Raw genomic sequence first — 71,838 nt, forward strand, 5'->3', positions numbered from 1 at the left:
AGTCCCGTACACCAAGCCCCGTTCACCAAGTCCCGTTCTCCTATCACCCCTGTGCTCGCCGACCTGCATTGGCTCCCGGTCTGGCAATGCCTTGATTTAAAATTCACATCCTCATGTTCAGGCCCAACTCATTGGCAATTGCCTAGTAAAGGAATTGTATCCCCAAAATGCCAAATATTAACTTGTGTTTAATATTTTACCATAAGTACTTTTCAGCCCAGGATAACAGTTTGATTCCTAAAATTGGCATCAAGGGGACAATAGTCACAGGGCAGGGGGTAGAATTGGGCTCGGACTGTAGCACAAAACACCATCACCTCCAAGTTGCGCCATCCACTCCAAGTCACACACCATCCAGACTTGGAAATATATCGACATTCCTTCACCGTCACTGGGTCAAAAGCCTGAATTACCTTCAGTAACTGTATTGTGGGAGTCTGGTCAAGAAGGTGAGAGCCCATGGTATCCAGGGCAATTTGGCACATTGGATACAAAATTGGATGAGTGGCATGAGGCAGAGGCTGATGGTCGAAGGATAATTTTGTGACTGGAAGCCTGTGTCCAATGGTGTTCTCCAGGGATCAGTGCTGGGTCCTTTGCTGTTTGGCAGTGTACATTAATGATTTAGATATGAATGTAGAAGATGTGATCAGTAAGATCACAGATGACACAAAAATTGTTGGAGTGGTAAATAGTGATGAGGCAATCCTCAGGCTACAGGATGATATAGACGGGTTGGTTAAATGGGCAGAACATTCGCAAGTGGAAATAACCCTGAGAAGTTTGAGGTGATGAGCTTTGGGAGGACTAACAAGTCAAGGGAATACACAAATGATGGTAGGATGCTAGGAAGGGCAGAGGATCAGAGTGACCGTGGTGTGCATGTACATAGATCCCTGAAGGCAGCAGGATAGGTAGCTAAGTTGGTTAAAAAGGCATATGGATACTTGCCTTCATTAGCCAAGGCATAGAATATATAACTGCAGGGAGGTTATGATGGAGCTGTACGAAACGCTACTTAGGCCACAGCTGGAATACTTTGTGCAGTTCTGGTCGCCAATATATAGGAAGGATGTGCTTGCTTTTGAGCGGGTGCAGAAGAGGTTCACCAGGATGTTACCTGTGCTGGAGCGCTTCAGCGATGAAGAGAGACTGCACAGGCTGGGGTTCTTTTCCTTAGAGCAGAGAAGGCTGACGGGGGACCTGATTAAGGTGTACAAAATTATGAGGGGCATAGATAGGATAGATAGAAAGTAACGTTTCCCCTTTGTAGAGGTGTCAATAACCAGGGGGCATAGTTTCAAGGTAAGGGACAGGAGATTTAGAGGAGATTTGAGGAAAAACCTTTTCACCCAGATGGTGGTTGGAATCTGGAACTCACTACCTGAAAGGGTGGTAGAGGCAGGAACCCTCACAACATTCAAGAAGCATTTAGATAAGCACTTGAAACGTCATAGCATACAAGGCTGTGGACCAAGTGCTGGAAAATGGGATTAGAACAGACAGGGCTTGATGGCCGGCGTGGACGCGATGGGCTGATGGGCCTCTTTCTGTGCTGTATAACTCTATCTAGAAATTCGGTATCGCCCCGTTTAGGACGCTAGGCCTGGCGAAGTGCTAAGTTTAGCGCCAGGCGCAATTTAGCGCCACCTAGCGTGATATTGCGTAGTTGCGCCCATGATGTTGATTGTGGCGTTAAATCAGGCGCTGCACGGGACTCCTAAGGCACTAACCCGGCGACGCAAACCAATTTCGCGGCGGCCAGGCACAGCACAGATGCTCTAATTAATCAATGACCCCGAGACACAGTGGTGCCGGACAGCTCTTAAAGGGGCGGGTCAATTAGGTTCACCAGACAAATTCACTGCCTTGTAGGCCTTGAAATCGGTGGGAGCCTTCCTGTGGTGCACCAGCCTAGCAAGACATGGAAAGGGTGAGCCAGAGGGCGGAACACATCACTGATGGGGCATTGGATGCTTTGGTTGGCGCAGTGGAATCAAGGCCAAGGAAGATGGTCGGAATGTGATTTATGTTTTGGACAGTCTCCCGTGTGTGAGAGTTGGTTATGTGTCAGTGTATTAGTTTAGCTTTGTGTTGCCATTGCTTTCTCATGTTTGATGGAACCACAATTTGTGTAATAAAGCACTTTCTTCATTAACAATGGCCATGTCTGCTATTTACATGCATCTTGCCCTTCACAGGCTTGGGAATATCAGACCGGCTCCATTCCTGCTCTTGGAATGACAGCAAGCAATCCGTGAGAGGTGCCTAGAAGCTAATTCTGATCAGCCTCTGATGCGCAGCCTGAGAAGAGCTGCTCGCGTAGAAGATCAGGACAGCAGGCATCTTCTCAGCCACCGACAGAGATGTCCTGTGCTTTCTCTGAGGTTGCAGATCTGGCTAAAGCAGCTGGCACAGCTCAGACACCACCTCCTTTGTAAAGCGCAGCCTTCTGATACACTGCTCCTCCGACATGTCCATGTAGGAAAACTGCTTTCGGAAAACCCTGCCAGCGTATGGTCTGGTGTGGCGACGTCTGTTGGCTCTCCTCCGTCTGGCCATGCCTGCCCCTCTCGCCATGTTTCTCTGTGCCCTTCCCCGATGATTCAGCTGCAGGACGCTCCCCTCAAATGTAGCCCCCATAATAAGAGCACACAGGAAGTTTTCCCATTGTCAATGCTCACCAACAGCAAGGCGATGGTCAGAAGGCTGAAGTTCCTCTGCCCGCGTGGGCTCAGTGGTCAAAAGGCTCTCAGGGTGCAGCTCAGCAACTCTTTGTTGCTCTCGAGGAAGTTGTGCTCCAAAAATGGATGCCGCATTTAAACCACACCAGTCCCCTTTAAATAACGCTCCTCCAGCCCGAGGCCGACTTGGTAAGGTTCCAGATAAGCTGTCACTATTAGCGCCTGATGCTACAGAGGGGGGCGCCACTGAATTTCCAGTCTGGGGAGCCCAAAAAGCGTTGCACACTCAAATGACTTCATAAGCTGCTGGCGCTAAATGCATGCTAATTATGGGGTGAGGCACTATGCGCCCTGCGCCCGGTCGGAAATTGGCTAGCACCCCACTTTTCGGCCTCGTTAGGCACTAATCCGTGGTGCTACCAGCCGAATTTCTAGCCCCATGATGAATCTATTCCTTCATCGTCACTGGATCAAACTCCTGAAATTCCTTCAGTAACTGTATTGTGGAGCACCGTCACCACACGAACTGCAGTGGCTCATGACAAAGGCCCACCATTTTCTCATGGGTAACGAGGGATGGGCAAGTAATACGGGCCTTGACAGCGTCACACTTATATGGATAGAAATAATAAAATAGGAATAACATCAATGATTTTTAATTCACTGATTGAATCCAGGCGAGGCCTGTGATCAGAGTGGGGCCTCGTGCTCCGCTAAGCAAATTACAAAGAATTTACAGAATTGAAAAAGGCCATTCAGCCCAATGCTCCATGCCCTGCTTTATGCTCCACTTGACCTGCTTCCTCCTCTCTTTATCTAACTCTATCGCCGTAACCGTCTGTTCCTTTCTCCTTCATGTGTTTCTCTCGCTTCCCCTGAAATGTATCTGTGCTTTTCGCCTCCACTACTCCCTGTGCTAGTGAGTTCTCACCACTCTCTGGGTGCAGAAGTTTCTCCTGAATTACCTCTCGGATTTATTGGTGATTATCTTATATTCATGGCCCCTACCTTTAGTCTCATAATTATTTCATGATTTCAGTTTTTTTAAACTCTCTTTATAAAATTGTCAACACACCTTGTCTTACCAGCCCATTGTGTTTGCTTTCCTGCTGTAACATTTATCAGAGTACAAGGAGCGATTGGAATCTGGCTCAAAAACTGCAGAATGCCGATTATACACGAGACAAGGACTCAGTCGCTTTTGTGATCACAGAATCACAGTTTCATACAGCACAGATGGAGGTCATTCAGTCTATTGTGCCTGTGCCGGCTCTTTGAAAGGGCATTTCAATTAGTCCCACTCCCCTGTTCTTTTCCCATAGCCCTGCAAATCCCTCACTTCCATTATTGATCCCGTTCCCTTTTGAAAGTTATTTCTGAATCTGCTTCTATCACGTTTTCAGGCAGTGCATTCCAGATCATAACATCTCGCTGTGTAATTCTTCTCATCTTCCCTCTGATTCTTTTGCCAATTATCTTAAATCTGTGTCCTCTGGTTACCAACTCTTCTGCCACTGAAAACAGTTTCACATTATTTACTCTATCCAAACCCTTGAACACCTCCCTTCAATCTCCAGTTAACATTCACTGCTCGAAGGGGAAAAATCTCAGCTTTTCGAGTCTCCCATTGTAACTGAAACGTTTCACCTCTGGTACCATTCTAGTAAATCTCCTCTGAGCCTTCTCCAAGGTGCTGACATCCTTCTTAAATTGTGGTACCCAGAATTGGAGACAATACTCCAGCTCAGGCCTAACCGATCATTTATAAAGGTTTAGCATAACTTCCGTGCATTTGTACTCGATGACTCTATTTATAATGCCAAAGATCCTGTTTGTGTTTTTAACAATCTTAGCTACTTGTCCTGCCACCTTCAAAGATTTGTGCACATAAACTCCCAAGTCTCACTGTACCTTTTTTTTATTCATTGATGGGATGTGGGCGTCGCTGGCTGGCTAGGCCTGCATTTAGTGCCCATCCCTAATTGCCCTTCAGAAGATGGTGGTGAGCCACCTTCTTGTACTGCTGCAGTCCATATGGTGTAGGTACACCCACAATGCCGTTAGGAAGGGAGTTCCAGGATTTTGGCCCAGCGGCAGTGAAGGAAATGCGATACAGGTCCAAGTCAGGATGGTGTGTGGCTTGGAGGGGAACTTGTAGGTGGTGATGTTCCCATGCGTCTGCTGCCTTTGCCCTTCTAAGTGGTCGAGGTCGCGGGTTTGGAAGGTGCTGTTGAAGGAGCTTTGGCGAGTTGCTGCAGTGCATCTTGTAGATGGTACAAACTGCAGCCACAGTGCGCCGGTGGTGGAGGAAGTGAATGTTGAAGGTGGTGGATGGAGTGCCAATCAAGCGGGCTGCATTATCCTGAATGGTGTCGAGCTTCTTGAGTGTTGTTAGAGCTGCACTCTTCCAGGCAAGTGGAGAGTATTCCATCACACACCTGACTTGTGCCTTGTAGATGGTGGAAAGGTTTTGGGGAGTCAGGAGGTGAGACACTCGCTGCAGAATTCCCAGCCTCTGGCCTGCTCTTGTAGCCACAGTATTTATATGGCTGGTCCAGTTCAGTTTCTGATCAATGGTAACCCCCAGGATGTTGCTAGTGGGGGATTCAGCGATGGTAATGCCATTGAATGTCAAGGGGAGATGGTTAGAGTCTCGCTTGTTGGAGCTGGTCATTGCCTGGCACTCGTGTGGTGCGAATGTTACTTGCCACTTGTCAGCCCAAGTCTGAATGTTGTCCAGGTCTTGCTGCATATGGACACGGACTGCGTCAGTATCTGACGAATCTCGAATGGTGCTGAACAGTGTGCAATCTTCAGCGAACATCCCCACTTCTGACCTTATGATGGAGGGAAGGTCACTGATGAAACTGCTGAAGAGAGTTGGGCCTTGGACACTGCCCTGAGGAACTCCTGCAGTGATGTCATGTGATTGAGATGAATGACCTCCAACAACCACAGACAGCTTCCTTTGTGCTAGGTATGATTCCAACCAATGGAGAGTTTTCCCCTTGATTCCCATTGACTTCAGTTTTGCTAGGGCTCCTTGATGCCACACTCGACCAAATGCTGCCTTGATGTCAAGGGCAGTCACTCTCACCTCACCTCTTGAGTTCAGCTCTTTTGTCCATGATTGGACCAAGGCTGTAATGAGGTCAGGAGCTGAGTGGCCCTGGCGGAACCCAAACTGGGTGTCAGTTAGCAGGTTATTGCTGAGTAACTGCCGCTTGATAGCACTGTCGATGACACATTCCATCACTTTGCTGATGATTGAGAGTAGACTGATGGGATGGTAATTGGCTGGGCCGGATTTGTCCTGCTTTTTGTAGGCAGGACACACTTGGGCAGTTTTCCACATTGCCGGGTAGATGCCCAGTGTTGTAGCTGTACCGGAACAGCTTGGCGAGGGGCGCAGCTAATTCTGGAGCACATATCTTCAGTACTATTGCCGGAATGTTGTCAGGGCCCATAGCCTTTGCAGTATCCAGTTTCTTCAGCCGTTTCTTGACATCACGTGGAGTGAATTGAATGGGCCGAAGACTGGCATCTGTGATGCTGCGGACCTCAGGAGGAGGCCGAGATGGATCATCCACTCGGCACTTCTGTCTGAAGATTGTTGCTAATGCTTCAGCCTTGTCTTTTGCACTCACGTGCTGGGCTCCACCATCATTGAGGATGGGGATATTATTGGAGCCTCCTCCACCTGTTAACTGTTTAATTGTCCACCACCACTCACGACTGGATGTGGCAGGACTGCAGAGCTTCGATTTGATCTGATGGTTGTGAGATCGCTAAGCTCTGTCTATCGCATGTTGCTTCCGTTGTTTGGTATGCAAGTAGTCCTGTGTTGTAGCCTCACCAGCTTGACACCTCATTTTTCGGTGTGCCTGGTGCTTTTACTGGCATGCTCTCCTGCACTCTTCGTTAAACCAGGGTTGGTCTCCCGGCTTGATGGTAATGGTAGATGAGGGATATGCCGGGCTATGCGATTACAGAATGTGGTTGAATGCAATTCTGCTGCTGCTGATGGCCCACAGCGCCTCATGGATGCCCAGTTTTGAGTTGCCAGATCTGATCGAAATCTGTCCCATTTAGCACGGTGGTGGTGCCACACAACACGGTGGAGGTTATCCTCAACATGAAGACGGGACTTCGTCTCCACAAGGAATGTGCGGTGGTCACTTCCACCAATGCTGTCATGGACAAATGCATCTGCAACAGGTAGATTGGCGAGGATGAGTTCAAGTAGGTTTTTGCCTCTTGTTGGTTCCCTCACCACCTTTCGCAAATCCAGTCAGCCAGCTATTTCCTTTAGGACTCAGCCAGCTCGGTCAGTTGTGGTGCTGCCGAGCCACTCTTGTTGATGGACATTGAAGTCCCCCACCCAGAGGACATTTTGTGCCCTTGCTACTCTCAGTGCTTCTTCCAATTGGTGTTAAACATGAAGGAGTACTGATTCATCAGCTGAGGGAGGGCGGTAGGTGGTAATCAGCAGGAGGTTTCCTTGCCCATGTTTGACTTGATGCCATGAGACCTCATGGGGTCCTGAGTCAATGTTGAGGACTCCCAGGGCTACTCCCTCCCGACTGTATACCACGGTGCCACCACCTCTGGTGGGTCTGTCCTGCCGGTGGGACAGGACATACCCAGGGATGGTGATGGTGGTGTCTGGGACATTGGTTGTAAGGTATGATTCGGTAATTATGACTATGTCAGGCTGTTGCTTGACTAATCTGTGGGACAGCTCTCCCAATTTTGGCACAAGCCCCCAGATGTTGGGAAGGAAGATTTTGCAGGGTCGACAGGTCTGGGTTTGCCTTTGTCATTGTCGTTTCCGGTGCCGAGGTCGATGCTGGGTGGTCCATCCGGTTTTATTCTTATTGTTTTTCGTAGTGATTGTTTACAACTGAGTGGCTTGCTAGGCCATTTCAGAGGGCATTAAGAGTCAACCACATTGCTGTGTGTCTGGAGTCACATGTAGGCCAGACCAGGTAAGGACGGCAGATTACCTTCCCTAAATGGCATTAGTGAACCAGATGGGTTTTTGCAACAATCGACAATGGTATCATGGTCGCTATTACTAAAATTGTACTATTTAGTTAATATTGCCTCTCCTCATTTTCCTCACAAAGTGTATCAATTTACATTTCTTTGTGTTAAATTGTATCTGCCAAATGTCTGTCCATTTCACCAGTCTGTCTCTGTGCTCCTGAATTCTGCTACTCTCCTCACTGTTTACTACATTTCACCAGTCTGTCTGTGTGCTCCTGAAGTCTGCTACTCTCCTCTCTGTTTACTACATTTCTGAGTTCCGTGTCATCTCCAGACTTTGGAATGTTGCCTTTAGACTTAAGTCCAGGCCATTGATGTCCATGAAAAAGAGCACTGGCCCTAATATCGACCCATGGGGGACACAACTGGACATAGAAACATAGAAACATAGAAGATAGGAGCAGGAGTAGGCCATTCGGCCCTTCGAGCCTGCTCCACCTTTCAAAGGGATCATGGCTGATCATCCAAAACCTAGCACCCGGTCCCTACACCGACAGCCATCCCACCCAAGCCCTATCCCTGTAACCCCACGTATTTAATCCCCCCTAACACTAAGGGTCAATTTTTATCATGGCCAATCAACCTAACCCGCACATCTTTGGACGCATCCCTTCTGTCTGAAGAATAACCGTTCACCACTACTCTCTGTTATCTGTCCCTCGGCCAATGTCACATCCACGCAACCACCGCCCCTTCCATCCCATGGGTTTCCATTTCCTATCAAGTCTATTAAATGGCATTTTATCAAACACCTTTTGAAAGTCCATATACACAACCTCAACCGCACTAACCTCATCAACCCTCGCCATTATTTTATAAAAGAACACAATCAAGTTTGTCAGAGAGACTGGACTTTAAACAATCTGTGCTGCTTGCCATTTATTCCTCCAAGTTTTTCCAAACGCCATAACTATGTCCTGGACCGTGGCCTCTGGAATTTTCCCCACCACCAACGTTAGGCTGACTGGGCTGCAGGTACAGGGTTTATCCCACTCTGCTTTTTTAATCATGGTGTAACATTTGCAACCCTCCAGTCCTCTGGCACCTCTCCCATATCCAAGGAAGATTGAAATATTCTGGCCAGAACCTGCCCTGTTTCCACCATTCCTTCCCTCAGCAACCCTCGTACATCCCATCCGGACCGGGTCAATGTACTACTTTACTGTGGTACAAAGAGTGCTGGATTGAAAGGGGTTAAATGAAGTTGTTTGTTCAGTGATTGTAATTAATGTCAGTCTCCACAGGTTAACTGAATATGTTTGTTCAGTGATTGTAATTGATGTCAGTCTCCACGGGTTAATTGAATCTGTTTGTTCAGTGACTGTAATTAATCTCAGTCTCCATGGACCCTAATTGTATCAGTGCAGGGTTTCCCTCTTCTATTAATAAGGGACTCCTTTCAATGTGTTATCCCGTAGTATCAAAGAGAGCATCACCTCCACCACTAACAGGGACCAGCGCGCTGCTCCACAGAGAGGGAGTCGGAATCTGAGAACAGTAGATTGGAATGTTACAACAATGGGTCGGAATCTGAGCGCAGTAGATTGGAATGTTACAACAATGGGCAGGATTTTCATCTGGGAGTTTGACTTACTTTCAAATTCTTATGATAGAATGTCATTAGAGGAACGACTGTATTGGGCACTTGTGATTTTTCAACACTTTTTCTATCCCGTCCTCGCTGCTGTTGGTGTTCCTGGTAAGTCTCTCTCTCCAGCTGTTAATCCTATAGATCACGTTTAACTGCATTACTGTTCTTGTTATTTACTCTCCCCTCCTCGATGCTGTTGTTGTTCCTGTTAAGTCACTTTATCCAAATATTAACTCTGCAAACCTTTGCTAACTGTATTACTGTTCTGTTAATTTACTCTTCCCACGTTGTGGCTGTTGTTGTCACTGTTGTATTCAGAAAATAGATCTGTAATTCTAGGAATCAGCAGTCCTGCCTACCGTCACCTCCACAATATCACCCGTCTCTGCACCGCCTTAACCCTTCTGCTGCATACACCCTCACCCTTTGTGCCTTTGTTAAATCCAGAATCGACTATTCCAATGCTCGCCTGACCAGCCTCCCAGTTACAAGCCTCCATAAATTTTAGCTCATTTAAAATTCTGCTGCCCTTATCCTACACACATCATGTCAAATTCATTCATCACCCCTGTGCTCGCTGACCAACATTTGCTTCCAATCCGGCAAAGCCTTAATCTTAATATTCTACTCCTTGTGTTCAAATCCCACCATGACCTCACCCCTCCCATTCCCCTGCTCTTTTCCCATAGTGCTACACATTTTTCCCCTTCATGTACTTATCTAATTCCTCATTTAAACTTATTATTTTTCCCTCTGTACCACTCCCAGTCTTTCTGTCTCTATTTGTATTTCTCTTTTTCGCTCTTTCTCTTTGTCCCCCTCTTCTCTCTCTCTCTCTGTGCCTCCTGCTCATAGAATCGTAGAATGGCACAGCGCAGAAGGAGACCATTAGGCCTATCAGCTCCATGCCAGCTCTTTGAAAGAGCTATCTGATGAGTCCTACTGTTTAGCCAGAGCCCTGTAAAGATTTCGCCTTCAACTAATTATCCAATTCCCTTTCAAAAGTTACTATTGAACCTGTTTACACTGCGTTCTCAGTCAGTGCATTCCAGATCACAACAACTCACAGTGTAAATAAAATTCTCCTCATCTCTCCTCTGGTTCTGTTGCCAATTGCCTTAATGAGGAGCCTAGATAGAGTGTATAGGGAGCATTTATTTCCCTTAGCAGAGAAATCAATAACCAGGGGCATAGATATAATGTAATAGGTGGAAGGATTAGAGTGGAGATGAGGAGAACTGTTTTCACCCAGAGAGGGAGTTGGGGGTCTGGAACTGACTGCCTGAAAGGGTGGTGGAGACAGAAACCCTCATCACATTTAAAACGTAATTGGATATGCACTTGAAGTGCTGGAAATTACAGGTCTATGGAGCAAGAGCTGCGAAGTGTGATTGGGCTGGCTAGATCTTTTTCGACCGTCGTAGGCACGTTAGGCCAAATGTACTCCTTCTGTGTTGTAAATTTCAATGATTCTATAAATCTATGATTGTTAACCTTCGCTGCTGTACAAAGAACAATCCCAGCTTCTCCAGTCTCTCCACGTAACTGAAGTCCCAGATCCCTGGCACCATTCTGGTAAATCTCCTAAACAACTTCTCTAATACTTGTCATGCTTGCCCGAGAAAGTGCTCAGAATTCGACACAATATTCCAGATGGGGCCTAGCCAATGATTTATAAAAGGTTACCATTTCATCCTGGATTTTGTTACTCTGATCCTGTTTGTAAAGCCAAGGACTCCATATGCTATATTAACAGCCATTCCAACTGGTCCTGCCACCTTCAAAGATTTGTGTAAGTACGCCCAAGGCCTCTCTGATCATGCAGCTCTTTTAAAATTGTACAGATTAATTTATATCGCCCCTCTTCTTGCTTCCTAACTCCATGTATCTCCTCACCCTTCTCTTTATTAAATTGTATCTGCATGCGCCTGCCCATTTTACCAGTCTGTCTGTGTCCTCCTAAAGTCTGTTACTACCCTTCTCACTGTTTATTAACACTTACGAGTTTAAAATTATGTGCTCTATACCCAAGTCCATGGCATTGATATATATGAAAGGAGCAATGGTCCTAATACCGACCCCTGGGGAACTCCAGTGTAGACTGAGTCTGAAAAGCAACCGTTTACCACTACTCTCTGCTTTCTGTCTCTTAGCCAATTGATAAAAGAAACAGGGAGCAGATGAGAAGAACTTTGGTCATGCAGTGAGTTTTTATGATCTGGAAGGAACTCAAAGTCTGGTGGAAGCAGATTCAGTAGGCTCAGCTTGTAGCACTCTCAGCTCTGAGTCAGAAGCTTGTAGTTTCAAGTCCCACTCCAGTGACTTGAGTAGATATATCTAGGCTAACACGGCAGTGCAGGACTGAGGGATCGCTGCACTGTCAAGAGGGGCATAAAGAGGGAGAACATCACTGTCAGAGGGGCAGTACTGAGGGAGTGCATCACTGTCAGAGGGGCAGTACTGAGGGAGCGCATCACTGTCAGAGGGGCAGTACTGAGGGAGTGCATCACTGTCAGAGGGGCAGTACTGAGGGAGTGCATCACTGTCAGAGGGGCAGTACTGAGGGAGCACATCACTGTCAGAGGGGCAGTAAAGAGGGAGTGCATCACTGTCAGAGGGGCAGTACTGTGGGAGCGCATCACTGTCAGAGGGGCAGTACTGAGGGAGTGCATTACTGTCAGAGGGGCAGTACAGAGGGAGTTCATCAGGGTCAGAGGGGCAGTACTGAGGGAGTGCATCACTGTCAGAGGGGCAGTACAGAGGGAGTTCATCAGGGTCAGAGGGGCAGTACTGAGGGAGCGCATCACTGTCAGAGGGGCAGTACTGAGGGAGCGCATCACTGTCAGAGGGGCAGTAATGAGGGAGTGCATCACTGTCAGAGGGGCAGTACAGAGGGAGTTCATCAGGGTCAGAGGGGCAGTACTGAGGGAGCGCATCACTGTCAGAGGGGCAGTACAGAGGGAGTTCTTCAGGGTCAGAGGGGCAGTACTGAGGGAGCGCATCACTGTCAGAGGGGCAGTACAGAGGGAGCGCATCACTGTCAGAGGGGCAGTACTGAGGGAGCGCATCACTGTCAGAGGGGCAGTAATGAGGGGGTTCATCAGGGTCAGAGGGGCAGTACTGAGGGAGTGCATCACTGTCAGAGGGGCAGTACAGAGGGAGTTCATCAGGGTCAGAGGGGCAGTACTGAGGGAGTGCATCACTGTCAGATGGGCAGTAATGAGGGATCACTGCTCGGTCAGAGGCAAATTTGCTGATGATACAAAGATAGGTGGGAAAGCAAGTTGTGAAGAGGACATAAGGGGTCTGGAAAGCGATATAGACAGGCTGAGTGAGTGGGAAAATATTTGACAGATGGAGCATAATTTGGGAAAGTATGAGGTTATCCACTTTGGTAGGAAAAATAAAACAGCAAATTATTATTTAAATGGAGAGAGATTACAAAATGTTGCAGCACAGATGTTCCTAGGGGTCCTTGTGCATGAAACAGAAATATTAGTGTTGTGTCTGTGTATAATAAGACACAGACTGCAGGAGAATGGTAGAACAGGTGTTTACTCAACGTGGCTCAGACGGGAACTGATCTGTGCAGATTCCTACTTAGTGCTATATACAGGTGTGGTCACTGCCGGTACTGCAGTATACATGAGCTGTAAAAGACAGTTCCCCCCTTAAAGGTATATACATTACAATCCCTCCCCTTTTAGATTAACAGTACCATAACACTCATTTAACAACTAAATATCAAACTAATTGCAATTAATACTTTTAACATGCAACATTAGCTGAAAATAGTCTATTTTATATTCAGTCTTTGGGGAGGCTTCCTGATCCTTTCTGGATAGCGCCTTTCCCGAGTGTTATGCTCTTGGTGTGGAGGCGATTCTGGCCCCCTGTCGTTGGTTGGTTCATCAGCTTCCGATGCTACTGTTTCTGGGGAAGATGCAACCTGTACGTTGGGTTCATCACCAGGTACTTATGGCCGAGGCATGGGGTTGAATTGTTCCTGTGACTCTAGGATCTGGTCAGCATGGCATCTCACGATGCGTTCCCCAACGTCCACTGTGTACATTAGTGGGCCCTGCCGTGTGCATATCGTTCCTGGCTGCCATTTTTCTGTTCGCTAGTCGCGGGCCAAGACTGGTTGCCCTACATTGAAGCTCCTTGTTGGCTTCTCATGGATGTGCTGGAATTGCTTACTCTCAACATCTCTTCATACTTTTGGTCTGAGCAAATCCAGGCGAGATCTTAACCTTCGGTTAAAGAACTTCATGGCTGGGGCCTGGTTGGTGACTGCATGTGTCGCATACCGGTAGGCGAACAGGAAATTGTCCACCTTGTGCTGCAGTGGAATGTTGTCATTGTAAATAGCCTTTATTGCCTTCTTAAAGGTTTGTACGAAACTCTCAGCCAATTCATTTGTGGCTGGATGATACGGGGCGGATGTGTAATGCCTTACCCCATTCTTCTCCAAGAACCTCTGGAACTCTTCGGACACAAACTGTGGTCCGTTGCCGGAGCAAATCTGTTCTGGCAAGCCATTCCTGGCAAAATTGGTCCACAGGACTGCAATAGTTTTCTCCGTGGTGGTGGAGGACATTTGATGACCTCAGGCCATTTCGAGTGCGCATCCACGGCAATAAAAACATTGAGTCCATGAATGGACGAGCAAAATCAATATGCACCCGTTGCCATGGAGATGAGGGCCACTCCCATGGGTGTAGAAGGGCCTGTGGTGCTGCATTTTGGACTTTCTGGCATCCTGAGCAGCTCTTGGTCAGGTCCTCGATTTGTTTATCGATTCCCGGCCACCACACATAAGCCCTGGCAAGTCTTTTCATTTTTACCCCTCCCAGATGATCCTCATGAAGCTCATTGAGCACTCTATCCCTTAACTTGGGTGGAATTACCACTCGGGATCCACACATCAAGGTCCTCTGGCACACTGACAGCTGGTCTCTCCTTGTCGAGAATGCTGGCAACAGTGAATCGCCATGTGCTGGCCATCCCTTCACCGTCAAATCATATACCCGAGACAGTGTCAGGTCATTTCGGGTTTCCTTTTCGATACAATTGTTAGTTACCGGTAGGTATTCAACTATAGTCGAATGGAATATTTCGACAGGATCCACTGCTGGGGCTTCCTCTGCAGTAGGCAGTGGCAGGCGTGATAGCCCATCAGCATTTCCATGCTGTTTCGTGCCCTTATATACAATCTCATAGTGGTGCGCCCCTAGAAAAAGTGACCATCTTTGTAGTCGTTGCGCAGTCATCACTGGAACGCCCTTCTTCAGATTAAAAATGGAGACAAGAGGCTGGTGATCAGTCAGCAAGGTGAATTTCTGCCCGTGCAGATAGTGATTGAACTTTCTCACTCCCCACGCTAGGCTGAGGGCCTCCCTGTCAATCTGGGCATAGTTATGCTCGGCTGAGGTTAATGATCGTGATGCAAAGGCTATTGGCCTCGCCGAGCCGTCTGAGAATTTGTGCGACAGCACCGCTCCAACACCGTAGGGTGACGCATCACATGCCAACCGAATTGGTAATGCTGGGTTGTAATGAGCCAATACCTCTTTCGATGTGATTAGTGTTTTGCTCTTCTGGAAAGCTCGTCTACATTCGTCACTCTACTTCCATGGCACCACAGTTTGCGGAAGGTTATTCAGTAGGTGTAGTATTGTAGACAAATTAGGCAAGAACTTATGGTTGTAGTTTACCAGCCCGTGGAACGACCTCAGTTGTGACACATTTTCCGGTGCTGGAGCCTTGACTACTGCCTCAATCTTCTCTGGGAACTTATGTAACCCCTCTTTATCGATAACGTGGCCACAATACGAGATCTCTTTTCTAAAAAACTCGCATTTGGGGCAGTTAGCTCGGAGCCCATATTCCTGCCATCTAGTGAGCACCTGCTCCAGGTTGGCAAGGTGATCAATGTCATTTTCGCCCGTGACCAGGATGCCGTCCAAATAACACTGGGTCCCTGGGATCCCTTGCAGTACTTGTTCCATTGCCCTCTGCCAAATAGCCGGAGCTGATGCTACCCCGAATGCCAGCCGGTTGCATTGGTGGAGACCTTTATGGGTGTTGACTGTGAGGTAATTTTTTTGATGCTACTTCTACCTCCATTTGCAGATACGCCTGGGCCAGATCAATCTTAGTGAAGCGTTTCCCTCCAGATAGTGAGGCGAAAATATCTTCAATCCGGGGAAGTGGATATTGTACGGTGTGAAGGACGGGGTTCACTGTTACCTTAATGTCCCCACAGATGCGAACCTTCCTTGGTTCCCCAGGCGTGCTGCTCAACGACTTCTTCATCACAGGGATGATGGGTGTAGCCCACTCGCTCCAGTCTACCTTGGAGAGTAAACCTGAACGTTCCAGACTCTCCAGCTCTGCTTCGATGGCTGGGCAGATCACATAAGGTATCGGTCTGGCCTTAAAAATTTTGACCTTGCGTTTTTTTCAATTTTAATCGACGCTGTCATGCCTTTTAGTGTTCCGAGTCCTTGCTGGAACACTTCTTTCGCATCAGTTAGGACCTTTGACAGTCGCCCAGGTGTAACGTCGTCATCCTTTTTGTCAGCCACATTCAGTGCCTGTATGGAATGCCAATCCAGTTGTATTTTCCGGATTCTTTCACGTAATTGTGGTCCTCCGTCTTGCAATACATACAATTCTAGTTTTGGTGTTTCCTTACCGTTATATATAATGGTCACCCTTAATTTTCCTTTAGGGTAGACTTTTTGCCCTGTGTACATCCTCAAAATAATTTTTCTGTCTCTCAAGGGTATGTGTGAGAATAGCCGCTCGTAGTCCCATCGGTTTATGACTGTTAGGGCTGAGCCTGTGTCCAATTCCATCTTTACCTGGACTCCTGCTATCTTGAGAGTGACCCAAATGGTTCGGTCATCCTCCGTTGTGATCACATTATGTAGTTTCAGACAACTCAGTTCCCTGCTTTTGGAGTCGTTATCACTCTTTTGTTCGTCTGAACTATTCTCCGTCCTCTTATGTACCTTCTTGTACTTTTCTTTGGTAGGTTTCTTATTGCTGGTTTTTTTTCCCGACCTGCAGACTTGTGCTTTGTGTCCTACTTTTCCACACTGTCTGCACACTTTGTCTTTGAACCAGCAATCATTCTGGTCGTGTGCTATTCTGCCGCAGTGATAGCAATTCTCTCTTCCATATGACATTTCGTTTGTGCCATATTCTTGCGGTCTCTGATGTATCTCTGCAGTGCCCCGTGCTGCTGCTTCATATGATACCGCAATGCTGAAAGCCTTTTCCAGCGTAAGGTCGTTTTCAGATAAATGCCGTTTCTGGGTTCCTTCACTTTGAAGCCCACACACAAACTGGTCCCTTAAGGTATCTGCCAGTCACACTCCAAACTGGCAGTGTTTCGATAGTTTGTGCAGTTCTATTAAATAATCAGCATTGCTTTCATCCTTATGCTGGTTCCATTTGTGAAACTTGAATCTTTCTGCTATCAGCAGCGGTGTGGGGTTTAAATGTTCCCGTAGTATCGTTACTATGCCTTCAAAACTCTTTTCCATTGGCTTCGTTGGGGTTACTAGATTTTGTAATAAACCATACGTCTTTGCACCCATTAAATTTAACAATACCGACGCTTTCTTGTCATCTGACACATCATTTGCCTTGCAGTATACCTCTATTCATTCGACATATGTAGTCCAATCTTCGACTTCATTGTCAAACGCGGTGAAACTGCCACTCTTGGGCATTTTGGGTGCGGTTTAAAATGGCGCCTCCCAATGGCTTAAAATTGCATCTCCTGCGCTTTCCTTCCTCACCCGCTGCTGCCAACGCCGCTCCCGGCGGTTCTTGTGGCAATGGCAGCGCCCTGTAGGTTTTGCGCGCTTCTCCTGTGCTGCTGCCAACGCCGCTCTCGGCAGTCCTCGTGGCAATGGAGGCGCCTCGCGGGTTTCTGTGCGTTTCTCTCTCCCTCTCTTCGACGCTGCTCGGCCCTGAACACCGGCCACGCCCCGTGCGCTCTGCCCTCTCTCTCTCTCCCCCTTCGATGCAGCTCGGCTCTTTGCTGTGCCGCTCGGTCGGGCTCTAGCCCGCCGCTGTCCGGGAAGCATCTGCGCACTACATGTTTCCAGCCCGTTTCGCTGGACCACCTCGACTGGAAAGCCAAGCCTGGCTCTCGACAGCCTCCACTGCAATTCTCGAGTCTCTGCTGGATGATTGTCGGTTGCCCGTGGTGGATGCCCAAGTCTCTGGCCTTTACCACCAATCCACTGATCTCCAGGAACGAATCTCCGGGAGGTGATGCAGAGTTGCAGGTAGGTTCGAACTTGCCTCGTCGCCAATGTTGTTTCTGTGTATAATAAGACACAGACTGCAGGAGAACGGCACAACAGGTTTTTACTCAACGTGGCTCACACGGGAACTGATCTGTACAGATTACTACTCAGTGCTATATACAGGTGTGGTCACTGCCGGTACTGTATTATACATGAGCTGTAAAGGATAGTTCCTCCCTTAAAGGTATATGAATTACAATTAGCATGCAGGTACGGAAAGTAATCAGGAATGCAAATGGAATGTTTGCCTTTACTGCAAGGGGGTTGGTGTATAAAAGCAGGAAGTCCTGCTACAACTATACAGGGTGTTGGTGAGAACACACCTGGAGTGCTGCGTACAGTTGGAGTTTAGAAGAATGAGAGGTGATCTTATTGAAACATATATGTCAGTGAGGGGGCTCGACAAGGTAGATGCAGTGAATATGTTTCCGCTCTTGGAGGCATATATAACTAGGGGGCAAAGTTTCAGGTTAAGGGGTCGCCCATTTAAAACTGAGATGAGGAGAAATTTCTTCTTTGAGTGTTGTAAATCTGTAGTATTTTCTGCCCCAGAGAGCTGTGGAGGCTGAGTCATTGAATATATTTAAGGTGGAGATAGACAGATATTTGAACAATAAGGGAGTGAAACGTTATGGGGAGCAGGCAGGGATATGGTACTGAGCCCAGGAACAGAACAGCAATGATCTAATTTAATGGCAGAGCAGGCTCGAGGGGCCAAATGGTCTACTCCTGCTCCTATTTCTTATATACTTATGATAGCTGGAGAGTGGTCTCTGTTGTATCCGTGTGTTAATGGAGACATGGAACGCAGGAGTTGATTTAACAGGTGTTTACTGAACAATGTCTGGAGGTGAACTAAACTCTACAAGACGCTATACAGGCTTATATACCCGAGTGGTCACTACCGGGACTACAGTACACAGGGGCTTCAAAAAAACATAGTTCCTCTTAAAGGTACATACACTACAATTCCTCCCCTTTTAGATAAATAGTACATAACATTTTAAGTAATCATTAATTGACATGTTTACAAGAACAATAATCTACACATCTGCTGCAGTTAATCAATTAAAAAGTCAGTCTCTCTGGAGGCTTCCTGACTCGGTCCGGATAACGCCTCAGTGGTGTAGTCGGATTCGGTGGTGTAGTAGGTTCTTTTGGCCAGGTCGATTCAGCTTGAATGCCAGTGTCGGGTTCATCTGGTTCCAGTATCACCGGATCGGAGGTAGATACTATGGGTATCTCTGCTTCATCATTAGGCATATAGAGTTGTCGTCTAGGTTGTCCCTTTTTGGATGACTCTATGATTTGGTCAGCATGGCGCCTTATTATGCATTCTCCAATGTCCACAGTATACATCAGCGGTCCTAGTCGTGCGCAAATAGTTCCAGGCTGCCACTTCCCGGTACGGTAGTCCCGGGCCAAATCTTGTTGACCTATCTGGAAGGTTCTAGTTGGCCTTTCATTCATGCCTTGAAATTGCCGGTTCTCTACGTCGCTTCTGATGTTTGGCTTGATCAAATCCAGCCGGCATCTTAGGCTTCGAATGAAAAACATCATGGCGGGGGTTTGGTTTGTAACCACATGTGTTGCATTCCTGTATGCAAACAAGAAGTTATCTACCTTATGTTGTAGATTAATGTGTTCATTACCCATGGACTTTATGGCCTTCTTGAAGGTCTGGACAAATCTTTCAGCTAATCCATTGGTGGCGGGATGGTATGGGGCGGACGTGTAGTGCTTAACCCCATTGTTTTTTAAGAACTTCCTGAATTCTTCGGATACAAATTGCGGTCCATTATCAGAACAGATCTGTTCAGGCAGCCCATTTCTGGCAAATATGGCCCTTAATACTGTGATGGTTTTTTCCGTGGTGGTGGACGACATCTTTATTACCTTCGGCCACTTGGAGTGTGAATCAACCGCGATTAAGAACATTGAGTCCATAAATGGACCAGCAAAGTCGATATGTATCCTTTACCATGGAGATGAGGGCCACTCCCATGGATGTAGAGGGGCTTGTGGTGGTGCGTTTTGGACCTTCTGGCATACTAGACAGCTCTTGGTCATTTCTTGGATGTCTCCATCGATACCTGGCCACCACACAAGCGCTCTGGCTAGGTTCTTCATTTTCACTCCACCCAGATGCCCCTCGTGAAGCTCCTTTAGCACTTTATCCTGGAGTTTGGGTGGAATCTTCACACTGGATCCACACATCAAGGTTCCTCGGCACACTGACAGCTGTTCTCTTCTTTGCGAGAATGCTGGGAACAGTGGTTCGCCATGTGCTGGCCATCCCTTCACCGTTAAATCGTACATTCGTGAGAGAGTCAGGTCATTTCTCGTTTCCTTTTCAATGGTAGAATTTGTCACTGGTAGACATTCCACCATGGTCGAGTGGAACATCTCCACTGGGTCCACTGTAGTTGCCTCTTCTACCATTGGCAATGGTAGGTGCGATAAACCGTCAGCATTCCCATGCTGTTTTGTTCCTTTGTAATCTATGTCACATTGGTGTGCCCCTAGGAAAAGGGACCACCTCTGTAGCCTTTGCACTGTCATAATGGGAACGCCCTTTTTAGGGTTGAATATGGAGACGAGGGGTTGATGGTCAGTCAACAAGGTAAATTTTTGTCCGTGTAGGTAATGGTTGAATTTCCTCACTCCCACCACCAGGCTGAGTGCTTCCCTGTCGATCTGGGCACAGTTATGCTCAGCTGAGTTCAATGAGCATGACGGAAAAGCTATCGGCCGCTCCGAGCCATCAGGGAATCTATGCGATATTACTGCTCACACGCCGTAAGGGGATGCATCACACGCCAGTCTGATTGGCAGTGATGGGTTGTAATGAGCCAACTCTTCCTTGGACATGATCAAGCCTTTGCATTTATGGAAGGCACGTTTACAGTCTTCGCTCCATTTCCAAATTACTCCCGTTTGTAGCAGTGCGTTAAGAGGGTGCAGAACCGTTGACAAGTTCGGTAAAAATTTATGATAGTAATTTATCAATCCCAGGAACGACCTTAATTGTGAGACATTTTCAGGTGCTGGGTCTTATATGACCGCTTCAATTTTTTCAGGTGAATTATGCAACCCTTCCTCGTTAATGACATGTCCACAATATGATACTTGTTTTTTGAAAAATTCGCACTTGGGGCGATTTGCTCATAGGCCCCATTCTCTCAGCCTCGTGAACAACTGCTCCAAATTGGCAAGGTGCTCGTTGTCGTTTTCTGCTGTTACAATGATGTTGTCTAGGTAGCATTGAGTCCCCGGAATCCCTTTCAGGACTTGCTCCATAGCTCTTTGCCAGATAGCTGGAGCTGATGCTACTCCGAAAACCAGTAGAGTGTACTGGTGCAGGCCTTTGTGTGTGTTTATCGTGGGTTACTTTTTAGAGGCCTCCTCAACCTCCATCTGTAGATATGCCTGTGCCAAGTCAATTTTGGTGAAACATTTCCCTCCGGATAGTGAGGCGAAAATATCCTGTATCCACAGAAGAGGTTACTGTACCATGTGAAGGACCGGGTTTACAGTCACCTTGAAGTCCCCACAGATGCGAATTTTTCTCTGTTCTTCAGATTTATCATTATTCAACGTTTTCTTCATGACCGGGATGATGGGTGTTGCCCGCTCGCTCCAATCTACCTTGGATAACACGCCTGCTTTATCCAAATTCTCCAGCTCTGCCTCGACTGCTGGACGAATTGCGTATGGCACCGGCCTTGCCTTAAAAAACTTGGGAATTGCCGCATCTTCCACTTTTATTGAGGTGGTGGCACCTTTCAGGTTTCCTAGTTCCTGTTGAAACACTTCTTTGGCGTTAGCCAAGATGTCTTTTAATCGTTCAGGTATGACGTCATCATCATTTTTTTTCTTACTGGTCACCGTCAGTGCCTGAATGGAGTGCCAGTCTAAACGTATCTTCCTGATCCATTCACGTCCCAACAACGGTGGACCACCATCTTGCAGAACGTATAAATACAACTTCTGTATTTCCTTGCCGTTGTATACAACAGGCACCATTATTTTCCCTCTGGGGTATACTTTCTGCCCCGTATATGTCTTAAAAATAATGGATGTGTCTTTCAAAGGTATATGCGGAAATAGCCGCTCGTAATCCCGTCGAATTATGACGGTCAGAGCTGACCCTGTATCTAGCTCCATTTTAACTGGGGACCCCGCTATCGTGAGGGTAACCCAAATGGTCTGGTAATCTTCTTTGTCAATTACATTATGTAATTTGAGACAGCTTAGTCTCTTATTTCTGGAGTTGCTATCGCTCTTCTGGTCTTCGGAGGTACTGTCCATCATCATTTGTACCTTTCTGTATTTTCCTTATTGACATTTTTACTGTCAGTGAATTTTTTTCCAGATCGGCATACACGTGCAATGTGCCCCATCTTTCCGCATTGCTGCATGCTTTGTCCTGGAACCAGCCATCCCTCTGGTCATGGATGGATCTGCCGCAGCCATAACATCTCTCGAAACCCCGTGTCCTTTCATGGGTGCCGAAGTCCTGTTGCTTTTGCTGTATATCTGCAGCTCCTCTTGCTGCTGCTTCATATGTTACAGCCAAACGGAAAGCCTTGGCCAATGTCAAATTTTTATCAGAAAGTAGCCTTTTCTGTGTTCCTTCGCTTAGGAGACCGCAGACGACGTTGTCTCGTAGAGAATCTGCCAGTCCTGCCCCGAATTGGCAGTGCTTTGACAGCTATCTTAATTCGGTGAGGTAATCAGCGTTACTTTCATTCTTGTGCTGATTCCTCCTGAAGAATGTGAATCTTTCCGCTATCAGCAGCGGTGTTGGGTTCAAGTGCTCCTGTAGGGTATCAACAATCTCCTTAAAATTCTTGTCCATCGGTTTGGCTGGCGTGATTAAGTTTCATAACAGCCCGTATGTCCTTGCGCCCATCAGATTTAGAAGTACCGATGCCTTTTTATCATCCGCTACTTCATTCGCCTTGCAATTTACCTCCACTCTTTCCACATATGTGATCCAATCCTCTATATCACTATCGAAAGCAGTAATATTGCCAGTCTTAGGCATCCTGCTGAAAATCAAAAATGGTGCCTCCCGTGCTTTCCCTTCTTCCCTGCCGAGTCAAAATGGCACCTCCTGTGCTTTCCCGCCACTGCTGCTGCTGCCAACGCTGTTCTCCACGGTATTTAATTACGCATATATTTTTTAACAGTTTCTCCGTCACTTGGAGACTCGTTCCCGTCGGACTCTCTGGGACTTTCCCCTACATCTGCTTGGTCCGAACGCCGACCTGCTTTGCAGCGCTGGCCGTTTCCCGAGTGCTCCACCCTCCATCTCTGTTTGCCTCCGCCTTCCATCTCGCTGCTCGGCCCCGCTGCAGAGCCGCCCGATCGAGCCCCTGCCCACCACCCAGGAAGGATTAGTGCACTACCTGCCACCAGCCCGCCTAGCTGTTGAAACCACAGTTTTCTTTTTCTTCGACCTTCGTCTGAGGAATCGATCTCTTTGAGGTGCTGCCGAATTGCAGGTAAGTCCGTTTCTAACTCGTCGCCACTGTTGTATCCGTGTGTTAATGGAGACACGGAATGCAGGAGTTGATTTAACAGGTGTTTAATGAACAACGTCTGGCGGTGAAATAAACTATACAAGATGCTATACAGGCTTATATACCCGAGTGGTCACTGCCGGTACTACAGTACACAGGGGCTTCAAAAAAACATAGTTCCTCTTAAATCTACATACACTACAGTCTCAGGGTGAAGGCGAGACTTATTCTCCACAAATATTGTGCAGTGTTCAGTTCTACAAATATCGTCATGGACAGATACATATGCGATAGGTAGGTTGGGGAGGACGAAGTCAAGCAGTCTATTCTCCCATATCACAACAGAGAATGCTGGAAAAACTCAGCAAGTCAGGCAACATCCGTGGAGAGAAATTTGAGTTGACGTTTCGGATTGAAACCCTTCTTCAAAACTGGAAAGAAAATAAAAAGATCGAAGGCAAAAATGCGATCGAACAAAAGAAGAAAAGGAGACAATAAAAGGTATTAGAAGCCAGATCAGATGGTAATGGGCCCGTGGAGACAAAAGGCAGCTGAGATTAGGAGTGAAGTGTACTGGCAGGTGTACTGGCAGGATAAGGTATTCTCCCATGCTGGTTCTCCCACTGCCTGCTGCAATCCCAGTCTGTCAGCTGTGTTCTTCAGCGCTCGGTTAATGCTGGTACTTCCGAGCCACTCTTGGTGATGGACATTGAAGTTTCCCCCCTCCCGACCTAGAGTATAATTTGTACCCTTTCTGCTCTGGGTGCTCCCATCAACTGGTGTGCAGCATGAAGATGTGCCGATTCATCAGCTGAGGGAGTGTGGTAGCTGGTAACCAACAAGAAGTTACATTGCTCATGTCGTTAGGCAATGTTGAGGACTCGCAGGGTCTTGCCCACATGACTGTATAACACTCTGCCCCCACCTCTGGTGGGCCTGTGCTGCCAGTGGAACAGGACACAGTCTTGGATGGTGATGGAGGATTTGGGATATTGACTGCTAGTTATGCTTCTGTGAGTATGACTATGCGAGAAGTCAACGTTTCTTTAAAAAGTATTCACATTGGTTAATATATTTAACATTTCCCTTTGATTCCTTGGTATCAACCCTTTGCTCCTTTTAATTATTCTTCCCCTCGGTCAAACACCATGACCTGGCTCTCTGGGTAAGTTCAATCTTTACAAACATGTTGTTCTTGTTCTAGTTTCAGGCAATAGAGAAATGAACTACTGTCAGAGTGGGACTGGAGTGGAGAATTAATGTGTAAAGCTTACCATCCCACTCTGACCTCTCTGTCCTCTGCCTCTTACAACAGGACCTCATCTTTCTATTAGGCTCTTTACAGCCTTCTGGACTCAACACTGATTTCAAGAATTTCAGATCATATCCTCCGCCCCTCTTTTTCCAGATGGCAGCTGTTGATGGTTTTGCCTTCCCCATTTGCAACATTTACCCAGTACTGACTCCCACCCTATCACAGACCGCCCCTTTTGTTCTTTCCTCCCCTGCCCCCTTCCCCTGCCTCTGCACCTGTTTAGAACCTGTTACGTCTCTAACTTTTTGCAGTTCTGACGAAGGGTCGTCGACTTGAAACGTTCACTCTGTTTCTCTTTCCACAATGTTGCCTGACATGAGGGTTTACAGCATTTACTGTTGTTATTTCAGATTTCCAGCATCCGCAGTATTTTGCTATTTTAAGGTCTAAAATAGAGGCTTACATTTATATCACGCCTTTCACGACCACCCGACGTCTCAAAGCGCTTCACAACCAATGAATACTTTTGGAGTGTAGTCACTGTTGTAATGGCCCAGAAATTCGGGTCGGGGGCTTCCCACGGGTGCAAGCCCCCGACCTACACTTAACTTGCGTGCCGCCAGTTGAACTCTGGGCCTGCGTGGTATTCCTCTCTGAGGCCTCCCACAGAGGCCGGCGCACTGTGTTTGTGTGTCCCAGGGGTGTAGTTAGTGCGATGCGTCCCCTGGGATCAGGTGAGCCATGGGCAGCCAATAGGAGCAGGGAATGCTCCATTCATAAGTCTTGACAGAAAGACCTGTCAAAACGTATGAATGCTGAGGGCCCAAAACAGTACTTAACCTTCAAATACATTTTTTTTTAAATCACACTTTTTAAATGAACTATAAATTACATTAAATAACAATTTTAAACAATAATTTTAATTTTTGAAAAAATGTATTTATAAAGAAACGGGGCTAAAAATAAACTTACCTTGCGTTAAAGTATTAAAAAATAATAAACCTGTGGAAAAAATGTTTTATTTTAATTAATTGACCACGTACATTGTAAAAAGCAAGCCTTACGCCTGCTTTTTAAATGTGTAAATCCTGCAGGCTTAACCTCACATGAAAACCTGTAAAAAAAAACTAAGTTCAAAGCGCACACGCAGACTACCACGCGCTCGCATTCGACCTTTGAAACCCTTCGTTCAGAGGATCGGAAGTGCCAGTTTCCCGCGCATGCGTAGTGCATGCAAGAAACTGGCACTTCCATCGGGTCCATGCGTGAGTACTCCATCTGTACTCACACGTTGCAACCCGATTTTCTGGGCCAATGTGAGGAACACGACAGCAATTTGTGCACAGCAAGTTTCCACAAACAGCACTGTGATAACAATCAGATAATCTGTTTTTGTTATGTTGATTGAGGGATAAACATTCATCGAACTAGTGTAATGGGAACTTTTACATGCACCTGAGAGAGCAGACTGGGCCTCGGTTTAACCTCTCATCGGCAATACAGCACTTGCAACAGTGCAGTACAATCTCAATACTACACTGGAGTGTCAGCCTGGAATTATGGGCTCAGCTATCATGGTGAGGGACTTGAACACACAACATTCTGACTGACAGGTTAGTGTGCGACTAACTGAGCCACAGCCCACACTTTCAGATAGGTTTAAAGTGCATGTTTGTACAGGCACTAAGTGTGGTAAAAAGCTTGGTGAGCTGCAGGCGCAAATAGCCACGTAGGAAAGTGATGTCATTGCGATAATAGAGACCTGGCTCTAAAGAGGGCAGGAGTGGGTACTAAATATTCCTGGATATAAGATGTTTCAGAAAGATAGGGGAAAGAAATGAGGTGGGGTAATGATATTGATTAAGGAGAATATTACAATGCTGGAGAGAGAGGAGGCCCTGGAGGAATCAAGGACAGAATATATTTGTTTAGATTTAAGAAACAGTAGAGGTACTATTACAGTACTAGATTTATTCTATAGTCCACCAACTAGTGGGATGGATAAAAAGCAGCAAATTTGCAGGGAAATTACAGAAAGGTGGAAGAAATATCGAGTAGTAATAATGGGGGTCTTCAGTTATCCAAATATAGATTAGGATAGTAACAGTATAAAGGGCAGAGAGGGGGACACATTTCTGAAGTGTGTTCAAGAGAACTTTCGTGATTGGTGCATTTGTGTCCTAAAAAGGAAGGAAGCATTACTGGCCATGGGACCTTTAACGTCCACTGAGAGCGCAGACAGGGCCTCTGTTTAACGTCTGATTCAAAAGACGGCACCTCCGACAGTGCAGCCCTCTACTAGAGTGTCAGCCTAGATTTATGTGCTACAAGTCTCGGGAGTGGAACTTGAACTCACAACCTTCTGAGTCAGAAACGTGTGTGCTACCCACTTTTTTTTTATATTACTTTATTGAACATTAAGAACATTTACAACATCGTGATCATTACATTGTATGCTACAAATCAATTCCACCGCCCTGCACAGCCATTCCGCCACCACATTTTGACATCAAAACCTAAAGTTTAATTAGTCACCTTTAACATATATTAATAGATTGTACTTTAAAAATTTGTTGTAAATTACTGTCCTTAAATTCCTTTCTGAATAAAACATCCACAGAGCCTCATAATGGTCTTTTAGGTTATATTTAAAATACTCTTTTAGATTGATTCTGCTCCCCTTAAAAAACAGAGCATTCCTTCTTTGCACAATCACGAATCTAGCCAAACTGAGCATTAAATTAATTGCCGCTCCGCTAGACTCTGGCAGACTCTCCTGCAATCCCCATCTCAAAATTGAGTCCCATTGGATTCCCATTCTCGCTGTTCGGTCCCCACCCAGCAAAAAAGCTTCACACAACTGTCAAACATAGTACTTAAAGTCATTTAACTGCGGACATAACACCAGTAAATTGGACAGAGTCTCATCCTGTGTCCCACACATTGGGCAAGTTGCCGCCTCCACTCGTCCAATCTTGCACAAGACCGTCATGGTAAAAATCCGGTTATGAGCCAATTTGAAATCCAGTTCAATCCATTCTGGGCATTTAAAATTCGCCCACACTCCCTTCCAAATCCTGTTGAAGTCCAGCTGTGGCGATATACTCTGCCAAAACTCCTGACCAGCAGGTGTCTTGAATCTCCATTCTCTGAATACCTCATAGAAATCTTGAGTATTACAGTTGTCAAATTGGACTAACTCTCCACTTTATCCAGTACAAAGCTTGGAAAAGCAGGACGCTTTTTACTTCCTTTGGAGATTTCCGCATTTATTTCTTCCATCCAATCCTGTGGCATTGCCCTCACAATCTTCTCATACATGATTTCTATTGCTTTTCCAGCAACCAACCTGGAATTACCTCGTATAAAACATCTTTCACCGATATAATCCCAGCTTTTATAAAAACTTGATTAAATAAAACCTCTCTTTCGATGTTGACCCACCTGTTCAAAAATAAAGGCTGTTCTAATAATTCCTCAGCCGCCTTGGGCATAAACTGCACACTTTTTAAAAATTGAGCCCAAGTCTCTACTACCCCCTTATAAAACCTAGGGAGAAGCTTAATCGATTTCAAAAGCATATTATTGTATTCCATACACAATATCCCCTTTCCTCCTATCCCACTTCGTTTTAAAAAATGCTCAAAACAACTCTTCCAAAAACTTGAATTTGACTTCTGAAGAAATCTCTTCACCCGTTTGATTCTAAAGGATTACTTCTCCAAATCAATATCTGGGAAGTTGAGCCCTCCCAGATTTCCCCGTCCAGTGATGGTATTGTAAGCTACCAAGGCTGGTTTCCCTTCCTATAAAAACCTCACACAGCCTCTCGGATGGACTTTTCTGCCCACTCAGGAATATCCTCCACCGTCAATAAGTACCATAGCTTAGATAGCAGGAGAGCAGACAGCACTGTCGCTCTTCCTTGCACTTTCAACCACCTTCTTTGCCATCTTCCCAAAATCTTTTTAATTTTCAATACCTTTGGTTCCCAATTTAATCGAACCACTTCTTCCCTGTCTTTCTTGCACCCCATATGCACCCCCAGAACTTCCAAAACCCCCACCACCTTAAAGGGACATTCCCCCAACCATTCCCCCCTACCCCTCCCTGCAACCAGGCATTGGGCTTAGCATAATTCACTCTGGCACCTGAAGCTCGACAATATTCCTCCACTACCTCCATAGCTTTCCTCACTGACTCCCCATTTCTCAATGTTAAGGTTGTGTCATCTGCATATTGGTGTATCACCGACACCAGCCCGGAATTGGGTACCACAATCCCAACTGCACCTTGTTTCTTTCGTGTCATGTAACCTAATGGTTCTGCTACCAATGTGTACAGCAGTGGGGACAGGGGACAAACCTGTCTCACTGATCTCTGTATCGGAAAATACTTAGATAAAAAACCATTACATTTAACGCAGCTAAATATGTTTGAATAAAAAATCCTTATCCACTGAATGAAATTTTCCTTGAAACCAAATGCTTCCAAAACCTTCAATAAAAACTCATGAGAGACCCTATGAAAGGCTTTCTCTTGATCTATCTTTAATACATAAGCCTCCCTCCCACTCTCTTCCATGAGCTCTATCGCATCTCGTATTGAGACCACAGAGTCTGCGATGTCCCGGCCAATTACTCCATAGGACTGAGAGGGCCAAATTATCTCTGGTAACACCTCCTTCAAACGGTTTGCCATAACCCTCGCCAAGATCTTATAATCCACATTTAATATTGTGATTGGCCTCCAATTCTTCAGATCCCGTCTATCCCCTTTATTTTTATAAGCTAAGCTTATGATATTCTCCTCATAGGTGGGGCCAGGCTTCCCTCAATTTTAATTTCCTTAAAAACTTCTAAGAGCAATGGACTTAAAATCTCGAAAAATTCCTTATAAAATTCTGCACTTAGTCCATCGGACCCTGGACTTTCCCCCCCCTTTATTCCACTTATTGCTATTTTTATTTCCGCTAATCCTACTTTTTATCACACATTCTTCTCTCATCCTCCTTTAAACCCTTTTCAATAAAAGCAGTAACCTTCTCCATCTCCAAATTGGAAATATCTTCTTTTGTATATAGCTCTTGATAAAAGCTGCTAGCCGCCTCCAAAATCTCCTCACTTTCATGAATGATCTTCTCCCCAACCTTCAACTCCTCAATTAACGATAATCTCTGTCGCAGCTTCTCTTGCTCGAGAAAATATCTAGTGCATCTTTCGCCTTCCAATGCATCTCTAGCCTTTGCACGGAGAATGGCCCCCTTGCATTTTTCAGCTTGCAATAATTCCCACTCTTCCTTTAGCAGCCGGAACTTAGTCTCAACTCCCTTATACCCTCCGTCAACTGCTTTACAGACATCCATAAACCTTTTGTTTATATTCGCTTCTCGATGCTGGTTAGCTGCCGCCCTCTTTTTCCCATAACGTACCAAAAAAACTTTTACCTGATAATTGAAATTGTCCCACCAAACTCTTCTTTCTTTCAAGAGCAAAAGTTCCTTTCGAGCATTCTTTATTATATTTATAATCCCTTCTTTATAAGCACATTCCTTCAGGTATTGATTGTTTAAAATCCATACCCCTGAACCGATCTTAACTCTGCTGTTCCTAATTCTAAGAACCAAAGCCGAGTGATCACTAAAAAATACTTTTTTATAATAAATCTCCATCACCTCCGAAATTAACCCTTCCCGCATTAATACAAAATCTATTTGGCTCTGTTTTAAAACATTACCCACCCAACCTGCTCTGGAGAACTCCCTTTTTATGGGGTTCCGGTCCCTCCATAATTATAAAAATACATTAAAATCCCCCACTATACAAGGATTTTCCACCTCTGCCACCTCAGTGAATAACCCCCGAAAAACTCACGATGCTTGCAATGGTCCTTCGGTGCATAGATATTAAAAAGATCGCAATTAAATCTCTCCAATTTTACACTTAGCCGTAAAAATCTCCCCTCAGTGTCCTTGTCCACCAAGGCAACGTTCTCTTCTATGGACGGACTCACCAAAACAGCCACCCTTCTATGGTTATTGTTTTCATAACTTGCAAACACCTCTCCCTTCCAAACCTTCTGAACTCTTTCTAGAATATCCTCATCCCAAAAGGTTTCTTGCAGACACAACAAGTCCGTGCCTTTAAAACCCTGCAACATCTGCTGCAATTTCTTCTCACCCCTCAGTCCGTTCACATTGATCGAGAGTAATGTAATCATGGCTCCAAAGAAGGGAAGTATGCCCAATAATCTCCCCATCATTTAATCTCTGGCTCCTCCCTCCTCTCATGCTCCTTCTCCACTTTTAGTGCAGCTGTTACGTTTTCCTGCAGCCTCCGGCTCTTTTTCCCCTCCTGTTTGACCCCTCCCTGCTGTTTCAGCCTCTTCCTTGCCTTAAGTTTGGACCCAGGAGCTGCCCTTTCTCCCTCCTTCTGCCCCTCACTAACCTTTCCCTTTCCACATGATGCCACCCCATCCCCGACTTCCATGTCTCTGTCCCCCTCTAATTCCTCACACTTAAGCTCTTCTGCAACCCCCTGTGCCTGCTCCCCGTCAGTTACATAATCCTGCTCCCCGTCAGATACTTCATCTCCCATAGAGAGTCTTCCTGCTATCGCAGTTTCTCCCACAGTGCCGCTCCCTTCGACCACATCTCTACCTCTGACCCTTGCACCTTGTTCCCTCACTCCATGGGACAATGGTGCACCTTTATTGTTCCCTTCTGACGTCTCTATCTCGCTGATCCCATTCTGCTGTCCCTTTAAGGCTCCTGCCTCTTGCATTCTCTCCCCGCCCTGCCCCCTCCCGCTCACCAAAATATCCGACTCCCCGCCTCTCCCTGGAGCACTCACTTCCACCACACACCCCGCTCCTGCCTCCTCTTCCCCCGCAGACACCAGACTCCTCAGGGGGAGCCGAACTGCACTAAGACTCGAGTCTGCACTCGACCCTTGCTGCCCGCTGCTGTCTTTATTCCCCTCCATAGCACTCGCCGTGTTTTCCACCATCTGCATCTCGATAACCGCTCCGCCAACCTCTGCCTCTTCCTGTGCTCCTTTTTCCTTCATTTAACTGGTTGTGCCCTCCGACTGCAACGCACCTCCGGCGGCTCCACACTCCTCTCCTGCTCCTTCTCCCATCTCCTCATCACTCATTTTGCTCCCTTCTGCCACACACTCACAGTGGGCAGGGCCTTTACGACACACCCCACAGCTCTCCGCCTTGCAGCTCCGTGCGATGTGTCCTGACTCACCGCAATAGTAACAATACAAATCAGGACAGTTTCTTACGAGATGTTCATGTCCCAGATAATAGTAACACACCTTTACTTGGTTGTCGTGCAGCACACGAAAGTACTGTACTCCTTCCAGTGTCTCGAACTTCACACTGCAAGGCAAACACCTCACACCCTCTGGGAACCGCACCTTTGTATATCGGGCTCCGTCTGCTACCTGTGTTACCGGATAGTACCTCCACTTTATATCGGAACAGATTTTAACGTCCGACCACTCCAACCTTTTGCTCAGCACTTCTTCCTCCATGTACACAGGCAAGTTCAAAAATGAAACCACCACCTCCTCTGAATATAACAGACTCACCTCCAAAAATTTCTCCCCAACTTTCAGACTGAGCAGCACTTTTTCCACCTCCTCACGGCCACTGACCGTCACCTCAAATCCCACATTTGCTTCCCTCACCACAGTCATCATGAACCGCATGGATTATATCCCAAGCTCGAATCTTCATATATTCACATTGCAGCACCACCGTATTTTCTTTACCAAACCTCCTGAGGCCTCGAACCAAATCTTTGGGCCTTTTTTTTCCGGTTCCCACCACAGTTTCTTCCCCAATCAAATTCCTCTCGGGAATATTGCCTCTGAGGGGCCCGGCACTCCGGACCCCTCAGCAGCCATCTGGTTGTTTTTTGTGGGACAAAAAGGCACTAAAACCTGAAAACAACACCCCAAAACCTTCCACCAACTTTTTACAAAACTTACTCCAACACCCAGCTGCAATTAGGCAACCAGTCACACCTGGCTCACTCCTAGCCCCTCCCACCTAGAGAGTGCTACCCACTGAGCCACAGCTGACACATTATTACTTCCTTTTTCTGTCCTTTTCTCGTCTTTTGTTCTCAGCTTTAGTTCAATACAGGAAGGGAAACTCACTTCTCTCTGTTCTGTCCTCAGTTGTTTTGAACTCTACAGGAATCAAGTAATATGAGGATGGGGTGGGTGTGGGGGGAATGTGGATTTGAGGTCAAAGATCAGCCATGATATAATTCATGAAGGGCTCCTTCTCCGAATTCTTATGTTTTGATGTTTATGGGCGGGTGAAACATTGCGTATTCGCTCACATTTAATTTAAAACTGTACAATAAGGTGAGCTAGATTGTGTTGCAGTAAAGCTTTGTGATGACAATGGCTCAATGATTCTGTTTGTTCAATGACTGTAATTAATGCCAGTTACAGTGAGGCCTAGTGATGTCACTCTGGGATTTCCCTCTGCTCTAAATAAGGAGCTCCCTTCACTGTGTCACCTCACACAGTCAGCGCGCTGCCCCCAGCACAAAGACCACCAGACACTCACAGAAGGGAAGGCATGGATTGGGATGGTGTGTTGGATATTAGGAATATGTTATGATATACAAAATATGTACTATTCCTTCCTCACTGCTGTTGGTGTTCATAGTCAGGATATATGTCCAGTTATTAATTCTAAATAATGGAGAGGCCCAGAGAAAGAGCTGGGCACTGCAGTGAGGAGGCATTGGTGGCTCTGGTTGGTGCTGTTGAAAAGCGGTGGGCAGTGCTGTTCCCTGAGAGTGGCAGGAGACTATTGCCACGGGAGTTTAGAAGGGTGTGGAGGGAGGTGGGTCAGCATGTCACCGCAGGGAGCCTGATGCCAAGGACCCACACCCAATGTCGGAAGAATTTCAACGATCACTCATGTGATCAGGGTGAGTACCTGCTTTCAATACCTCTACATCCCTCCATCTCAACTTCACTCTGTCCCCAAAGTGTTTACAAACACAAATGCCCATCACTCATCCAAGACCTATGGCCATCCCATAAAATACACATGTACATCCCACACCTTGCACAAAATAACGACTATTCAACTCTGGCAGGCACATCTGCCAATAACATGGCTGCACACAGCAACGGTTATTCAACTATGGTAGGCATTTCTGCCAAACACATGGCTGCCCACAATAATGACAGGCTAAGTGAGTGGGCAGAAATTTGGCATATGGAATATAATGTTGGAAAATGTGAGGTTATGCACTTTGGCAGAAAAAATCAAAGTGCAAGTTACTTTCTAAATGGAGAGAAACTGCAAAGTGCTACAGTACAAAGGGATCTGGGGGTCCTGGTGCATGAAACACAGAAGGTTCGTATGCAGGTGCAGCACGTGATCAGGAAGGCCAATGGAATCTTGGCTTTTATTGCAAGGGGGATGGAGTATAAAAACAGGGAATCTTGCTACAGTTATACAGCGTACTGGTGAGGCCACACCTGGAATTTAGATTTCCATATTTAAGAACAGATATAATTGCTCTCGAGGCAGTTCAGAGAATGTTCAGTCGGTTGATTCCGGAGATGAGGGGGTTGACTTATGAGAAAAGGTTGAGTAGGTTGGGCCTCTACTCATTGGAATTCAGAAGAATGAGAGGCGATCTTATCGAAACACATAAGATTGTGAGGGGGCTTGATCGGGTGGATGCGGGGAGGATGTTCCCACTGATGGGTGAGACTAGAACTAGTGGGCTTAATCTTAGAATAAGGGGCTGCCCTTTCAAAACTGAGATAAGTAGAAACTTCTTCACTCAGAGGGTAGTAAATGTATGGAATTTGCGACCTCAGAGAGCTGTGGAAGCTGCGACATTAAATAAATTTAAAACAGAGATAGACAGTTTCCTAGCTGATAAAGGCATTATGGGTTACGGGGAGTGGGCAGGGAAGTGGACGTGTGTCTAGGTTCGGATCAGCCATGATCCTATTGAATGGCGGAGCAGGCCCGAGGGGCCATATGGAGTACTCCTGCTCCTACTTCTTATTATGTTCTTATGCCAATTCAATAGTGCTTGGCACATCTGCCAAACACCTGGCTGCAAATAATAATGGCTATTTAACTATGCTAGCCACATTTGCCAAATGCATGGCTGCACACAATAACAGCTATTCAACTATTGTAGGCACATCTGACGAACAAATGCCTGCACACAATAACGGCTATTCAACTATGGTAGGCACATCTGCCAAACACATGGCTGCACACAATAACGTCTATTCAACTACGGTTGACACATCTGCCAAACACATGCCTGGGAACTCACTCATACGCTGTTCATTTTCTTGCAGGCCGAGCTCTCTCATAACAGACAGGAGCAGCAACGCACGGGAGGAGAACAGGCGGACTTACACCCCCTGACTGAGTTGGAGGACAGAATGCACAGGATCGTTGTCAGCCAGTTCCCAGGTGCCTTGGCCGCTGGAGTGGTCGACCCCCTTGGGACAGCAATGGTATGTTCTTCAGCTTTCTCTCCTCTCTCATACCACATCCCCCTCACAGCACAAGCCTTTTACACTTTCAATCCAACTAACTGTCTCCAGTGCTTCCTCCCTTCCTGCCCCCCCTCACGCTAAATCCACACTTTATTCGCTATGTGAAAGCAGGACGGCACATCAGCTGACCAGTCTGTCCCTCAGCCAGCCAGTGGCAGCGACGCACCAGACGAGGAGGAAGAGGAAGCTGGAGCTTCACCACCTGTGTCTCCCGAGGGTGACACACCAGACACTGGGGCCACGCCTTCCCTGGAGGGGAGCAGGGTGTTAGTGTCTGATGAAAGAGAAACTCCTGGTCCCAGCGGGCTGCAGCAATGCCATAGGGGTGGGAAGCTCAGGGGCCATCTACCCAGAGGGTGAGTAGGCACCCAGGTTCTGCTGCACAGGACTCGGATGAGCAACTCGACATTGCAGCCGTGAATACCCAGGTCTTGTGCATGCACACTGAGTTAGTGGGAGCGATGGCAAGGGTGCCCGACAGCATGGATGCATTGTCTAGGAGCGTGGACGTGTCTGCCACTAGTACAGCTTTCTTCCGTGCGCAAACCCACGAACCCATGCTTGCCTCATTGCAGAGAATGGTTCAATTGCAGGGGACTCTGGTGAACCAGACCCACGTGTAATGGGTGAGGAGGCGGGATTCATTGCAGCACAGGCCAACACAACCCAACGGCTTAATGCTGCAATTGAGTCATTGGCTGGTGCCATCCAGTCTCAGATTGCTCTCATGCAATCTCAGTTTGATGAAACGCAAGCACTGACTGCGGCCATCCTCGCTGGGTCACCCTCGGTCCCCAGGAATCTCTCAGTACCACAGCAGGCCAGCAAACTGTGCTCGAGCAGATTGCTCCAGATGCTAAGGTTCCACCCCGGGGGAGTGGCAGCGTGTCGGTCGAGCAGGAAGATGCTGTCCTCTCTCAGGATTACAGCATTCCTGCTCACAGCACTGTCACTTCCACATTGCACTTGGCATGACCTGCAAAACAGCCAGCCCAGACTGCTGCCGCCCATGCAGTATTGGTACAATCTACAGCCGGGCCCTCCACACAGATCTAATCGAGGGCGTCCTTCCAGGCAATGTCTGGATCCAGCATTCAGCAGCCTTCCACCAGCCTTGCTGCAGCCACTGTGGCCACATTAAGAGGAGCAGTAGAGTGAGTAGGGTGGAAGTGCACAGGGAATGGAAATCACCCTCGAAGGCCCAACAGAACAATCTGTATATAAATCGGGGGAATGTTTGTGGGCAAAGTTCGAGGTTATTGTTATTATATCTGTTGATTGTTTTGCTGTTTACCTCCATGTTGCGAGAACGAGTTTTGTTAGTTCTTGATTTGTTGGGTTTGTTTCTAATTGTTTTGTCCTGAATAAATGACACAGAGTTTGTAACGTAAATATTTTTTTTTATTGTTACTTTACATCTTTTATGAATTGACGCATTGCAGCTTTGCGCGGAAACATGGGTTGCAGGATGCTTTCATTGATGTGCTTCTTCATCCCAGAAGCCATCTTCACAGTAACGTATTAGAATTGGTGTCTTATGAGCTGTTCACGGACGGCCGTTGCAGTGCAAAATTGTTCGCCTCCCTCCCACGTTGGTGCTGCTGATCTTCCTCTTCATCCTCCTCCTTCTCTTCTCCCTCTTCATCCTCCTCCTCAGGTTGTACACCAATCCCTGGTGGCAATAGCTGGGCCCTCATGATTGCATTGTTATGAAGCATGCAGCACACAACAATGAAGAGGGAGACTCGCACGGAATAGGACTGCAGGGCTCCTCCTGAGTAGTCCAGACACCAGAACCATTGTTTGAAGACGCTGACCGTCTGCTCTATGAGGTTCCTGGTGGCGCTACGGCTCTCATTGTATTGCAGCTCGACAGGGGTGTTGGGGTTACAGAGCGGTGTCATCAGCCAGGTGCCGAGTGGATAACCTGTGTCCCCGAGGAGCCATCCACTCGGTTGACACGGTGCTTGGAAGATATCTGGGACACCAGACTGGCGCAGGATATCTGTATCATGGCTGCTACCAGGATAGCGGCATTGACGGTGAGTATGAACTGTCTGTGGTCACAGACCAACTGGAAATTCAGAGAGTGGCAACCCTTGTGGTTACAGAGGACCTCTGCATTCTTATGAGGAGCCCACAATGCCACATGCCTGCAATCAATGGCACCCTGAACCATGGGGAAGCCCAATGTCCTCGCAAAGCCACATTCACGCTCTTTGTCCTGGTTCATGGGCAGAGAGATACTGGCGTCTCCTCTTCTACAAAGACTTTGTCACCTCCTGGATGCAACAATGAAACGCGAACTGGGGGATATTTGCTATGTCCCCAGTAGAAGCCTGAAAGGAACCGCTGTTTTAGAAATTCAGAGCCACTGTCACCTTCACAGCCACCGACAGAGATGTCCTGGTCCTGAGCTGAGGCTGCAGATCTGTTTGCAAGAGGTGGCGGAGCTCAGTGACCAGCTCCTCGCTGAAGCACAGCCTTTGGAAACACTGCTCCTCAGACAAATGGATATAGGAGGAGAATTACTCCCTGAATACCCTGGGAGATTGAGGTCTCCTGTGCAGAGGCCTGATAGCCTTCCTTCTACTGGCCATGTTTGCCACTCTCTGTCTCCACATCTGATGCCTCCGAAGGTGAAGCTGGATGATGACGACGCCCCGATTTAGTGCAGTCCCCATTGAAGATTCTAAACATCGTTAGAAGGAAGGTGAAATAAAAGTGAACCTGGAAAGTGGCGCTGAGGACCCGAAACTCCTTCCGTCAGTGCCGAATCCCTCCAGACATCTCTCTCCCACTCAACCTGCATGTAGCAAATATTTTGTGGACAATAAAAGGGATAAACGGCCGCCATTAAATAACGCTCTCTCAGCCCGTTCCCGACTTGAAACCGATCCACTCTACCACTCTAGCAGGCGCTAAGGCAGGGGACGTGACTCAATATCTGGTCCAGGGCGTTGCATGCTTGTTTGATCTCATGATCTGTGGGGGCATGAGATCGTGCAAAATGACTGATCAATTTCGTGAGCGGCGCTATAATAGCCGTGAACAGGCGCTAAGCATCTAGCGCCCCCTGAAGGCGCTAACCAAATGATTTTTTCCCCGCATTTTTCACTGTGTTTGTCTCTTTGTTGTTCCCCATCCCATCTACGCTGCTGTCAGCCATTGATTCTGAAGGAGATATCATGTTACCAGGATTCAAAAGTTCTGTATTGAACTCCAGGAAATGTATTGGCGGGGACTCTTTATTTAACGAATGTCAGTTTGCTATCTGCACTGAACAGTAGTATCTGATCAGAAGAATGCTGTCTTGGATTGGGAGACTTTTCACCGAACGGCGAAAGGCCATCGGCCTGAAACATTAACTTTGTTTCTCTCTCTCTCCACAGATACTGCTTAACACGCTGAGTATTTCCACCATTTTCTGCTCTCATTTGAGATTTTCAGTATCTGCATTATTTTGCTTTGGTATTCACCTGATGCTGAGTATGGCTACTTAGAGTCACAGGAACAAACCCTGGCAGATCACATCCACATCTTCAATTGCCTGAAATATCCGCTAATCATTCAGTTCCAGTCAGTGTCTCCTTTCCCACCCTCTCCAGTTCTGCATTAGTGGCACTGCTTCTGATGGTTAAACTAGGATTACAAGGATAATTTACATTCTCACACGACGTTCATTCAGCCAGATTTGAATACATTTATTTCCAGTCTTTGTTTTGAATTCACAATTAGCTCCCTTGCCCGTCTGTCACAGTTCAGTGAAACTGTCAGAGAGACCCAGAGTGATTCTCTACTGCCTCCTGCTGTACTTCAGGATAAACAATCCCCGCTGATTGTAACTGAAGTAATGATGTTAAGAAAACCCTTTGATATCTTCTCGTCTAATATTCTCTACACAAGATGGAAACAACAAGTGAAGAAGTACAAGAATAAATCTCTTCTATTTGTGTTCAGATATTTACACAGCAGTTGGCGACATTTTGCCTGTGGGATAAATCGTCTGATTTCGATGCGGATAAATGCATTTATTGGGACATTACCTGGTCAATCATCACTATTGACTTTAATTCAGAGTCCATTCTTATTGATGAAATTTGCAATGTTATTTGGAAAATCTTCCTTTCATTGAGCGACGTTTTGAGTATTTCAACAGAAATGTTGAAAACTTAATCTTCAAAATACTTCTGAGAGCACAGTTATCTTTATAACTGCAGTGCACTTGTATTTATTATCTCAGCATTGTCATATTACATCAATACATTTTACATACAATTGCCTGTAATTATTGCATGCCTAGGTTGCTGTTGTATTCGTTTTCAGTTCTAAATAGAATGAATATTCTCAACAGGAGCAGGAATCCAAGTGGGATTTCCCTCTCCCTATGCTGACTGATCCCGAGACACGAAGTCTCCCTGAGAGGTTCTGGTCGTTTGTGTCCCTGGTACCTCGGGCGGTGCTTTTGTCTGTTGGGCTAAAGATAGATTGATCATTTAATCCCTCATTGATCAAACATCTGTTATTTTCATGTGGTAGTCATTCCAATTTAATTTATTGATTCCACAATGTATTCCTGGTTATCCACACAATAAATCCTGTATTCAGCTCCACAGGCAATAGAATTAGATGAGTTGCAGATTCCTCCCCGAATTCCATCAAACTGCTGCTCTTGCTCCCAGCCTGATGTATAATTTACATTATGTATTTCCCTTCCTCACAGTGAACTTAGTGACGATTGTGATCCTGTGTCGGGGAAAGTGCGGTCTCTCCAAATGTGTCACTCGCTACCTGGTTGCCATGGCAACGACGGATCTACTGGTCATTATCCTCGACCTGATATTGAGGCACATTCCGATTGTTTATTGGGAACAGTTTATTTTTGTGCAGTCCATTCCCGTGTGTAATATACACGCCGTCCTGCTGTTCGCAGCCACAGACTGTTCTGTCTGGTTCACCGTCACTTTCACCTTTGATCGATTTGTGGCCATTTGTTGCCAGAAGCTGAAAACTAAATATTGCACCGAGAAAACGGTGGCTGTGGTTCTGGGAACAGTGACTGTGCTGAGCGGTTTAAAGAACATTTTCTGGTATTTTATGTTCACAGGTTCGTATAGGCTTCTGAACAACCCCTGGTTTTGTTATGTCACAAGCGATGTTCAGTTGTCCCGGGTCTGGGGAACAATCGAGTTCCTTCATTATATTCTCACCCCGTGTGTCCCATTTGTGGTGATTCTGCTGCTCAATGCTGTCACCGTCAGACACATTTTAGTGTCCAGCAGAGCCCGCAGGAGGCTCCGGGGTCCCAGCAGCGGTGAGAGTCCCAGAGACCCCGAGATGGAGAGCCGCAGGAAATCCATCATTTTACTGCTTGTTATCTCCGGCAACTTCATCCTGTTATGGGCAGTGTTTATGGTGTATTCTATATGGGGCCGGATGTGGTGGTTGGGGTATCGGTCTGTAATTCTACCTAATTATCTATTGGAACTGGGATTCATGCTGCAGCTGCTGAGTTGCTGCACAAACACTGGGATTTACGCCGTGACCCAGACTAAGTTCAGAGAGCAGCTGAAGAATGTGGTGAAATATCTCTTTCCTCTGATTGTAAAATTCATTAAAGGGTGAGAAGAATCGGAAAATTTGCAGCCTCAGAGTTGAAATTTCCCTGGGCCTGATATGGTGGGGCCCCGCATAAATATGGCAGCTCTGGTGCCACGCGCAAAGATGGTGGCTCTGGGGCCACGCAAAAAGATGGCGGCTCTGGGGCCCAGTTCAAATATGGCGGCACTGGGGTCCCCGAACAAAGTTGGCAGCTCTGGGGCCCCACGCAAAAATGGTGGCTCTGGGGTCTCAGAACAAAGATGGCGGCTCTGGGGCCCCGCACAAAGATTGCGGCTCTCGGACGCCGCACAAAAATTGCGGCTGTTTCTCGGGACCTTTTCCTGGTGGCGGGAGGCAGGCGGGCTTCCTGAGGGCAGCAGCAGCTGGAGCTCCAGTTTCCACGAGAGCGGGCGGCGAGTTGGAGCAGACCGACTTGGCCCAGCCCACAGGAGCCGGAACAGCCCAGCCCGGGGAGGAGAAGGCCCGCCACCAGGACTTTATTAATCATTATAATCCTTTGTAATGCTTTCCATCATTACAGCATTTTACAGATCTTTCTAACTCTTTGTAAATGATAATGACCATCAATAAAACATTTTCAAGCTTTTAAAATCATGATGACGCTTAAGAAATCATTTTTATAATTCATTCTTGGGAGGTGGGCTTCGCTGGCAAAGCCAGCATTTATTGCCCAACCCTAATTGCCATGGAGAAGGTGGTGGTGAGCCGCCTGTGACAAGCGACTGTCATGCTGAGCCATTTCAGTGGCCAGTTGAGAGTCAATCACATTGCAGTGAATCTGGAGTCACACTTCAGCCAGGCCAGGTAAGGACAGCAGATTTCCTGCCCTATACAAGGTCATTAGTGAACCAGATGTATTTTTATGACAAGCTGGTACTTTCTTAGCCACCATTACTGACACTAGCTTTTTATTTCAGATTTGTTTAATTAATTGAATTTAAATTCCCCAGCTGGTGTGATTTGAATTCTGATTAATTTGTCCAGTCTTCTGGTTTACTAGACCAGCATCATAACCACTATGCTACCGTACCCTTCAAATATATCGCCGTTCCTTCATCATCACTGCGGCAAAAGTCTGAAATTCCTTCCATAACGGTATTGTGGGAGCACCTTCACCACAGGGCCTGCAGCGGCTCAAGATGAAGGCCAAACATTTTCTCATGGGTAAATAGGGAAGGGCAAGTGAACCGGCCCTGACACCATCACACATATGCTGACAACAAATACATAGAAAAAATAAAATAGGATTAAAATCAATGATTTTGTAATTCATTGATTGAAACCAGAAGAGGACTGTGATCAGAGTGGGGCATCAAGTACGCTAAACAAATTGAGAACAACACTTGGCTCACCAATTATAAGGTTGTATGATTGATACTGCTCACACTATCCCAATTTACCTATATTTGAAAAGGTGCTTGACAAGGTATCACATGTTACCAAAATTGAAGCCCATGGGATCGAAGTGGCAGACAACAGTGAGTGGTGTGGGGTATATCAGGATTACAGTGAGGGGTAAGGAATATATCAGAGAGTGTGACAGTGGGGGGTGTGAGGTTCATCAGACTGTTACAGTGCATCTGTGGGGTATATCAAAGTGTTACAGTGAGTCACGTGGGATATAAGAGAGTTAGAGTGAGGGATGTGGGGTATATCAGAGTGTAAAAGTGAGGGGTGTGGTATGTATCAGGATGTTACAGTGAGGGGTGAGGGATGTGGAGGGTATCAGTGTGTTAAAGTGCGGTGTGTGGGGTATATCAGAGTGTTACAGTGAGTCATGTGGGATATAAGAGAGTAAGAGTGAGGGGTGTGGGGTACATCAGAGTGTAAAAGTGAGGGGTGTGGTATGTATCAGAATGTTACAGTGAGGGGTGAGGGATGTGGAGTATATCAGTCTGTTACAGTGTGGGATGTGGGGGATATTAGCGTGTTAATGTGAGCGTTTTGGGGCATATCAGAGTCTAACAGTGAGGGTTGTGGTGCATATCAGAGTATTACAGTGAGGGGTGTGGGGTATATCAGTGCTACAGAGAGGGGTGTGGGGTATATCAGAGTGTTACAGTGAGGAGTGTTGGATATATCACAGGGTTACAGCGAGGGGTGAGGGGTATATCAGTGTTACAGCGAGAAGTGTGGGATAAATCACAGTGTTGCAGCGAGAGGTGTGGGATAAATCACAGTGTTACAGTAAGAGGTGTGGGCTATATCACTGTAAAATTGAGGGGTGTGGGATATATCACTCTTACAGTGAGGGATGTGGTGTATATCAGAATCTTACATTGAGTTGTGTGGGGTATATGAAAGTCTTACACTGAGTGGTGTGGGGTATATCATAGTATTACAGTGAATGGTGTGGGACATGTTGGGGTGTTACAGTGAGGGGTGTGGAATATATCGATGTGTTACAGTGAGGGATTTGTGGTGTATCAGAGTGCCAATGTGAGGGGTGCGGAGTATATCAGAGTGCCAATGTGAGGGGTGTGGAGTATATCAGAGTGCCAATGTGAGGGGTGTGGAGTATATCAGAGTGCCAATGTGAGGGGTGTGGAGTATATCAGAGTGCCAATGTGAGGGGTGTGGAGTATATCAGAGTGCAAATGTGTGGGGTGTGGAGTATATCAGCGTGCCAACGTGAGGGTTGTGGAGTATAACAGAGTGCCAATGTGAGGGGTGTGGAGTGTATCAGAGTGCCAATGTGAGGGGTGTGGAGTACATAAGAGTGCCAATGTGAGGGGTGTGTAGTATATCAGAGTGCCAATGTGAGGGGTGTGGAGTATATCAGAGTGCCAATGTGAGGGGTGTGGAGTATATCAGAGTGCCAATGTGAGGGGTGTGGACTATATCAGAGTGTTACAGTGAGCGGTGTAGGGTATATCAGCGTGTTACATTTAGGGGTGAGTGGTATGTCAGAGGGGGAGATCGGAGCGTCACAGTGAGAGTTTTGGGATAAGTAAGAGTGGATTAAAGTGAGGTGATTATCAGATTGTTACAGTGAGGGGTGTGGGGTACATCAGAGCATTACAGTGAGGGGTGAGGAATACATCAGAGTATTACAGTGAGGTGTGTGTGGTTCATCAGAGTGTTACAGTGAGGGGTGTGGGGTTCATCAGAGCATTACAGTGAGGGGTGTGGGGTATATCGGAGTGTTACACTGTGTGATTTGGGGTGTGTCAGAGTGTTACAGTGAGGGTGTGGGGTATATCAGAGTGTTACAGTGAGGGGTGTGGTGTTCATCAGAGTGTTACAGTGAGGGGTGTGGGGAATATCAGAGTGTTACAGTGAGTGGTGTGGGGTTCATCAGAATATTACTGTGAGGGGTGTGGGGTTCATCAGTGTGTTACAGTGAGGGGTGTGGGGTTCATCAGACTATTACAGTGAGGGGTGTGGGGTACATCAGATTGTTACAGTGATGGGTGTGGTGTTCATTAGAGTGTTACAGTGAGGGGTGTGGGGTTCATCAGAGTGTTACAGTGAGGGGTGTGGGGTACATCAGAGTGTTCAAGTGAGGGGTGTGGGGTTCATCAGAGTATTACAGTGAGGGGTGTGGGGTACATCAGAGTGTTACAGTGAGGGGTGTGGGTTTCATCAGAGTGTTACAGTGAGGGGTGTGGGGTTCATCAGAGTGTTACAGTGAGGGGTGTGGGGTACATCAGAGTGTTACAGTGAGGGGTGTGGAGTTCATCAGATTATTACAGTGAGGGGTGTGGTGTTCATCAGATTATTACAGTGAGGGGTGTGGGGTTCATCAGTGTGTTACAGTGAGGGTTGTGGGTTTCATCAGAGTATTACAGTGAGGGGTGTGGGGCTCATCAGATTATTACAGTGAGGGGTGTGGGGTTCATCAGTGTGTTACAGTGAGGGTTGTGGGTTTCATCAGAGTATTACAGAGAGGGGTGTGGGGTTCATCAGCGTGTTTCAGGGAGGGGTGTGGAGTTCATCAGAGTGTTACAGTGAGGAGTGTCGAGTTCACCAGAGTATTACAGTGAGGGGTGTGGGGTTCATCAGATTATTACAGTGAGGGGTGTGGGTTTCATCAGTGTGTTACAGTGAGGGTTGTGGGTTTCATCAGAGTATTACAGAGAGGGGTGTGGGGTTCATCAGCGTATTTCAGGGAGGGGTGTGGAGTTCATCAGAGTGTTACAGTGAGGAGTGTCGAGTTCACCAGAGTATTACAGTGAGGGGTGTGGGGTTCAGCAGAGTGTTACAGTGAGGGGTGTGGGGTTCATCAGAGTGTTTCAGGGAGGGGTGTGGGTTTCATCAGAGTATTACAGTGAGGGGTGTGGGTTTCATCAGAGTATTACAGTGAGGGGTGTGGGTTTCATCAGAGTGTTACAGAGAGCGATGTGAGGTTCATCAGAGTGTTACAGTGAGGGATGTGGGGTTCATCAGAGAATGACGGTGAGGGGTGTGGGGTTCATCAGAGTGTTAGAGTGAGGGGTGTGGGGTTCATCCGAGTATTACAGTGAGGGGTGTGGGGTTCATCAGAGAATTACAGTGAGGGGTGTGGGTTACATCAGAGTGTTAATGTGACGGGTGTGGTGTTCATCAGTGTGTTGCAGCGAGGCGTGTGGGATTAATCAGATTGTTACAGTGAAGGGTGTGGGGCTCAGCAGAGTATTACATTGAGGGGTGTGGGGTGCATCAGAGTATTGCAATGGGGGTTGTGGAGTTCATCAGAGTATTACAGTGAGGGGAGTGGGGTTCAGCAGAGTGTTACAGTGAGGGATGTGGGGTTCATCAGAGCATTACATTGAGGGGTGTGGGGTTCATCAGAGTGTTACAGCGAGGGGTGTGGGGTTCATCAGAGTATTACAGTGAGGGGTGTGGGGTACATCAGAGTGTTACAGTGAGGGGTGTGGGGTTCAACAAAGTGTTACAGTGAGGGGTGTGGGGTTCATCAGAGTGTTACAGTGAGGGGTGTTGGGCTCATCAGAGTGTTAGAGTGAGGGGTGTGGGGTTCATCAGAGTGTTAATGTGAGGGGTGTGAGGTTCATCAGTGTGTTACAGTGAGGGGTCTGGGAATAATCAGATTGTTACAGTGAGATGTGTGGGGTTCATCAGAGTTTTACAGTGATGGGTGTGAGGTTCATCAGAGTATTACAGTGAGGGGTGTGGGTTTCATCAGAGCATTACAGTGAGGGTTGTGGGGTTCATCAGAGTGTTACAGTGAGGGTTGTCGGTTTTTCCAGTGTGTTACAGTGAGAGATGTGGGGTTCATCAGCGTGTTTCAGTGAGGTGTGTGGGGTTCATCAGAGTATTAAAGTGAGGGGTGTGGGGTTCATCAGAGTGTTACAGTGAGGGGTGCGGGGTTCATCAGAGTATTACAGTGAGGGGTGTGGTGTTCATCAGAGTGTTACAGTGAGTGGTGTGGGGTTCATCAGAATATTACAGTGAGGGGTGTGGGGTTCATCAGAATATTACAGTGAGGGTGTGGGGTTCATCAGAGTGTTTCAGTGAGCGGTGTCGGGTTCATCAGAGTGTAACAGTGAGGGTGTGGTTTTCATCAGAGCGTTACAGTGAGGGGTGTGGGGTTCATCAGAGTGTTACAGTGAGGGGTGTGGGGTTCATCAGAGTATTACAGTGAGGGGTGTGGGGCTTTTCAGATTATTACAGTGAGGGGTGTTGGGTTCATCAGAGCGATACAGTGAGGGATGTGGGGTTCATCAGAGTATTACAGTGAGGGGTGTGGAGTTCATCACAGTATTACAGTGAGGGGTGTGCGGTTCATCAGAGTATTACAGTGAGGAGTGTGAGGTTCATCAGAGTGTTACAGTGAGGCGTGTGGGTTCATCAGAGTGTTACAGTGAGGGGTGTGGGGTTCATCAACGTGTTTCAGGGAGGGGTGTGGGGTTCATCAGAGTGCTACAGTGAGGGGTATGGAGTTCATCAGAGTATTACAGTGAGGGGTGTGGTTTCATCAGAGTATTACAGTGAGGGGTGTGGGGCTCATCAGAGTATTACAGTGAGGTGTGTGGGGTTCATCAGAGCGTTACAGTGAGGGATGTGGGGTTCATCAGATTATTACAGTGAGGGGTGTGCGGTCCATCAGAGTATTACAGTAAGGCGTGTGGGGTTCATCAGAGTGTTACAGTGAGGGGTGTGTGGTTCATCAGCGTGTTTCAGGGAGGGGTGTGGGGTTCATCAGAGTGCTACAGTGAGTGGTGTGGAGTTCATCAGAGTATTACAGTGAGGGGTGTGGGCTTCATCAGAGTGTTACAGTGAGGGGTGTGGGGTTCATCAGAGTGTTTCAGGGAGGGGTGTGGGATTCATCAGAGTATTACAGTGAGTGGTGTGGGGTTCATCAGAGTATTACAGTGAGGGGTGTGAGGTTCATCAGTGTGTTACAGTGAGGGGTGTGGTGTTCATCAGAGTATGACAGTGAGGGCTGTGAGGTTGATCAGAGTGTTACAGTGAGGGGTGTGGGGTTCATCAGAGAATTACAGTGAGGGGTGTCGGGTTTATCAGTGTGTTACAGTGAGGGATGTGGGGTTCATCAGCGTATTACAGTGAGGGGTGTGAGGTTCATCAGAGTGTTACAGTGAGGGGTGTGGGGTTCATCAGAGTGTTACAGTGAGGGGTGTCGGGTTTATCAGTGTGTTACAGTGAGGGATGTGGAGTTCATCAGAGTATTACAGTGAGGGGTGTGGGTTATATCGGAGTGTTACACTGTGGGGTGTGGGGTAAGTCAGAGTGTTACAGTGAGGGGTGTGGGGTATATCAGAGTGTTACAGTGAGGGGTGTGTGTTTCATCAGAGTATTACAGTGAGGGGTGTGGGGAATATCGGAGTGTTACACTGTGGGGTGTGGGGTTTGTCAGAGTGTTACAGTGAGCGGGGTGGGGTATATCAGAGTATTATAGTGAGGGGTGTGGTGTTCATCAGTGTGTTACAGTGAAGGTTGTGGGTTTCATCAGAGTATTACTGTGAGGGGTGTGGGCTTCATCAGAGTGTTACAGTGAGGTATGTGGGGTACTTAAGTTTATTACAGTCAGGGTGTGGGGTTCATCAGATTATTACAGTGAGGGGTGTGCGGTTCATCAGAGTATTACAGTGAGGGGTGTGGGGTTCATCAGAGTGTTACAATGAGGGGTGTGGGGTTCATCAGAGTGTTACAGTGAGGGGTGTGGTTTTCATCAGAGCGTTACAGTGAGGTGTGTGCGGTTCATCAGAGTGTTACAGTGAGGGGTGTGGGGTTTCTTCAGCGTATAACAGTGAGGGGTGTGGTGTTCATCAGAGTATTACAGTGAGGGGTGTGGAATACATCAGAGTGTTAATGTGAGGGCTGTGGGTTTCATCAGTGTGTTACAGTGAGGGGTGTGGGAATAATCAGATTGTTACAGTGAGATGTGTGGGGTTCATCAGAGTGTTACAGTGAGGGGTGTGAGGTTCATCAAAGTATTACAGTGAGGGGTGTGGGTTTCATCAGAGCATTACAGTGAGGGTTGTGGGGTTCATCAGAGTGTTACAGTGAGGGGTGTCGGTTTTTCCAGTGTATTACAGTGAGGGATGTGGGGTTCATCAGAGTGTTTTAGTGAGGTGTGTGGGGTTCATCAGAGTATTACAGTGAGGGGTGTGGGGTTCATCAGAGTATTACAGTGAGGGGTGTGGAGTTCATCAGAGTATTACAGTGAGGGGTGTGCGGTTCATCAGAGTATTACAGTGAGGGGTGTGAGGTTCATCAGAGTGTTACAGTGAGGCATATGGGGTTCATCAGAGTGTTACAGTGAGGGGTGTGGGGTTCATCAGCGTGTTTCAGGGAGGGGTGTGGGGTTCATCAGAGTGTTACTGTGAGGGGTGTGAAGTTCATCAGAGTATTACAGTGAGGTGTGTGGGGTTCATCAGAGTGTTACAGTGAGGGGTGTGCGGTTCATCAGAGTGTTTCAGGGAGGGGTGTGGGGTTCATCAGAGCATTACAATGAGGGGTGTGGGGTTCATCAGAGTATTACAGTGAGCGGTGTGAGGTTCATCAGAGTGTTACAGTGAGGGGTGTGTGGTTCATCAGAGTATTACAGTGAGGGTTGTGGGGTTCATCAGAGTTTTACTGTGAGGGGTGTGGAGTTCGTCAGAGTATTACAGTGAGGGGTGTGTGGTTCATCAGAGTATTACAGTGAGGGGTGTGGGGTATATCAGAGTGTTACAGTGAGGGATGTGGGGTTCATCAGAGCATTACAGTGAGGGGTGTGGGGTACATCAGAGTGTTACAGTGAGGGATGTGGGGTTCAACAAAGTGTTACAGTGAGGGGTGTGGGGTTCATCAGCGTGTTTCAGGGAGGGGTGTGGAGTTCATCAGAGTGTTACAGTGAGGAGTGTCGAGTTCACCAGAGTGTTACAGTGAGGAGTGTGGGGTTCATCAGAGTGTTTCAGGGAGGGATGTGGGTTTCATCAGAGTATTACAGTGAGGGGTGTGGGGTTCATCAGAGTATTACAGTGAGCGATGTGAGGTTCATCAGAGTGTTACAGTGAGGGATGTGGGGTTCATCAGAGTATGACGGTGAGGGGTGTGGGGTTCATCAGAGTGTTAGAGTGAGGGGTGTGGGGTTCATCAGAGTATTACAGTGAGGGGTGTGCGTTACATCAGAGTGTTAATGTGAGGGGTGTGGTGTTCATCAGTGTGTTACAGCGAGCCGTGTGGGATTAATCAGATTGTTACAGTGAGGGGTGTGGGGTTCATCAGAGTATTACAATGGGGATTGTGGAGTTCATCAGAGTATTACAGTGAGGGGAGTGGGGTTCAGCAGAGTGTTACAGTGAGGGATGTGGGGTTCATCAGAGCATTACATTGAGGGGTGTGGGGTTCATCAGAGTGTTACAGCGAGGGGTGTGGGGTTCATCAGAGTATTACAGTGAGGGGTGTGGGGTACATCAGAGTGTTAGATTGAGGGGTGTGGGGTTCATCAGAGTGTTAATGTGAGGGGTCTGGGAATAATCAGATTGTTACAGTGAGATGTGTGGGGTTCATCAGAGTTTTACAGTGATGGGTGTGAGGTTCATCAGAGTATTACAGTGAGGGGTGTGGGTATCATCAGAGCATTACAGTGAGGGTTGTGGGGTTCATCAGAGTGTTATAGTGAGGGGTACCGGTTTTTCCTGTGTGTTACACTGAGAGATGTGGGGTTCATCAGCGTGTTTCAGTGAGGTGTGTGGGGTTCATCAGAGTATTAAAGTGAGGGGTGTGGGGTTCATCAGAGTGTTACAGTGAGGGGTGCGGGGTTCATCAGGGTATTACAGTGAGGGGTGTGGTGTTCATCAGAGTGTTACAGTGAGTGGTGTGGGGTTCATCAGAATATTACAGTGAGGGGTGTGGGGTTCATCAGAATATTACAGTGAGGGGTGTGGTTTTCATCAGAGCGTTACAGTGAGGTGTGTGCGGTTCATCAGAGTGTTACAGTGAGGTGTGTGGGGTTTCTTCAGCGTATTACAGTGAGGGTTGTGGTGTTCATCAGAGTATTACAGTGAGGGGTGTGGCATACATCAGAGTGTTAATGTGAGGGCTGTGGGGTTCATCAGTGTGTTACAGTGAGGGTTGTGGGAATAATCAGATTGTTACAGTGAGATGTGTGGGGTTCATCAGAGTGTTACAGTGAGGGGTGTGAGGTTCATCAGAATATTACAGTGAGGGCTGTGGGTTTCATCAGAGCATTACAGTGAGTGTTGTGGGGTTCATCAGAGTGTTACAGTGAGGGGTGTCGGTTTTTCCAGTGTATTACAGTGAGGTGTGTGGGGTTCATCAGAGTATTACAGTGAGGGGTGTGGAGTTCATCAGAGTATTACAGTGAGGGGTGTGCGGTTCATCAGAGTATTACAGTGAGGGGTGTGAGGTTCATCAGAGTGTTACAGTGAGGCATATGGGGTTCGTCAGAGTGTTACAGTGAGGGGTGTGGGGTTCATCAGAGTATTACAGTGAGGGGTGTGGGGCTCTTCAGATTATTACAGTGAGGGGTGTGGGGTTCATCAGAGCGATACAGTGAGGGATGTGGGGTTCATCAGAGTATTACAGTGAGGGGTGTGGAGTTCATCACAGTATTACAGTGAGGGGTGTGCGGTTCATCAGAGTATTACAGTGAATGGTGTGAGGTTCATCAGAGTGTTACAGTGAGGCGTGTGGGTTCATCAGAGTGTTACAGTGAGGGGTGTGGGGTTCATCAACGTGTTTCAGGGAGGGGTGTGGGGTTCATCAGAGTGCTACAGTAAGGGGTGTGGAGTTCATCAGAGTATTACAGTGAGGGGTGTGGGGTCCATCAGAGTGTTACAGTGAGGGGTGTCGGGTTCATCAGAGCTTTTCAGGGAGGTGTGCGGGGTTCATCAGAGCATTACAATGAGGGGTGTGGGGTTCATCAGAGTATTACAGTGAGGGGTGTGAGGTTCATCAGAGTGTTACAGTGAGGGGTGTGTTATTCATCAGAGTATGACAGTGAGATGTGTGAGGTTCATAAGAGTGTTACAGTGAGGGGTGCGGGGTTCATCAGAGAATTACAGTGAGGGGTGTCGGGTTTATTAGTGTGTTACAGTGAGGGATGTGGGGTTCATCAGCGTATTACAGTGAGGGGTGTGAGGTAAATCAGAGTGTTACAGTGAGTGATGTGGGGTACATCAGAGTATTATAGTGAGGGGTGTGGTGTTCATCAGTGTGTTACAGTGAAGGTTGTGGGTTTCATCAGAGTATTACTGTGAGGGGTGTGGGGTTCATCAGAGTGTTACAGTGAGGTATGTGGGGTACTTAAGTGTATTACAGTCAGGGTGTGGGGTTCATCAGATTATTACAGTGAGGGGTGTGCGGTTCATCAGAGTATTACAGTGAGGGTTGTGAGGATCATCAGAGTGTTACAGTGAGGGGTGTGGGGTTCATCAGAGTATTACAGTGAGGGGTGTGGGGTTCATCAGAGTGTTACAATGAGGGGTGTGGGGTTCATCAGAGTGTTACAGTGAGGGGTGTGGTTTTCATCAGAGCGTTACAGTGAGGTGTGTGCGGTTCACCAGAGTGTTACAGTGAGGGGTGTGGGGTTTCTTCAGCGTTTTACAGTGAGGGGTGTGGTGTTCATCAGAGTATTACAGTGAGGGGTGTGGAATACATCAGAGTGTTAATGTGAGGGCTGTGGGGTTCATCAGTGTGTTACAGTGAGGGGTGTGGGAATAATCAGATTGTTACAGTGAGATGTGTGGGGTTCATCAGAGTGTTACAGTGAGGGGTGTGAGGTTCATCAGAGTATTACAGTGAGGGGTGTGGGTTTCATCGGAGCATTACAGTGAGGGTTGTGGGGTTCATCAGAGTGTTACAGTGAGGGGTGTCGGTTTTTCCAGTGTATTACAGTGAGGGGTGCGGGGTTCATCAGAGTATTACAGTGAGGGGTGTGGAGTTCATCAGAGTAGTACAGTGAGGGGTGTGCGGTTCATCAGAGTATTACAGTGAGGGGTGTAAGGTTCACAAGAGTGTTACAGTGAGGCATATGGGGTTCGTCAGAATGTTACAGTGAGGGGTGTGGGGTTCATCAGCGTGTTTCAGGGAGGGTTGTGGGGTTCATCAGAGTGTTACTGTGAGGGGTGTGAAGTTCATCAGAGTATTACAGTGAGGTGTGTGGGGTTCATCAGAGTATTACAGTGAGGGGTGTGAGGTTCATCAGAGTGTTACAGTGAGGCATATGGGGTTCATCAGAGTGTTACAGTGAGGGGTGTGGGGTTCATCAGCGTGTTTCAGGGAGGGTTGTGGGGTTCATCAGAGTGTTACTGTGAGGGGTGTGAAGTTCATCAGAGTATTACAGTGAGGTGTGTGGGGTTCATCAGAGTATTACAGTGAGCGGTGTGAGGTTCATCAGAGTGTTACAGTGAGGGGTGTGTGGTTCATCAGAGTATTACAGTGGGGGTTGTGGGGTTCATCAGAGTTTTACTGTGAGGGGTGTGGAGTTCATCAGAGTATTACAGTGAGGGGTGTGCGGTTCATCAGAGTATTACAGTGAGGGGTGTGAGTTTCATCAGAGTGTTACAGTGAGGGGTGTGGGGTACATCAGAGTGCTACAGTGAGAGATGTGGGGTTCATCAGAGCATTACATTGAGGGGTGTGGGGTTCATCAGAGTGTTACAGCGAGGGGTGTGGGGTTCATCAGAGTATTACAGTGAGGGGTGTGGGGTATATCAGAGTGTTACAGTGAGGGGTGTGGGGTTCAACAAAGTGTTACAGTGAGGGGTGTGGGGTTCATCAGAGTGTTACAGTGAGGGGTGAGGGGTTCATCAGAGTGTTTCAGGGAGGGGTGTGGGTTTCATCAGAGTATTACAGTGAGGGGTGTGGGGTTCATCAGAGTATTGCAGTGAGCGATGTGAGGTTCATCAGAGTGTTACAGTGAGGGATGTGGGGTTCATCAGAGTATGATGGTGAGGGGTGTGGGGTTCATCAGAGTGTTAGAGTGAGGGGTGTGGGGTTCATCAGAGTATTACAGTGAGGGGTGTGGGGCTCAGCAGAGTATTACATTGAGGGGTGTGGGGTTCATCAGAGTATTACAGTGAGGGGAGTGGGGTTCAGCAGAGTGTTACAGTGAGGGATGTGGGGTTCATCAGAGCATTACATTGAGGGGTGTGGGGTTCATCAGAATGTTACAGCGAGGGGTGTGGTGTTCATCAGAGTATTACAGTGAGGGGTGAGGGGTTCATCAGAGTGTTACAGTGAGGGGTGTGGGGTTCAACAAAGTGTTACAGTGAGGGGTGTGGGGTTCATCAGAGTGTTACAGTGAGGGGTGTTGGGCTCATCAAAGTGTTAGAGTGAGGGGTGTGGGTTTCATCAGAGTGTTAATGTGAGGGGTGTGGGGTTCATCAGTGTGTTACAGTGAGGGGTCTGGGAATAATCAGATAGTTACAGTGAGATGTGTGGGGTTCATCAGAGTTTTACAGTGATGGGTGTGAGGTTCATCAGAGTATTACAGTGAGGGGTGTGGGTTTCATCAGAGCATTACAGTGAGGGTTGTGGGGTTCATCAGAGTGTTACAGTGAGGGGTGTCGGTTTTTCCAGTGTGTTACAGTGAGAGATGTGGGGTTCATCAGCGTGTTTCAGTGAGGTGTGTGGGGTTCATCAGAGTATTAAAGTGAGGGGTGTGGGGTTCATCAGAGTGTTACAGTGAGGGGTGCGGGGTTCATCAGAGTATTACAGTGAGGGGTGTGGTGTTCATCAGAGTGTTACAGTGAGTGGTGTGGGGTTCATCAGAATATTACAATGAGGGGTGTGGGGTTCGTCAGAATATTGCAGTGAGGGTGTGGGGTTCATCAGAGTGTTTCAGTGAGCAGTGTCGGGTTCATCAGAGTGTTACAGTGAGGGGTGTGGTTTTCATCAGAGCGTTACAGTGAGGGGTGTGGGGTTCATCAGAGTGTTACAGTGAGGGGTGTGGGGTTCATCAGAGTATTACAGTGAGGGGTGTGGGGCTTTTCAGATTATTACAGTGAGGGGTGTGGGGTTCATCAGAGCGATACAGTGAGGGATGTGGCGTTCATCAGAGTATTACAGTGAGGGGTGTGGAGTTCATCACAGTATTACAGTGAGGGGTGTGCGGTTCATCAGAGTATTACAGTGAGGGGTGTGAGGTTCATCAGAGTGTTACAGTGAGGCGTGTGGGTTCATCAGAGTGTTACAGTGAGGGGTGCGGGGTTCATCAGAGAATTACAGTGAGGGGTGTCGGGTTTATTAGTGTGTTACAGTGAGGGATGTGGGGTTCATCAGCGTATTACAGTGAGGGGTGTGAGGTTCATCAGAGTGTTACAGTGAGGCATATGGGGTTCGTCAGAGTGTTACAGTGAGGGGTGTGGGGTTCATCAGCGTGTTTCAGGGAGGGGTGTGGGGTTCATCAGAGTGTTACTGTGAGGGGTGTGAAGTTCATCAGAGTATTACAGTGAGGGGTGTGGGGTTCATCAGAGCATTACAGTGAGGGGTGTGAGGTTCATCAGAGTGTTACAGTGAGGCATATGGGGTTCATCAGAGTGTTACAGTGAGGGGTGTGGGGTTCATCAGCGTGTTTCAGGGAGGGGTGTGGGGTTCATCAGAGTGTTACTGTGAGGGGTGTGAAGTTCATCAGAGTATTACAGTGAGGTGTGTGGGGTTCATCAGAGTGTTACAGTGAGGGGTGTGGGGTTCATCAGAGTGTTTCAGGGAGGGATGTGAGGTTCATCAGAGTGTTACAGTGAGGGGTGTGTGGTTCATCAGAGTATTACAGTGAGGGTTGTGGGGATCATCAGAGTTTTACTGTGAGGGGTGTGGAGTTCGTCAGAGTATTACAGTGAGGGGTGTGTGGTTCATCAGAGTGTTAATGTGAGGGGTGTGATGTTCATCAGTGTGTTACAGTGAGGGGTGTGGGATTAATCAGATTGTTACAGTGAGGAGTGTGAGGTTCATCAGAGTGTTACAGTGAGAGGTGTGGGGCTCATCAGAGTATTACATTGAGGGGTGTGGGGTTCATCAGAGTATTACACTGGGGGGTGTGGGGTTCATCAGAGTATTACAGTGAGGGGAGTGGGGTTCATCAGAGTGTTACAGTGAGGGGTGTGGGGTTCATAAGAGTAATACATTGATGGGTGTGGGGTTCATCAGAGTGTTACAGTGAGGGGTGTGGGGTTCATCAGAGTGTTACAGTGAGGGGTGTGGGGTTCATCAGTGTGTTACAGTGAGGGGTGTGGTGTTCATCAGAGTATTACAGTGAGGGGTGTGGGGTACATCAGAGTGTTACAGTGAGGGGTGTGGGGTTCATCAGAGTATTACAGTGAGGGGTGTAAGGTTAATCAGAGTATTACACTGAGGGAGTGGGTTACATCAGAGTGTTACAGTGAGGGGTGTGGTGTTCATCAGAGTGTGACATTGAGGGGTGAGGGGTACATATGAGTGTTACTGTGAGGGGTGTGGCGCTCATCAGATTGTTAGAGTGAGGGTTGTGGGGTTAATCAGAATGTTACAATGAGGGGTGTGGGGTTCATCAGAGTGTTACAGTGAGGGGTGTGGGGTTCATCAGAGTGTTACAGTGAGGGGTGTGGTGTTCATCAGAGTGTTACAGTGAGGGTTGTCGGGTTCATCAGAGTATTACAGTGAGGGTATGGGGTTCATCAGAGTATTACAGTGAGGGGTGTGGGGCTCATCAGAGTGTTACAGTGAGGGGTTTGGGGTATATCAGACTGTTACAGTGAGGGGTGTGGGGTTCATCAGAGTTTTACAGTGAGGGGTGTGGGTTTCATCAGAGCATTACAGTGAGGGTTGTGGGGTTCATCAGAGTATTACAGCGAGGGTTGTGGGTTTCATCAGATTGTTACAGTGAGGGGTGTGGTGTTCATCAGAGTATTAAAGTGAGGGTTGTGGGGTTCATCAGAGTATTACAGTGAGGGGCGTGGGTTTCATCAGAGTATTACAGTGAGGGGTGTGGGGTTCATCAGGGTGTTACAGTGAGGGGTGTGGGGTTCATCAGAGTATAACAGTCAGGGGTGTGGGGTTCATCAGAGTATTAAAGTGAGGGGTGTGGGGTTCATCAGAGTATTACAGTGAGGGGTGTGGTATTCATCAGAGCATTCAAGTGAGGCTTGTGGGGATCATCAGAGTATTACAGGGAGGGGTGTGGGGTTCGTCAGAGTGTTAAAGTGAGGGGTGTGGGGTTCATCAGATTATTACAGTGAGGGGTGTGTGATTCATCAGATTATTACTGTGAGGTGTGTGGGGTTCATCAAAGTGTTACAGTGAGGGATGTGGGGTTCATCGGTGTGTTACTGTGTGGGGTGTGGGGTTCATCAGATTGTTACAGTGAGGGGTGTGGGGTTCATCAGAGTGTTACAGTGAGGGGTGTGGGATTCATCAGAGTATTACAGTGAAGGGTGTGAGGTTCATCAGAGTGTTACAGTGAGGGTTGTGGGGTTCATCAGAGTGTTACTGTGAGGGGTGTGGGATTCATGAGAGTGTTACAGTGAGGGATGTGGGGTTTCTCGGAGTGTTACACTGTGGGGTGTGGAGTATGTCAGAGTGTTACAGTGAGGGGTGTGGGGTATATCAGAGTGTTACAGTGAGGGGTGTGGGGTTCATCAGAGTGTTTCAGTGAGGGGTGTGGGGTTCATCAGAGTGTTACAGTGAGGGTATGCGGTTCATCAGAGTATTACAGTGAGGGATGTGGGGTTCATCAGAGTGTTACAGTGAGGGGTGTGGGGTATATCAGAGGGTTACAGTGAGGGGTGTGGGGTTCATCAGAGTTTTACAGTGAGGGGTGTGGGTTTCATCAGAGCATTACAGTGAGGGTTGTGGGGTTTATCAGAGTATTACAGTGAGGGGTGTGGGGTTTATCAGAGTGTTACAGTGAGTGGTGTGGGGTATATCAGAGTGTTACAGTGATGGGTGTGGGGTTCATCAGAGTATTACAGTGAGGGTTGTGAGGTTCATCAGAGTGTTTCAGTGAGGGGTGTGGGGTTCATCAGAGTGTTTCAGTGAGGGGTGTCGGGTTCATCAGAGTATTACAGTGAGGGTTGTGGGGTTCATCAGTGTATGACTGTGAGGGGTGTGTGGTATATCAGAGTGTTACAGTGAGGGCTCTGGGGTTCATCAGATTGTTACAGTGAAGGGTGTGGTGTTCATCAAAGTATTACAGTGAGGGTTGTGCTGTTCATCAGAGTATTAAAGTGAGGGCTGTGGGGTTCATCAGAATATTACAGTGAGGGGTGTGGGGTTCATCAGAGTATTACAGTGAGGGGCGTGGGGTTCATCAGAGTGTTACTGTGAGGGGTGTGGGGTTCATCAGAGTACTACAGTGAGGGGCGTGGTGTTCATCAGAGTATTACAGTTAGGGGTGTGGGGTTCATCAGAGTACTACAGTGAGCGGTGTGGGGTTCATCAGAGTGTTACAGTGAGGGGTGTGAGGTTCATCAGAGTGTTACAGTGAGGCATATGGGGTTCATCAGAGTGTTACAGTGAGGGGTGTGGGGTTCATCAGCGTGTTTCAGGGAGGGTTGTGGGGTTCATCAGAGTGTTACTGTGAGGGGTGTGAAGTTCATCAGAGTATTACAGTGAGGTGTGTGGGGTTCATCAGAGTATTACAGTGAGCGGTGTGAGGTTCATCAGAGTGTTACAGTGAGGGGTGTGTGGTTCATCAGAGTATTACAGTGGGGGTTGTGGGGTTCATCAGAGTTTTACTGTGAGGGGTGTGGAGTTCATCAGAGTATTACAGTGAGGGGTGTGCGGTTCATCAGAGTATTACAGTGAGGGGTGTGAGTTTCATCAGAGTGTTACAGTGAGGGGTGTGGGGTACATCAGAGTGTTACAGTGAGAGATGTGGGGTTCATCAGAGCATTACATTGAGGGGTGTGGGGTTCATCAGAGTGTTACAGCGAGGGGTGTGGGGTTCATCAGAGTATTACAGTGAGGGGTGTGGGGTATATCAGAGTGTTACAGTGAGGGGTGTGGGGTTCAACAAAGTGTTACAGTGAGGGGTGTGGGGTTCATCAGAGTGTTACAGTGAGGGGTGAGGGGTTCATCAGAGTGTTTCAGGGAGGGGTGTGGGTTTCATCAGAGTATTACAGTGAGGGGTGTGGGGTTCATCAGAGTATTGCAGTGAGCGATGTGAGGTTCATCAGAGTGTTACAGTGAGGGATGTGGGGTTCATCAGAGTATGATGGTGAGGGGTGTGGGGTTCATCAGAGTGTTAGAGTGAGGGGTGTGGGGTTCATCAGAGTATTACAGTGAGGGGTGTGGGGCTCAGCAGAGTATTACATTGAGGGGTGTGGGGTTCATCAGAGTATTACAGTGAGGGGAGTGGGGTTCAGCAGAGTGTTACAGTGAGGGATGTGGGGTTCATCAGAGCATTACATTGAGGGGTGTGGGGTTCATCAGAATGTTACAGCGAGGGGTGTGGTGTTCATCAGAGTATTACAGTGAGGGGTGAGGGGTTCATCAGAGTGTTACAGTGAGGGGTGTGGGGTTCAACAAAGTGTTACAGTGAGGGGTGTGGGGTTCATCAGAGTGTTACAGTGAGGGGTGTTGGGCTCATCAAAGTGTTAGAGTGAGGGGTGTGGGGTTCATCAGAGTGTTAATGTGAGGGGTGTGGGGTTCATCAGTGTGTTACAGTGAGGGGTCTGGGAATAATCAGATTGTTACAGTGAGATGTGTGGGGTTCATCAGAGTTTTACAGTGATGGGTGTGAGGTTCATCAGAGTATTACAGTGAGGGGTGTGGGTTTCATCAGAGCATTACAGTGAGGGTTGTGGGGTTCATCAGAGTGTTACAGTGAGGGGTGTCGGTTTTTCCAGTGTGTTACAGTGAGAGATGTGGGGTTCATCAGCGTGTTTCAGTGAGGTGTGTGGGGTTCATCAGAGTATTAAAGTGAGGGGTGTGGGGTTCATCAGAGTGTTACAGTGAGGGGTGCGGGGTTCATCAGAGTATTACAGTGAGGGGTGTGGTGTTCATCAGAGTGTTACAGTGAGTGGTGTGGGGTTCATCAGAATATTACAATGAGGGGTGTGGGGTTCGTCAGAATATTGCAGTGAGGGTGTGGGGTTCATCAGAGTGTTTCAGTGAGCAGTGTCGGGTTCATCAGAGTGTTACAGTGAGGGGTGTGGTTTTCATCAGAGCGTTACAGTGAGGGGTGTGGGGTTCATCAGAGTGTTACAGTGAGGGGTGTGGGGTTCATCAGAGTATTACAGTGAGGGGTGTGGGGCTTTTCAGATTATTACAGTGAGGGGTGTGGGGTTCATCAGAGCGATACAGTGAGGGATGTGGCGTTCATCAGAGTATTACAGTGAGGGGTGTGGAGTTCATCACAGTATTACAGTGAGGGGTGTGCGGTTCATCAGAGTATTACAGTGAGGGGTGTGAGGTTCATCAGAGTGTTACAGTGAGGCGTGTGGGTTCATCAGAGTGTTACAGTGAGGGGTGCGGGGTTCATCAGAGAATTACAGTGAGGGGTGTCGGGTTTATTAGTGTGTTACAGTGAGGGATGTGGGGTTCATCAGCTTATTACAGTGAGGGGTGTGAGGTTCATCAGAGTGTTACAGTGAGGCATATGGGGTTCGTCAGAGTGTTACAGTGAGGGGTGTGGGGTTCATCAGCGTGTTTCAGGGAGGGGTGTGGGGTTCATCAGAGTGTTACTGTGAGGGGTGTGAAGTTCATCAGAGTATTACAGTGAGGGGTGTGGGGTTCATCAGAGCATTACAGTGAGGGGTGTGAGGTTCATCAGAGTGTTACAGTGAGGCATATGGGGTTCATCAGAGTGTTACAGTGAGGGGTGTGGGGTTCATCAGCGTGTTTCAGGGAGGGGTGTGGGGTTCATCAGAGTGTTACTGTGAGGGGTGTGAAGTTCATCAGAGTATTACAGTGAGGTGTGTGGGGTTCATCAGAGTGTTACAGTGAGGGGTGTGGGGTTCATCAGAGTGTTTCAGGGAGGGGTGTGAGGTTCATCAGAGTGTTACAGTGAGGGGTGTGTGGTTCATCAGAGTATTACAGTGAGGGTTGTGGGTTCATCAGAGTTTTACTGTGAGGGGTGTGGAGTTCGTCAGAGTATTACAGTGAGGGGTGTGTGGTTCATCAGAGTGTTAATGTGAGGGGTGTGATGTTCATCAGTGTGTTACAGTGAGGGGTGTGGGATTAATCAGATTGTTACAGTGAGGAGTGTGAGGTTCATCAGAGTGTTACAGTGAGAGGTGTGGGGCTCATCAGAGTATTACATTGAGGGGTGTGGGGTTCATCAGAGTATTACACTGGGGGGTGTGGGGTTCATCAGAGTATTACAGTGAGGGGAGTGGGGTTCATCAGAGTGTTACAGTGAGGGGTGTGGGGTTCATAAGAGTATTACATTGATGGGTGTGGGGTTCATCAGAGTGTTACAGTGAGGGGTGTGGGGTTCATCAGAGTGTTACAGTGAGGGGTGTGGGGTTCATCAGTGTGTTACAGTGAGGGGTGTGGTGTTCATCAGAGTATTACAGTGAGGGGTGTGGGGTACATCAGAGTGTTACAGTGAGGGGTGTGGGGTTCATCAGAGTATTACAGTGAGGGGTGTAAGGTTAATCAGAGTATTACACTGAGGGAGTGGGTTACATCAGAGTGTTACAGTGAGGGGTGTGGTGTTCATCAGAGTGTGACATTGAGGGGTGAGGGGTACATATGAGTGTTACTGTGAGGGGTGTGGCGCTCATCAGATTGTTAGAGTGAGGGTTGTGGGGTTAATCAGAATGTTACAATGAGGGGTGTGGGGTTCATCAGAGTGTTACAGTGAGGGGTGTGGGGTTCATCAGAGTGTTACAGTGAGGGGTGTGGTGTTCATCAGAGTGTTACAGTGAGGGTTGTCGGGTTCATCAGAGTATTACAGTGAGGGTATGGGGTTCATCAGAGTATTACAGTGAGGGGTGTGGGGCTCATCAGAGTGTTACAGTGAGGGGTTTGGGGTATATCAGACTGTTACAGTGAGGGGTGTGGGGTTCATCAGAGTTTTACAGTGAGGGGTGTGGGTTTCATCAGAGCATTACAGTGAGGGTTGTGGGGTTCATCAGAGTATTACAGCGAGGGTTGTGGGTTTCATCAGATTGTTACAGTGAGGGGTGTGGTGTTCATCAGAGTATTAAAGTGAGGGTTGTGGGGTTCATCAGAGTATTACAGTGAGGGGCGTGGGGTTCATCAGAGTATTACAGTGAGGGGTGTGGGGCTCATCAGGGTGTTACAGTGAGGGGTGTGGGGTTCATCAGAGTATAACAGTCAGGGGTGTGGGGTTCATCAGAGTATTAAAGTGAGGGGTGTGGGGTTCATCAGAGTATTACAGTGAGGGGTGTGGTATTCATCAGAGCATTACAGTGAGGGTTGTGGGGATCATCAGAGTATTACAGGGAGGGGTGTGGGGTTCGTCAGAGTGTTAAAGTGAGGGGTGTGGGGTTCATCAGATTATTACAGTGAGGGGTGTGTGATTCATCAGATTATTACTGTGAGGTGTGTGGGGTTCATCAAAGTGTTACAGTGAGGGATGTGGGGTTCATCGGTGTGTTACTGTGTGGGGTGTGGGGTTCATCAGATTGTTACAGTGAGGGGTGTGGGGTTCATCAGAGTGTTACAGTGAGGGGTGTGGGGTTCATCAGAGTATTACAGTGAAGGGTGTGAGGTTCATCAGAGTGTTACAGTGAGGGTTGTGGGGTTCATCAGAGTGTTACTGTGAGGGGTGTGGGATTCATGAGAGTGTTACAGTGAGGGATGTGGGGTTTCTCGGAGTGTTACACTGTGGGGTGTGGAGTATGTCAGAGTGTTACAGTGAGGGGTGTGGGGTATATCAGAGTGTTACAGTGAGGGGTGTGGGGTTCATCAGAGTGTTTCAGTGAGGGGTGTGGGGTTCATCAGAGTGTTACAGTGAGGGTATGCGGTTCATCAGAGTATTACAGTGAGGGATGTGGGGTTCATCAGAGTGTTACAGTGAGGGGTGTGGGGTATATCAGAGGGTTACAGTGAGGGGTGTGGGGTTCATCAGAGTTTTACAGTGAGGGGTGTGGGTTTCATCAGAGCATTACAGTGAGGGTTGTGGGGTTTATCAGAGTATTACAGTGAGGGGTGTGGGGTTTATCAGAGTGTTACAGTGAGTGGTGTGGGGTATATCAGAGTGTTACAGTGATGGGTGTGGGGTTCATCAGAGTATTACAGTGAGGGTTGTGAGGTTCATCAGAGTGTTTCAGTGAGGGGTGTGGGGTTCATCAGAGTGTTTCAGTGAGGGGTGTCGGGTTCATCAGAGTATTACAGTGAGGGTTGTGGGGTTCATCAGTGTATGACTGTGAGGGGTGTGTGGTATATCAGAGTGTTACAGTGAGGGGTCTGGGGTTCATCAGATTGTTACAGTGAAGGGTGTGGTGTTCATCAAAGTATTACAGTGAGGGTTGTGCTGTTCATCAGAGTATTAAAGTGAGGGCTGTGGGGTTCATCAGAATATTACAGTGAGGGGTGTGGGGTTCATCAGAGTATTACAGTGAGGGGCGTGGGGTTCATCAGAGTGTTACTGTGAGGGGTGTGGGGTTCATCAGAGTACTACAGTGAGGGGCGTGGTGTTCATCAGAGTATTACAGTTAGGGGTGTGGGGTTCATCAGAGTATTACAGTGAGCGGTGTGGGGTTCATCAGAGTGTTACAGTGAGGGGTGCGGCGTTCATCAGACTATTACAGTGAGGGGTGTGGTGTTCATCAGAGTATTCCAGTGAGGGGTGTGGGGTAAATCAGTGTAACAGTGAGGGGTGTGGGGTTTATCAGAGTATTACAGTGAGGGGTGTGGGGTTCATCAGAGTATTACAGTGAGGGGTGTGGGGCTCATCAGAGTATTACAGTGAGGGGTATGGGGTTCATCAGAGTGTTATAGTGAGGGGTGTGGGTTTCATCAGAGTATTACAGTGAGGGGTGTGGTGTTCATCAGAGTATTACAGTGAGGGGTGTGGGGTAAATCAGCGTTACAGTGAGGGGTGTGGGGTTCATCAGAGTATAACAGTGAGAGGTGTGGGGTATATCAGAGTGTTACAGTGAGCGCTTTGGGGTTCATCAGAGTATTACAGTGCGGGGTGTGGGGTTCATCAGAGTACTACAGTGAGGGGTGTGGGGTTCATCAGAGTATTACAGTGAGGGGTGTGCGGTATATCAGAGTGTTACAGTGAGGGTTGTGGGGTTCATCAGAGTGTTACAGTGAGGGGTGTGGGGTTTATCAGAGTATTACAGTGAGGGGTGTGGGGTTAATCAGAGTGTTACAGTGAGGGGTGTGGTGTTCATCAGAGTACTACAGTGAGGGTTGTGGGTTCATCAGAGTATTACAGTGAGGGTTGTGGTGTTCATCAGAGTATTACATTGAGGGGTGTGGGGTAAATCATTGTTACTATGAGGGGTGTGGGGTTTATCAGAGAATTAAAGTGAGGGGTGTGGGGTTCATCAGAGTATTACACTGAGGGGTGTAGGGCTCATCAGAGTTATACAGTGAGGGGTGTGGGGTTCAACAGAATGTTACAGTGAGGGGTGTGTGGTTCATCAGAGTATTACAGTGAGGGGTGTGGTGTTCATCAGAGTATTACAGTGAGGGGTGTGGGGTAAATCAGTGTTACAGTGCGGTGTGTGGGGTTCATCAGAGTATTACAGTGAGGGGTGTGGGGTATATCAGAGTGTTACAGTGAGCGGTTTGGGGTTCATCAGAGTATTACAGTGAGGGGTGTGGGGTTCATCAGAGTACTACAGTGAGGGGTGTGGGTTTCATCAGAGTATTACAGTGAGGGGTGTGGGGTTCATCAGAGTATGACAGTGAGGGTTCTGGGTTTCATCAGATTGTTACAGTGAGGGGTGTGGTGTTCATCAGAGTATTGAAGTGAGGGTTGTGGGGTTCATCAGAGTATTACAGTGAGGGGTGTGGGATTCATCAGAGCATTACAGTGAGGGTTGTGGGGATCATCAGAGTATTACAGTGAGGGGTGTGGGGTTCGTCAGAGTGTTACAGTGAGGGGTGTGGGGTTCATCAGAGTATTACAGTGAGGGGTGTGGGATTCATCAGATTATTACTGTGAGGGGTGTGGAGTTCATCAGAGTGTTGCAGTGAGGGATGTGGTGTTCATCGGTGTGTTACTGTGAGGGGTGTGGGGTTCATCAGATTGTTACAGTGAGGGGTGTGGGGTTCATCAGAGTGTTACAGTGAGGGGTGTGGGGTTCATCAGAGTATTACAGTGAAGGGTGTGAGGTTCATCAGAGTGTTACAGTGAGGGGTGTGGGGTATATCAGAGTATTACAGTGAGGGGTGTGGGATTCATCAGATTATTACTGTGAGGGGTGTGGGGTTCATCAGAGTGTTACAGTGAGGGATGTGGTGTTCATCGGTGTGTTACTGTGAGGGGTGTGGGGTTCATCAGATTGTTACAGTGAGGGGTGTGGGGTTCATCAGAGTGTTACAGTGAGGGGTGTGGGGTTCATCAGAGTATTACAGTGAAGGTTGTGAGGTTCATCAGAGTGTTACAGTGAGGGGTGTGGGGTATATCAGAGTGTTACAGTGAGGGCTGTGGTGTTCATCAGAGTATTACAGTGAGGGGTGTGGTGTTCATCAGAGTATTACAGTGAGGGGTGTGGGGTAAATCAGTGTTACAGTGAGGGGTGTGGGGTTCATCAGAGTATTACAGTGAGGGGTGTGGGGTTCATCAGAGTGTTACAGTGAGGGGTGTGGTGTTCATCAGAGTATTACAGTGAGGGGTGTGTTTTAAATCAGTGTTACAGTGAGGGGTGTGGGGTTCATCAGAGTATTACAGTGAGGGGTGTGGGGTATATCAGAGTGTTACAGTGAGCGGTTTCGGGTTCATCAGAGTATTACAGTGAGGGGTGTGGGGTTCATCAGAGTACTACAGTGAGGGGTGTGGGTTTCATCAGAGTATTACAGTGATGGGTGTCGTGTTCATCAGAGTATAACAGTGAGGGTTGTGGGATTCATCAGAGTGTTACAGTGAGGGGTGTGGTGTTCATCAGAGTATTAAAGTGAGGGTTGTAGGGTTCATCAGAGTATTACAGTGAGGGGTGTGGGGTTCATCAGAGTATTACAGTGAGGGGTGTGGGGTTCATCAGAGTGTTACTGTGAGGGTTGTGGGATTCATCAGAGTATCACAGTGAGGGGTGTGGTGTTCATCAGAGTATTAAAGTGAGGGTTGTGGTGTTCATCAGAGTATTACAGTGAGGGGTGTGGGGTAAATCAGTGTTACAGTGAGGGGTGTGGGTTTCATCGGAGTATTACAGTGAGGGGTGTGGGGTTCATCAGATTGTTACAGTGAGGGGTGTGGGGTTCATCAGAGTGTTACAGTGAGGGGTGTGGGGTCATCAGAGTATTACAGTGAAGGGTGTGAGGTTCATCAGAGTGTTACAGTGAGGGTTGGGGGTTCATCAGAGTGTTACAGTGAGGGGTGTGGGGTTCATCAGAGTATTACTGTGAGGGGTGTGGGATTCATGATAGTGTTACAGTGAGGAATGTGGGGTTTCTCGGAGTGTTACACTGTGGGGTGTGGAGTATGTCAGAGAGTTACAGTGAGGGGTGTGGGGTGTATCAGAGTGTTACAGTGAGGGGTGTGGGGTTCATCAGAATGTTACAGTGAGGGTATGCGGTTCATCAGAGTATTACAGTGAGGGATGTGGGGTTCATCAGAGTGTTACAGTGAGGGGTGTGGGGTATATCAGAGTGTTACAGTGAGGGGTGTGGGGTTCATCAGAGTATTACAGTGAGGGTTGTGAGGTTCATCAGAGTGTTTCAGTGAGGGGTGTGGTGTTCATCAGAGAGTTTCAGTGAGGGGTGTCGGGTTCATCAGAGTATTACAGTGAGGGTTGTGGGGTTCATCAGTGTATTACTGTGAGGGGTGTGTGGTATATCAGAGTGTTACAGTGAGGGGTCTGGGGTTCATCAGATTGTTACAGTGAAGGGTGTGGTGTTCATCAAAGTATTACAGTGAGGGTTGTGCTGTTCATCAGAGTATTAAAGTGAGGGCTGTGGGGTTCATCAGAATATTAGAGTGAGGGGTGTGGGGTTCATCAGAGTATTACAGTGAGGGGCGTGGGCTTCATCAGAGTGTTACTGTGAGGGGTGTGGGGTTCATCAGAGTACTACAGTGAGGGGTGTGGTGTTCATCAGGGTATTACAGTTAGGGGTGTGGGGTTCATCAGAGTATTACAGTGAGGGGTGTGGGGTTCATCAGAGTGTTACAGTGAGGGGTGCGGCGTTCATCAGACTATTACAGTGAGGGGTGTGGTGTTCATCAGAGTATTCCAGTGAGGGGTGTGGGGTAAATCAGTGTAACAGTGAGGGGTGTGGGGTTTATCAGAGTATTACAGTGAGGGGTGTGGGGTTCATCAGAGCATTACAGTGAGGGGTGTGGGGCTCATCAGAGTATTACAGTGAGGGGTATGGGGTTCATCAGAGTGTTATAGTGAGGGGTGTGGGGTTCATCAGAGTATTACACTGAGGGGTGTGGTGTTCATCAGAGTATTACAGTGAGGGGTGTGGGGTAAATCAGCGTTACAGTGAGTGGTGTGGGGTTCATCAGAGTATTACAGTGAGAGGTTTGGGGTATATCAGAGTGTTACAGTGAGCGGTTTGGGGTTCATCAGAGTATTACAGTGCGGGGTGTGAGGTTCATCAGAGTACTACAGTGAGGGGTGTGGGGTTCATCAGAGTACAACACTGAGGGGTGTGCGGTATATCAGAGTGTTACAGTGAGGGGTGTGGGGTTCATCAGAGTGTTACAGTGAGGGGTGTGGGGTTTATCAGAGTATTACAGTGAGGGGTGTGGGGTTAATCAGAGTGTTACAGTGAGGGGTGTGGTGTTCATCAGAGTACTACAGTGAGGGTTGTGGGGTTCATCAGAGTATTACAGTGAGGGTTGTGGTGTTCATCAGAGTATTACAGTGAGGGGTGTGGGGTAAATCATTGTTACAGTGAGGGGTGTGGGGTTTATCAGAGTATTACAGTGAGGGGTGTGGGGTTCATCAGAGTATTACACTGAGGGGTGTAGGGCTCATCAGAGTTATACAGTGAGGGGTGTGGGGTTCATCAGAATGTTACAGTGAGGGGTGTGTGGTTCATCAGAGTATTACAGTGAGGGTTGTGGTGTTCATCAGAGTATTACATTGAGGGGTGTGGGGTAAATCAGTGTTACAGTGAGGGGTGTGGGGTTCGTCAGAGTATTACAGTGAGGGGTGTGGGGTATATCAGAGTGTTACAGTGAGCGGTTTGGGGTTCATCAGAGTATTACAGTGAGGGGTGTGGGGTTCATCAGAGTTCTACAGTGAGGGGTGTGGGTTTCATCAGAGTATTACAGTGAGGGGTGTGGGGTTCATCAGAGTATTACAGTGAGGGTTCTGGGTTTCATCAGATTGTTACAGTGAGGGGTGTGGTGTTCATCAGAGTGTGTGTGTTGCAGTCAGAGGAGCAGGTTGTGTTGCCAGCTGCTCCTGCTGCTGCTGTGGGGAGAGAGAATTGCAGACGGAGTGAATACACATGCTGAAGATGGGCTGCTGAGATTTTAGTGTTTTACTGTCTAAAGTGGGGGAAAAAAGTTTCATTTCATTTCAATTTTTAAAAAGGTTTTAAAATTAAATTTAGTTCTAGTTAAGTTAGTTTAGTTTAGGTTAGTTTAAGTTTAGATTAGTCTGGACAAAGTAGAGAAGGAAAAGACCGCCAGAAAGACTACCAAAGAAAAAAAAAAACCCAGAGGGAAATAGAGGAAAAAAAAAAGCCAAAGCAAAAAAAAAAAAAAGAAACAAGAGAAGAACTACACAAACCAGTGAACGGCAGCCACACGGGGCTTCAGCAGCGGTGGTTGAGTCGGCGGCATCGGGACCGAGTTCGAGGAGGCGAGGTGACTCGGGCCGCAGCCCAGCGGTCCAGCAACCGGCACAGCCGAGGGGACTCGGGCCGCATCCCAGAAATCGGAACACAGCCCGGCAACGGGCACAGCGGAGAGGACTCGGGCCGCATCCCAGAAATCGGCACAGCCGAGGAGATCCGGAACGCAGCCCAGCAATCGGCACAGCGGAGAGGACTCGGGCCGCATCGCAGAAATCGGCACAGCCGAGGAGATTCGGAACGCAGCCCGGAAATCCAGCAATCAGCACAGCCGAGGGGACTCGGGCCACAGCCCAACAATCCAGCACGGGAAAGGCCCGAGGAGCCAGGCCAGCAGGCACAGAGACCTCTCAGAAGAAGGAGAGCAACCAGAAGGCTCGCAACCAAGACCGTGAGTACAGGGCCCAGGGAGGGAGGCCCAGGGAAAGGCCCGAGGAGCCAGACCGAAACAGAGGCCCAGAGACCTCTGAGGGGGGGGGAACAGCCCGAAGGCACCGGGAAACAGTGGCTCACAGACTCAGACCTGAGAAGGGTGAACCCAGGAGCCGAGGCCCAGGGACCACGGGGTCGGAGAGGGGGACCGGGAAAGTTTGCGAACAGGGAGAGGGTAACACCAAACCCGGGGCCCCAGAAAAGCTTATTCTAAGATCAACAATACTTGACCAAAAATGAGCGAATCAGAAGATCCACAACAGCCCCGCTTCCAGATTCCCCCCAACACCACAAAAAAAGCTATAAAAACGATCAAGCATGCTCAGATGAGAGAAAAACCAGAAACTCTCTTTACTGACTGTTACAACAATGGGACAAAAAGTAACCTCATATTCTACTCAGATCAGCCAGCGGCTTGGATCAGAGCAATAAAATCACACTATACCAGTGTTAAGCTAAAAAATACCGCAAATGGGTCCATAATGAAAATTAACACACCAGGAGACAGTTCAATCACGACTGTCAACGCGTACAATACCGGAACAATATTAGTGCAAGGCAACCTCGACAAATTTGCAACGGCCTTCAGGACACTGAAAAGATCAACTACGAGGGGAATGAACAGCCCCAGAGTGGCCCGCACTCCCCCCAACATTGACAACTTACCAGGAGAAAATCTGCATGGTCAAGGGATGAACGAGCCACACAGTTCAAACCAGACACTAACCCCGGGGAACCACAGCCACACGATACAACTGACAAACCCCAGCATAACTACCACGGAGGAAGCCACACATAGTTCCCCTACCATTCCCAGCCCACCAAGAGAAGAGCAGCATAGCCAGGAAGTGAGTGAGCCTTCCAGGGCTGACCAGCTTAGCCAGGAAGTGAGTGAGCCTTCCAGGGCCGACCAGACACATACCCCGGGATCACACAGCCAGATACAACCAAAAGATAAATTTTATCAATTAGAGATAGAGATGGTTAAACTTAGAGAGGAGGTCCTCAAATTGAATGACAAACAAAAGCAGGAGAGGGAGAGACACAAGATAGAGCTGAATAGACTTGATAACCAGGTGAATCTACTTAAGAATCAGGTGAAAGAGCTGCAGAAAAAAGAAGAGAGCCATAGAGGAGAGAAAACACCATTAGACCAGCAACCAGAGACTAGAGATAAGATAAGACAGAGCCGGACGGAACGGCTGCACTCCCACACGGAACAAAAGCAACAGACACACAATACAAGGGGTGCCACACAGACCGACCAGCATGCTGACTCGCAATCTTCCCCCACCACCATGGAACCACAAGCGAGCCGCTCACAAGAGGTACGCACACACCAGACACCCCAGCCCAGCACACACACTATGAGTCCAGGCGAAAGCCACCAGACAGTAAACACAAACAAGGCTGACGTCGTAATACTCATAGACTCAAATGGGAAATTTCTATGGAAGAAAAAGCTCTTCCCTAGAAGTAAAGTAGAAAAGATTTGGTGCCCAACAACAGACAGAGCCATGGGATGGCTGACCAAAGCCAGATTAGGCTCCCCCCAACACATAATAATACACACGGGCACAAATGACCTAAAGGCCAAACAGAAAGAGGTAGCAACATCGCTCAGAGCAATGATTAGGAAGGCAAGCAGTACATTTCCAAACACTAGAATCACTGTTTCCACAATATTGCCGAGAACAGACTTCAACAACAACACAATTCATGAGATAAATGCCAGCATAGCAACAGAATGCGAATCAAACCACAACGTACACCTGGCCCAACACCCCACCCTCGATGAAGAATGTCTTTACGACCACGTCCACATCCAAAGGCAAAAAATATCGATCTTTGCTAAAGCCCTGAAGGACGTCGCTTTTAACCGGGTCCATACCCAGACTCCAAGAGGACCCCCCCCCCGACCACCAGAGATCAGCGGGGTACATATCAGGAACACTACAAAGACCACCACCACACCAACCGAGACCGGAGAGGATCCCCATGCAAAACAACATTATCAGACCTGCACCACTCCTGTCCCACAGGGGAATAGGACCGCTACCAGCCAGACAGAGGGAGAGATGCACAGGACGTACGCAATACCTCAGACAGAAACAATCCATTAAGAGACAATAAGCAGATGTGCAGCAGCATCTACTTCCGCCTTATGGATCAAGGACTAATTAATAGAAAGAACTGTAACCAAATTGTATTAACTTTTGTAGACAACTGGGGTGATCTTTTTTTTCCCCACACTTAGACACGACAAACACGTACCACTCTTTAACCTATCATAGAAAAAGATAAAACTTAACATGAAATCCTTATATATTTCGACCTGGAATATCCAAGGTCTACGCTCTTCACTGCGAGAAGTGAAGAGTAGGACCCCAGAGTTCATAGAGGAAACTAAAGATCTAGATATTATCATTTTACAGGAAACTTGGTATAAAGGAAAAGGACACACCGGTTGTCCCCAAGGGTACACTGAGCTAGTGGTCCCCTCCAATAAATTACCAAGTGTAACCCAAGGCAGAGACCCCGGAGGCATACTGATCTGGTTTAAAACAGAACTTAAGAATTACATCAAATTTATAAAAAAGGGCGAAAACCATATGTGGCTCAAACTTGAGAGGGAGATTATCTCAAACACCCAAGATGTTTACATTTGCGCACTTTATATCCCTCCAATCGATTCCCCGTACTACAAAGAGGACACCTTCTCCAACATGGAGGGGGAAATTATCCAATACCAGGCCCAGGGGAACGTGTTGATCTGTGGGGACCTCAATTCAAGAACGGGCGAAGAACCAGACTTCACCAATAATCAGGGAAACAATTACGTATTCGGGAATAACCACTTTGACATCCCTTCCCTTCCATACAGGCATAACTGCGACAAGCAGTCAAATACCAACGGTAAACAGCTACTACAGCTCTGTCGAAACCTGGGTCTGTACATTGTCAATGGTAGGTTCATAGGAGACCTCCTAGGAAGATCGACCTACTGCTCACCTCTTGGCTGCAGCACAGTAGACTATATGATTACAGACTTGGACACATCCTCTTTCAGAGCATTCACAGTCAAACCACAAACAACACTGTCAGATCACAGTCAAATTACTATGTTTCTCAAAAAGACAGAAACAAACAACATAGAAACACAACCCAGTAAACTGTACAACACCAAAAAATCGTACAGATGGGCCAAAAACGACACGGAAAAATACCAGAAAACAATTAGCAATGCATCAACTCAAGCTCTCTTAGACACCTTTCTGGATAACATATACACTCACAATAAAGAAGGCGTAAACCGGGCAGTTAGTAAACTAAACAATATTTTTGATAATTTGGCAACAAATGCAAACTTGAAAGCTCGCAAGAACAAACCCAAAACAAAAAACTATGAAAAATGGTTTGACCATGATTGCCATAACATGAGGAAAAAACTTAGAAAACTATCAAACCAAAAACACAGACATCCAGAAAAC

The 71,838-nt window shown here is 47.6% G+C and overlaps 1 protein-coding gene across 1 annotated transcript; it reads left to right on the top strand.

The window, feature by feature from the left end:
- The first annotated feature begins 9,165 nt into the window (after positions 1–9,165).
- On the top strand, positions 9,166–40,633 carry LOC147091358 (putative G protein-coupled receptor 139). Its single transcript, XM_085976515.1, has 2 exons — positions 9,166–9,432; positions 39,732–40,633. Exons 1-2 carry the CDS (start codon positions 9,252–9,254, stop codon positions 40,631–40,633), a joined length of 1,083 nt encoding a protein of 360 aa, XP_085832641.1. The 5' UTR covers positions 9,166–9,251.
- The last annotated feature ends 31,205 nt before the right edge of the window (positions 40,634–71,838 follow it).

This window comes from Somniosus microcephalus, unplaced genomic scaffold, assembly GCF_052327205.1.
Source record: "Somniosus microcephalus isolate GS21.2 unplaced genomic scaffold, FLI_Smic_1.0 unresolved_chr3, whole genome shotgun sequence".
Taxonomy (NCBI): domain Eukaryota; kingdom Metazoa; phylum Chordata; class Chondrichthyes; order Squaliformes; family Somniosidae; genus Somniosus; species Somniosus microcephalus.

Excerpts from the sequence above, each read along its gene's own strand:
- LOC147091358 (XM_085976515.1), top strand. The coding sequence starts at position 9,252 with ATGGGTCGGAATCTGAGCGCAGTAGATTGGAATGTTACAACAATGGGC. Across the intron at positions 9,433-39,731 it reads CGCTGCTGTTGGTGTTCCTG|TGAACTTAGTGACGATTGTG; the intron begins GTAAGTCTCTCT and ends CCTTCCTCACAG.